General features: G+C 54.6%; 2 protein-coding genes and 1 pseudogene across 6 annotated transcripts in view; 1 reads left to right on the top strand and 2 right to left on the bottom strand.

The window, feature by feature from the left end:
• Nucleotides 1–6767: 6767 nt before the first annotated feature.
• Nucleotides 6768–41177, bottom strand: LOC133079396 (soluble calcium-activated nucleotidase 1). Of its 4 annotated transcripts, XM_061174805.1 has the most exons (7): nt 30050–30697; nt 30001–30005; nt 15412–15481; nt 14149–14340; nt 13545–13676; nt 11016–11268; nt 6768–8125 (listed from the first exon to the last, which is right to left on the bottom strand). In XM_061174805.1, exons 1-7 carry the CDS (start codon nt 30678–30680, stop codon nt 7093–7095), a joined length of 2316 nt encoding a protein of 771 aa, XP_061030788.1. In that variant the 5' UTR covers nt 30681–30697; the 3' UTR covers nt 6768–7092. The 4 variants fall into 4 exon arrangements, with proteins under 4 accessions (XP_061030788.1, XP_061030785.1, XP_061030786.1 ...); XM_061174802.1 differs by lacking the exons at nt 30001–30005; nt 30050–30697 and adding an exon at nt 17395–17535 and having other exon boundaries at nt 15412–15487; XM_061174803.1 differs by lacking the exons at nt 6768–8125; nt 11016–11268; nt 13545–13676; ... (1 more) ...; nt 15412–15481; nt 30001–30005 and adding exons at nt 24860–27141; nt 27998–28201; nt 41081–41177 and having other exon boundaries at nt 30050–30702.
• A 6437-nt stretch (nt 41178–47614) lies between these two features.
• Nucleotides 47615–62013, top strand: part of C1QTNF1 (C1q and TNF related 1) — a 21264-nt gene continuing 6865 nt past the window's right edge. For both annotated transcript variants that reach the window (XM_061175667.1, XM_061175666.1), the window contains exon 1: nt 47615–48023. The gene's annotated coding sequence lies outside the window, so the exon portion shown is untranslated. The remainder of the gene's footprint in view (nt 48024–62013) is intronic.
• Nucleotides 54982–55102, bottom strand: LOC133081039 (U6 spliceosomal RNA; annotated as a pseudogene).

Below are 62013 nucleotides of genomic sequence, written 5' to 3'. Positions count from 1 at the left end.
ATGCAGCTACAAGCCAAGGATGCCTGGAGCCTCCAGAAGCTGGGCTCAAGGCCAGGACGGATGTTCCCTCAGAGCCTCCAGAAGGAAGCAACCCTGCCAACACCTGGATTTCGGACATCTGGCCTCTAGAGCTGTGAGAGAATAAATGTGTGTTGTTTCAGGCCCCCACAGTTTGTGGCAATTTGTGCTGGCAGCCCCAGGAAATTAACACGAGCCCCCAGTTCCCGCCCCTCCCCCGGAGGCAGGCCTGGGCATCCGTGCAGCCCCCTGGATCTGCAGTGGGCAGGGCAGACCTGGGCCCCTGCTCCAGCGGGGTTTGAGGCCGTCTCCAGCATTAGGATCAGAGGGGTCAGAGGTGATGGCGAGCTCCGCGAGGCAGAGGTCCCCAAGCCTGCTCCCGGCAGGCCCTGCTTGAGCAAGTTCTAGTAAGGAGCCAGGCAGGGCAGCTGTGACTCAGGCCCCGTGCCCTCCCTGCCTTACCTGGGCAAGGCAACGACGCCTCCATCCTGGGGCCCCTTGGCGCCCTCTGGACCAGCAGCCTGCCCTCCATCTTCAGCACATGTTCAGCCCAGACACCTCCTTCCTTTTCTCTCTTTAGACCACAGCCCACGGCCGCTCCTCCGGCCTGATTCCTCCAACCGGGTTACAACTCCCCCTCTCCCCCTCGGGCGCATGCGTCATTCTGTCTATATCTCGGCTGTCTCTGCCGGTCGTTTATCTCCTGGAGGCAGAGACCCCAGCTCAGCCTGGGGGGGCCTCCATGAGATCCTCCTGCAGCGATGGCCTGAACACACACATCCGGTGAGGGCATCGATGCGGATGAATCGGCATGGCATCAGGGGAGCGATCGTGTGGGGAACAGGGAACCGGGAAGAGAGCTCCACATTCCTTCCCTGCCGTTTTGCAATGACCACATGCTTGGCTCCAAGCTCCTGGCGTCCCCACCAGTGACATTCTTTCAGCAGATCAGCTGCTGCCACATCAGACCTTTTCTGTCCAGCACTTCCTGAGGCCCCGGGGCCTGCCACCTTCGTCTGGGGCCACATGGGTGGGGCACCAGCAGGTCACTGTGAATTCCAGCCATTTTGGGAGGTCTGAGCAGGTTTGTGTGAGGTTGTGGCTGAAACCTGGGGGGGTGAGGGCCTGAGCAGTGGGGAGACAGCTTTTAAAAAACATTTCATTATGTCACATACACCTCCATTAAAAAATAAATTGAATAAATTAAAAACAAACACCTCTCCTTGCCCAAGGGATACACAAGTGTCTTCAAGGGGAAAGTCGCCCGTGAATCCCCTCCCCCAACAGAAGCACTGACATGCGTCATAAGCTCTTTGCTCCCAACCACGTGCGCCCCAAACCAGTAACTGTGGCTCCCCTGGGCCCCTCCCTGGGATCACCCAGGACTGCTGCTCTGTGGAGGGGGGATGGGGGTTAGGTTCCGGAGTGAAAAGCTGCGTCGTTTTGGGAAGGAACGTGTGAGACATGGAGACTCAACAGACAACAGTGAATGTTCAAGGCAGGATTGTTCTACATATTTGTTTGTCCAAGTTGATGGTGTGTCTTGAAGATCTTTCACGGCAGTACACAGGGAGCCACGAAGTCCTTTTGAACAGCTGTATGATTTTCTACTCTGCGGAGGGCCTGTAACGTATTTATCCCTCAGTGCATCTGAATCTCCCTCCTGTGTTTGGGAAACCTGTCATCACGTGAGCTGAAAAGACCAGGTCACTGCTCTCAGATGGCCTCTTGGGGCCTTGAGTCTGCAGCCTGTGCCTGGCGACGCAGGGCTGGTTCAGGGTGCTTGCCGGGGGCGGTGCAACGGCCACAGAGGCAGCATACGGAAGCCGGGGTCCCACGAGGCAGTGAGCACGTCCACGGGCCGGGCACTGGTGGTTTCAGTTCCAACCTGACTCTCTGGGTCCTGCCGTTCTCGGCTTCCTAGTTACAAACAGCCGATTACAAATAGCAGTTACTCACGTCACGAGGTGGAGTCTATTTTCCTAACCCTTGGATCCCTGCTGGTCCTGGGATTTCGGGGGTGAGTTCCAAGCCTGGGCCTCGGGAGGCCTTGCATCTCGCATCATGGAACACTGCCCACCACGTGACCAAACCTGGGTCAGTGTTCACCAGGATGGGAGACCACATGGAGGGAGCCCTCCCCCCCATTTCTGCCATCCCAGATGAAGCCTCAACGTGAGTGAGCCCAGCCAACCCTGTGCAGAGCAAAGATAACCCATCCCAGCCGAGCTCAGCTGGTCACACACAGATGAATGGTGGAGGGAATGAGCTGCTATGTTTCGCAGTGGTTAGTTACTTGTCGAAAGTTACCTGGGACACTAACCTTCCTTAATTCCTGCTCAGTTCCTGGGCCTGGTTCTCTAGCCTTCCCACCCATCCTGCGAGCTTCCTAATTCCTTCTACAAATCCCTTTTCTGCTTAAGTTCACCAGAGTTGGTTTCTGTTTTTAGCAACTAAGGATGTTGGCTGGTATAGAAATTGATGCTAGAAATGCATTTCAGGGAACGGACCCTCAGAGAAGTGGGGGGCTGAAAGCAGAGGACATCCCATTTGTACACACACATACCAGAGCGGCTGCAGTTAAAAAGATGGAGGCTGTGAGGTGCTGGTGAGGATGTGGAACAAATGACTCACACATGCTGCTGGGGAGCGTGGGCCCTGGGACAGCTAAACGCACTGGCCCAGCAATTCCACTCCTGGGTACACGCCCAAGAGAAATGAGCCCACGTGTCCACCAAAGATGTCACAAGAATGCTCGTAGAAGCTTCACCCAAAACACCAAAACACTGGAGACAGTCCCAGAGCTGTAGAACAGGTTGAATTGTGGTAAATTCAGACAATGGAATTCTGCTGTGCTGCATGGAAAAATACACATGAATCCCAGACAAAATACTGAGCTAAACAAGGCCGCCACTGAAAGGCACATGCTGCCCTTCCACTGAAGAGCACTGAACTAAGCTCTATATACTTGTATATACACATAGATATAGATATGCATAGGTATATGTATATGTTATACACCAGGAAATCTGTTTCCCCCAATCCCACTGGCATCCAGGGATGGGAATCTGGCATTGCACAGTCATGAAGAGGCTGATTCAGTTATTGCCTGTGGTTCCTTGGAATGAGGTGTTTAAGGATTGCAGGGTCAGAGGTGATTGTTTCTAGTGGGACAAAAGCAAGGATGAAGCAAGTGAGGCACCTTAGGTGAAAAATTTAAGATGTGTTCAGTCTCTGGGGATAGACAGCTGGGGAAAGCCCTTTGTCCTTTTCTGCTACCTCCTTCCTGCTTCCTGAAAGGCAGACATGATGGCTGGAATCCCAGCAGCCATTATGGACCACAAGGTAACCTTGAGGATGGCAGTCACATACTAAGTGGTGTAGAAAGAGAAGGAGCCTACCTCTCTTCCATGTGAGAGAAAAATAGAGTATCTCTTATAAACCACTGCTATTTTTGGTTTTCATTATATGAAGCCAAAGCTAAAAATATCTAATACAGGTACATCCATCAGAGATCTAGCGTCCTTGCTAGCTTGAGCAGCTGAGAGTAATGCTAATGATCTCCTCAATTGGTTGACTGAAAACTGGCCTCCCTGGGGGCCCATGAATTCCTCGGTACGATGTAGAGAAAGGAATCCAGGAGCCGGGACCCCTGAAGAGTGTACTGTGTGCAGTCAAGCTCTAGCCCCTGATCTGGAAAGGCCCAGACAGCTCTCCTCCCCACAAGACCTGGTGAAATGCACTGGGGAAGGAAGCACCAGCCTCTTAGAAAGTGCCCTTGTGGCTTATCTCTGAAGGTCAGAGAGGGCCCCCCACCAGAGACACTGCCCGTTGAGAGGGTTTCCCTAATGCAGTGGGAAGGATGTGGTTAGCTGTCCACGAGATGCTCGAGACTAAAACAGATAAGCAGCCTGCAAAACTCTTACTTGATTTGTATCATTGAAAAAACAACAACAACAACAAAACCTGAGAAGTGGTAAGCAGAAGTGATTGTGCCATCATGACAGGGGTGCGGTCCCCTCCCAATTCCTGGGTTGCCCAGAGCCCCCTCAGAGGCAAGCGGTCAAACGTCTTAGGGCCTGGACTTAAACAGTCCATGTGGTACTGACAACCTTCCTTCTGGCCATTAACCAGGTGACCGAGAGCTCCCGGGAAAGGCTTCACGGGCTCTCGTGAACACTTGGTTAGTAGATGATCCTGAACTAGACCAGGTGAAGATCCCAATAGGCCCTTCTGTTCCAGACACGGCCTGATCGGAGCAAAGTGTTATAGCCCAGCAAGTGGAATGCAGCTGTTGTTGGGAGCAATTCTCTCTCCCTCTCATGTGCGGGCACGCACACACACACGCGCGCGCGCGCACACACACACACACACACACGCACGACCTGCTTCGGGACCACGTCAGCTCTCTGATTCTGGGCCCGCCTCCTGCCATCTCATCATGCCACAGCCATCGCCCTGGGCCGAATTGAAGACAGGTGGCCCTGGCCACTTAGAAAAGCGTACCACCTCTGGACATTTGAGGTGACACGTACCACACTTGGTGCCGCTCCAGCCCTTTACTGGTGACCCAAAAAGGCTGGAGTCAGAGCACGAGGCAGCTTGCCCCGAGGTATCAACGCCCTCCATCCAAGGAATCAACGTTGAACTAGATTTGGACTTGTCCTCCCCACCCATCAGTCTGCCTTAGTGGTACCAACCCTGGACTCACCGAACAGCATGGTGCCTGGATGGCTGCCCCCAGATCATCCAGGTGCTGAGGCCCAGGGACTCACTGTCGTATGAGCAGCCCATGACACAGAATTGGTTTGTGAATTCTTCCATGACGAAAGATGGAAGAACTTGGGTCTGAGTACAGTCAACAGCCCATTAGCCAATCCTGGAATCAACCTACTTCCAGATTCCTTAATAAATTCTTTTATCATTTACTGCCAAACAAAACAAAACAAAACAAAACACAACCCCAAACAAAAACCCAACCCTGTCCTCCAGTCTGTGGCACACACTGGGCTCACGGCCAGTGTGTGGTTCTCCCTGACCTGGAACCCCAGTATGGGAGCCAGTGGTGGCCGAGCAGGACAGCAAGTCCCCCAGGGGCAGATGTTTTGCTTCTGGTCCCCCTAACTCTGGGCTCTGCTGGTTTAGACGTTTTATACCTATGAGAGGAATGTTTCCACCAAGAGACACCTCCACGCTGCATTGACCAGAAGCTGAGAGCAGCATCTGGCCTGTGGGACCACTCATGTGCTCGGGCAAATGCATGCAGAAAGAAAAGCAGGAGGCCTGCCAGGGGCTGGTGGGCCCTGATCGTCAGGGGGACAGGTCCGCCACTCGAAAGCCCACAAGGAGGATGGAAGGAACTCGGTGATTTCTTGGGTGTCTCCTCAAACTGCCGGATCCAATGGCTCAATGCGGGGCTGTAGATTTCCTTACAGCCAGGATCCACCAGGGCCTTGAGCTCTCTGGAATGTTCTGGTTATCTGACCAGGCCTGTACCTTCACTGCCGAGGTGCTGGCTGTGGGCAGAGGTCCACGGAGTGGGTAGGAGAGGGGAGATGCTGTGGTCTCTTGACTCATTGCTACGGCGAAGAGAGCGTTCCCCTGTGCGTGTCTGGTGCACACTGATAATGAACATTTCCTTTCTGTCTTCCTTTACCTGCTGATGTGGCCGATAGTGGTGATGGCAATGGTCACCGGTGTGATTTAAAGTGATAGATTTTTTAAATGTCAAATGACCGCTACAGAGGTGGCCAAGATGGTGGGCCTGGAGCCTGGGGGGCCTGGGGGCACCCTTTGGGAAAGGGTGAAGCTGTGTGGGATCAGGCGGAGGCTTTGTGTCCCTGCTTTTGTTTTCGCAGGGCCGCTGGGGAAGAGGAGTGTGTGGGGGGGATGGCTGTGTCTTGGCTGCCCAGCCTGTGAACCTCCCTCCCATTGGGTGAGCCTTGTGCCGCCTCCCTTCTCGAGGCCAAAACAGTCCAGAACTTGTTCTCTCAGACCCTGGCCAAGAGTGGAGGGCACATGGCCTGAGCCTGGCCAACCAGATGCTTCCACTGGGGCCCAGTGCCTGGAGTGTGCGTCACAAAGAAGCGAGGAGAGTTTAGAATTCCTGCCCTGCTCCGGTAGGGGCAGCCTCCAGCGCCCAGAACCCGGTGATGGCATTCTAACGGGATGTACCCACGGAACCCCAGGCCCGGGCCCCCCGCCTTGGCCTAGATTCTGTGGGTCTTCCAGTATCCTTCTAGTATATCCTTCTTCTGCCTGACCACCCCATCGTGGGTGTCTTTTATTTGTGGTCAAGCACTCTGTTGGTGGCCTTTTAAGGTTCTTTGCAAATTTCCATTTTTACAAACAACGCTGAGATGAGAATCTCTGCCCCCATCCCTGTGCACATGTGCAAGGACTGATGGAGAAAAGATTCCAAGCACGTGCTGTTCTTTCTACCTGGAACACACCCTCCTCCCATTTCCCCCACATCTGCTGCCCCTCACTCTTCATTTCTCCACTGAGAGCCACTAAAGTAGCTCCGGCCTGTGCCTCCCCCCTGCCACCCTCTGGTTTCCATCACCCGTTATTCCAGCTTGTATTTACCCCAAGTGTTTGTTTACTTGTGATCGCCTGTCTCACCCACAAGACTGCAGCTTCACAAGGAAAGGACTGGATCTGCTCGTTCACTGGACCCCAGGGCCCAGCACACCCAATGTCCGAACACCCAGTGGACTCAACAACTCTTTCTGCATGAACAAGAGAACTTGGGAACCACAGTGCAATTTTAATGATCTCAGATAAGGGACAGCAGAGGGCGGAGTGAAAGGCAGGGTAGGAGACCCAACAGCTCCTAGTTCGCATCTTGCTGCTTCCCGACAAACCAGCTGGGCAGTGGGAAGTGGGAGTTCTCGGTTTGTGGACTGCACTAGTTGAAACCTTCCAGTAATTTCTTTAAGCTCGGAGAGACCAACGGAAGCAGGGGGGCCATCTGGTGGCCGGTGGTTGGAGATGGTTGCAGAGAGGAGGTGAAGGATGGGAGGTGCCCAGCCTCTGGGCGCTCCTGTCACCCTGGCTCCCCCAGCCTCGGGTCTAGTCCACACCCGTGGAGTTGGTCAGGTAGAAGGGACGGATGGCGACTTGGAACCTGCTGAAGGACCCTGCCGGGCAGGGGAAGAAGGAAGCACTCCTGGAGCTGTTGGTGCCCAGGGCGCTGGGGATCAGGGCCTTCCAGCCCTCGAAGTTGGTGACGTCTGCCACGAAGTTCCCCCCACAGAGCATCAGGGCCTTGTTTTCATAACCGATGGTGGGATTGGAGTAGCTAGACTTGGAGAGGGCCAGGAGCGGGGGGTCGTCAGAGGAGCACGAGAACCCGTAGTTCCAGCAGCTCTGGATGGTGGGGAGGTAGACTAAAGTCCAGGAGACTGAGCTGGCCTGGAAGAGGAAGCTGGGGTGCTGGGGCGTCTGGAAGGACCGGTAGCGGTCGTAATCGGAACCCATCACGGAGGCGCTCCAGGTGGGCGAGGTGTAAAGCCGGGGCTGGTAGGTGTCCTCGGTGAGGTTCAGGCCCCTGTACTGAGCCAGCAGCTCGAAGGGCACGGTGTGGAACTCCAGGGCCTGCAGCATCTTCTTCTGGAAGAGCGCCTTGTGACTCCAGTACAGGGACAGGTTAAACTGCAGCGTGAAGAGGTCCCTGGGCGGTATCATGGGGAACCGCACCCTCTCCACCAAGCCCTCCACCTCCCCGTGGGAGATGTGCCTCTCCTGGCTCCATTCATCCAAGGCCAGCAGCACGGCCAGCTCGCTGGGCGTGACCAGCTCACTCCTGGAGAGCAGGTCTCGGAGCAGGGCCTTGGGGACGCTCGGCCAGGCCTCAGCCTGCGTCAGGGCCCCGAAGTTCCAGGCCAGGAACTGCACGCAGATCTCCTCCAGCACGGGGTCCCGGGTGGCCAGGGCATAGGCATAGAGGTCCAGGGGCGTCCGGAAAGAAGGGTCCTGGGGGAGGAGGATGGCAAAGAGGTGCCCGCAGTAGCTCTGCAGCCTCTTGGCCCCGGAGGCAGAGGCGAGCTTGTGCAAGCACTTCACTGACGACAGAGAGACGTCGATCCTCCGGGAGTAGAGGTACCTGGGGGGAGACAAGGGCTGATGCCTGGTGATACTCCTTCCCCGCAGGACAACAGGTGTGCCCTGGTGCACGTGTGCTATTGACCGCTGACACCCACGGTGCTAGCTATTTCAAGGGGCATTCAGAGCCCCCTGATTTATCTCCTGGGTCAACCCACATTCCAAGCTCCCGTTTGCTTAGAGCCAGGTGTGGGAGGATCCCAGGCTCCTTGAGGATGTTGCTTCATCCTCATCCGTGAGGGAGGCGGTCCCACCACCTCCTCCACCATCACCATCGTCCTCACGGGCCGGACCCTGGGCGCCAGGACCTGCCGGCCAACCCGGGCATCAGCGTTGCCCTGCCCTTCCCTTCCCACCATCACGCACCTGGCCAGACCCCTTCGGGCCTCCACTGGGTGCCCGTGGGCGCCCCTCTGCCCCTAGCACCTGTCTAGTGTTCCCGTGACATGGGCATCGCCGCTGGCCACCTCCTATCTGCCTTCCCCACCAGCCGTGAGCCCCGCGGGCGGCACCCAGTCTGTGCCATCTGCCATGTAACTCAGTGAGCCACCAGGAAGCCCTTTGCCGCGTGAAGACGTGTGCGGAGGGAGCCTGCTGGGACGGGAAACGATAGGCTGTGGCTGCTGTCTCCTGGGACATGGTGAGTGGGGTCCTGCTTTGGGAAGAACCAAACTCTCCCCACGGCCTCTCTCGAACGCTGAGCCTTCCAGGGAGCAGCGGACCTGGTGGCTACCCTGTCACCTGAACATGGAGCTGGGGGCGCCCAGAGCGGAGCTGAGACCCCGCAGTGTCCAGTGCCGGTGGCAGAGGCGGGCCCGCCCTCCTCCCACCCTCTCTGCCCTCGTGCACTTGACACATCACGTGATCCTGCTGATGACCATGAACTCTGGGGCAAAAAAGGGCATCTGCACCCTCTGGCCCATCGCCCATAGCTGGGTATCTGCCTGGTGGTGGCCTGAGCCCAGGAACCTCCGCCCTGGACAGCGCCCGGACAGCGGACGGGGCACTGCCTCTCTCATAGGCAAGGGGTGCCACCGAGGGCCCCGCAGATGGCCATTGACAAAGGGAGAGAGGAAACCGCAGAATGTTTCTGTCACCACCTCTTAATCCCGCTTTGGGGCCAGCGAGGGATGGTTCCCAGCCGCTGGGAGCTGTGCAGCTCCCACCCGGTGACGCCCCAGCCCGGCTGGCTCTCCCCGGTCTGGGCACACTGTCCACCCTCAGCCTCAGGCGGGCACCCGCGTGGCTGGGGACAGGGGATCGCAATCAGCCCTTCGGCCCTGCCCCAGCATCAGGGAAGAAAACGTCCTGAAAGGTAGAAAAAAGACCAAAGACGCTGGGGTGTTAGTGACCCCCAGAGACCCCAGCAACTGGCGAGAAGCCGGATTACTGACAGAAGACTCTGAACAGCAGGTGCCGCGTGGGGACCACTGGGCAGAGGGAAGGGGAGCGTGCGGGGCAGCCGCAGTGAGCAGGGGTCTTCTGAGGCCTTCTGGGGCCTGGACGGGGTTCACTGCAGCCTCTCTGCCTTAGGGGAGGGAGAGAGACAGGGGCAGAGAGAAAGGAAGAGAGAGAGAGGGAGGGAGAGACAGAGACAGAGAGAGACACAGGGAGACAGAGAGACAGAAAGAGACAGGGAGAGACAGGGAGAGAGAGCCAGAGCACATGGGCAGACAGTCCAGAAAATCACTGAACTCTGACCAAGGGCAGTGACTCCAGTTGGGGCCAGGAAGCTGGGGACAGGTGCAAATGCATTACAGAAATCAGTGCCGCTAGGAGGAGCACAGGATGACTGCCAGGTTCTTATATTGTACTTGGCTGAAAAGAAACCACTTTAATCTGTTTTAACTGCCATTTGTTGTTTTTCTCTTAAACGTCACTTTCAGCTACCTACAGCTTTGGGTCACGAGAGAGAACAGCTTTCATAGACGTTGTTCTTTTTTCAAATCGATGCTCTCAGAACACCAGCCCCCCGGGAGGCCCCAGCAGGGCGGTCAGGGGGGAAGGGGCCGCCCCTCGGGGCCCACTCTCCTCATCTGGGAGACGGGCTCCTGAGCGTGGCCGGCCCGCTGGTTAGACCCGAGGCCTGGGCGGCCCCGCCTGAGGGCTTTCCCCCCACTTTTCTCCAGCAACAGATTTGGATTCGGGTTTTTAAAAAAATTTTTCAAGGGAGTAGATCAGTCAGGTGAGAAGAGGGAAAATCCTTTGATAGTTGTTTTTTGGATGCTTACGACACCTGAGAGACAGGGGTGTGTGTGTGTGTGTGTGCGTGTGTGTGCGTGTGTGTGCGTGTGTGTGCGTGTGTGTGCTGCCCCATCTCTCATAGCCCCTGCAGAAAGAATGCATAAGAATGTGCGTGTGGGGCTTCCCTGGTGGCGCAGTGGTTGAGAATCTGCCTGCCAATGCAGGGGACATGGGTTCGAGCCCTGGTCTGGGAAGATCCCACATGCCGTGGAGCGACTGGGCCCGTGAGCCACAACTACTGAGCCTGCGCGTCTGGAGCCTGTGCTCCGCAACGAGAGAGGCCGCGATAGTGAGAGGCCCGCGCACCGCGATGAAGAGTGGCCTCCGCTTGCCGCAACTGGAGAAAGCCCTCGCACAGAAACGAAGACCCAACACAGCCAAAAATAAATAAATAAATAAATAAATAAATAAATAAATAAATAAATAAACTCCAATCTCTTTAAAAAAAAAAAAAGAACGTGCGTGTGAATGTGAGGATGCGTGGCTGTGAAGGCAAATGTGTGAATGTGTGAGTGTGTGTGCACACAAGTGTGAACAAGTGTGTTCACGCAAGCATGGCTGCGGTCGGTGCCGCATCCCTTGTCCCTGCGGTTTGCCTTGGAGGGGAGGCTGCCCAGTCCCCAGCCCCCGGCCCCGAGGACACTCACTTGATAAAGTCTCTGACGACAGGCACACACTCGGTGTCCACCTCCATGGTGACCCTGCTGCTCGGCTCCTTCCACAGGCCGTGTGCCTCGGGGTTGGTGGACAGTATCAGCTTGTGGGCACAGATGCCCAGCTCGTCCTCCTCCTTCGTCTTCACCCTGATGAACAGGTCACAGCCCTTTTGGCTCTCAAAGATCTGCTCTAGAGCTGCGGGGAGCTCGCTGGACAGGTCGAAGGTGTGGATGCCTCTGGTTTCTAAGAGGTAGAAGGGAACGTGCCATGTTAGAAGGGGCCCCGGCACTTGCTTCCTTTGTGACCTGAAAACACTTTTGCTCCCTGGAGTCAGTTTCTTCCCTTAAATCGTGGCCTCGGTCCTGCCTTATCTACTCAGAAAGGCTCCTGGGGAGGCAAGGAAAGAACAGCCCTGGAAGACAGGGTGCTGTTGCCCTCTGTGGCCCAGAGCCCCCGCTCCATCAAACACCCCTACTTAGCTCCCCCAGATTCAGACAGCACATCCAGGTGGGTGTTTTGGAGGCACTGACTTCCAGAGCCTGGGGCCCCATCCCAATCAATCACTCACCCTGATATGACCTTCTAAAACCCAAACCTCCTGCCTGGTTTGGTCTGAAGAGGGAGGGTCTCATGGCAACCCTATTTAGAGTTTTGAGGCTCTCAGCAGCCTCCTTCAGGGGACCGAGGCCTAGAGAAGCTACTTGAAGCCCCCAGGGTGGTTTGGGGGTGATGAACCCCCTCTCCTGGCCCCTCCCAAAGCTTAGCAGGGAATTAAATTCCATCTGTTTTTTCTTTGCCACAAACAGGTTTGAATCAATTCTGACAATTAAACCAGGTGGGTTCAGCCCCCCCCAATTCCTCCCTGCACCCCAGACTCTCCTCTGGCCTTTACTCTCACCCTGGGGCTCCCCGCCAGGCCAGGGCTTCTTCCTGCCTTGCACCCCGGCCCCACAGCCCAGGTGTGTCTCCTGCACATGCCCCCGCGCTCCCTGTGCGAGCCCAGGGAGAAGGACAAGTGGTCATGAGAGACGAGATAAAACTGGGACCCGAGGATTCAAAACTGCGGGGCAGCCTCAGTCCATTTAGAACATCTGATGGTGTTGGGGAGAGGGCAGGGCTGGGGCTGTTTGCAATCAGGCCTTTCTGCCCCCAAGAAATGTCTAAAGCACGTTCACCATGCTGTCTAAGCCCGGGCTGGGGGGGGTGTGCTGTAATATGTTTTGGAATGAGAACTAGCAGAAACAAAAGGCTGGCGTTTCGAGAGGTAAGCCTGCAGTGTGTAGACACGGGGTGCACAGGCACCTCGTTTTAACGTGCTTCACAGATGCCGCGTTTCTCTGAAACTGAAAGTTGTGGCAACTGTGCCTTGAGCTACACCATTTTTTTTTTTCCCAACGGCATTTGCTCACTTTGCGTCTCTGTGTCACATTTTGGTAATTCTCAGTCACCTTTGATGCTACTATTGGAAAAAGATTATGACTTGCTGAAGGCTCAGATGGTGGTTAGCATTTTTTAGCAATAAAGTATTGTTTAATTAAGGTATGTACATTATTCTTTTAAAAATTAAGGTGTGTAGAGTGGTTTTTTTTCCATCGATAGCTTTTCTGGTTCACTGATTTTACGCCATCGATCTATTATATTTAGAACTGGCTAGTCTTCAAATTTGTTCTCTACAAAAAAAAGAGAGAAAATATGCATATTTATTTTATCTGAAACTCTTCAGCTTCAATCCTCTCTTAATGCGACAAGGCCTTGGCCGTGTACAGCTGAGCACGGGGGGTCAGTCTCCCCGCACCTCCCCCCATCACAGGGAGGGGGCGCTGCTGGGCCAGGAGCCTGCACCTGGTGACAGCTGCTTTCTCTCTTGCAGGAGTGACCTAGAACTCTGGACTAGGGTCAGAAAATCTTTGTTCCAGTTCTAGCTCTGCTTCCAACTAAGTGTGCTTGCTTATTTATTTAATTGAAGTATAGTTGGTTTACAATATATTAATTTCAGGTGTACAACATAGTGAGTCAATATTTTAGTACGTACATTGTTTCTTTAGACATAATACTATTGCACACTCAGTAGACCATGGTATAGTGTAAACATAACTTTTAAAGGCACTGGGAAACCAAAAAATTCCCGTGACTCGCTTTACTGTGATACTCGCTTTCAGTGGTTTGGAACCGAACCTGAGACATCTCCGAGGTGTGCCTGTATTTGGAATGTGGCTCATTGTCCGAGAATCGGGTTAAATGGAGCATTTCTGAGCGGCTCCGGTTGGGGGGGCGGTAAAGAAGTGGGGATCTGTTGCTGTGAGGTTGTGGGAACTGCGGGCTTTCCCGCCCCTCCTGGAAAGCAGGCACCACCCGCTAACCTTTGCACGGGGAGGTGTGTGATCCACGTGGAGGGGTGGGAGCCAGCGTGACCACCGTCTCTGGGATCCAGGGCTCCGGCCTCCGTGGCAGCTCTTGGGCGGGGGGACAGGGAGGGCCCTGGGGCTCAGGATGGGGCACCACCCCCCCCCACCGCTCACCGTTGGTGCAGATCACGCCGGCGTCCTCGTTGTGTCTACAGTTGCTCTTCATCCAGCCCAGGGATGTGCAGTTGGCCAGCGAGGGCTCAGTCCCTGTGCACTCCACCTCGTCCAGCATGATAGGGCCCCTTCCTGGTGGCACAGCAAGAACGACAGGGCCTGGAGGGGGAGCTGGGGCTCTCGGGGCTCTTGTAACGTTCATACCATGAACTAGCCTTGTTCTCACAAGGTCTGTCTGCCTCGTAGATATCAAATTACTATACCGTAATTTATGCGTCTACCCCTGTCGCTGAATATTTGGATGATTTCCCTTTTTTTGAATCACAGGCACTGCACACAGACTTTTCTTTTGGGGGGAAACTGTTTCAAGAAGGTAAATTCCCCGGAGTGGAGCCACTGGGCTGGAGGGAACGGCCGCCGGCCAAGCGTGAGTGCGCGCCGGGCCGCCAGCGCTCAGCCAGCGCAGGGCTTTTGCCTCTTTGAACCCTCTGCCAGCACTGAGCTGGCGGGAATGCCATTGGCCCGCCTTAGGTACGATCCCTTCCTGGGCCTGGTTACTTAGCAGCGCATCCAGCTTTGGAGGACCTGGGGACCCGCAGGTTACCTGGCCCGAAGGTGGCTCCGCCCAGAGCCTCGGTGGCATTCTTGAAGCCCAGGGCTCGGCAGACAACGCTGGCATCTATCAGGTCCCACAGGTTGTCACACACCGTCCCCCACTGGCCGCTATAGTAGATCTCCACGCGGCCCTCGTTGGCGGTGTCCCCGTCGGCCAGCCGCATGTCACCGTCTTTCACGCCTGCAAGCTCCCGAGGAAGAGCAGAGGTTAGCAAGGATGAAGGCCGGGTGCTGGGCCTCCATCCCAGGGCAGCAGCATGGCCGCCCCACCCTCCTCGGGGGTCATGTGCTTTCATGGGGGCAGTAAAGTTCTCCCCAGTAGGGGCTGACCCCTGGATCGTTAGCTTTGAAGACCCCATCCATCCTCGAGGGGATCACCCCCCGGGGAGGAGTGGAAAATACACATAGACCGCCCCCCATACACACAGTGAGGGTAGGCGCCACCTTTCTTGTCTCTGAGGTCTGAACCCTTCATTGATAGAGGAGGGGCAGAGGGGCGCCCGGTGCCACCTGAGAGTAGGGTGGCAGGACCCCAAGGAAAGAATAGGGGACGGGGCGGAGGCCCACACTGACCCCACTGAGGGTGTCTGGGGCTTGGGGTGCAGCCCGGGCACCACAGCGAGGACTGCTGGAAGGGGCGTGTGGGAACGCCGGGGGCAAGCAGGCCCAGGGCGCCCCGGAACTCAGGCAGAGTATGCCAGGCAAGGAGAGGAAGCGGGGTCCTGGCCCTACACCTGTTCTTCTGGGACTCAGCCCACTGACCTCCCCTGCCCAGCCCCACCTCCGCCCCCGCCGGAGCCGACAGGGTCAGGCAGGAGCTGGGCGCCGTGTCAAAGGGCACTTCTCAGATGGGGGAGCAACAGGCCTCTGTGGGGTCACCAGGACGAGGAAGGGCCTCGAAGTGTGAAGGGTGAGGACAGCCATCCAGGACTCTGTAAGTCTGACTGTGTCCGAAGGGCACTGGCCTCGTGTTCCCCCAGGGTTTGGCCAATCTGTGGGCCCCTCCTGCCTGGTCCCTCTGGTTCCCGCTGGATGAAATGGTGACTCCCTTGGCATCCCGCCACCAAAACATACAAGCCATGACTTGGGACACCCGGGGCTTCAAGCAGGAGAGAAGACCCGGGCTGACTCCCGTCACCCAGGCACCGGGCAGAACGTTGCCCTGATTTCTGCAAGAGGGGGCTGACCCCGCAGAGCAAGGGAGCATCAGCTTCACAGACACCGCTTTCCAAATCTCCGGGGCCCCGCTCACCTTGAGTGCCCGCCACCAGCAGCCACAGCCACAGGAGCCGCAGGGGGGCCATGGCCTTGCCTGGGAGCCCCTTGTCCTGCAGCGAAAGGAGGCAGCCGAGTGAGACGGCGGAGCTGGACAGCCCCCGGGACCAGGGCCGGTGTGTCCACCCAGCCTTCGGACCCTGCTCATGGAGGGCGGCCGGCGGGTGCAGGGCCTGCACCCTCAGAGCCGGGATCCTGGGAAGCGCCCGGTGCTCTGGGTGCCTCGGCGGGGGCCCCTTACCTCATCTGAAGGTGGTCCTCCGAGGACGAGGAAGACCTGCCCAGAGGAAGCGGGGGGGGGGGGTCTCTGGGCAGCGAGGACAGTGGGAACAGGAGCCCATCTCAGAAAGCTAGGCCCTGGGCGTGGCTGTCGGGGGGATGGGTGGGGAGGGTGGGGAGGGAGAAGGCAAGGGGTGCGGGGCCCAGATTGGGAGGGCCTGGGGAGCCTTGCTCAGGATGGAGCTTTATCTTCAGTCAATGGAGCCCTGAGGGGGTGCCCTGAGGTCTGCAGCAGACGAAGAACATTCTGTGGGTTCTGGACCAAGTGAGCCCAGGAAGGGAGGGGGTGGCAAGAGCAGGGCAGGGGGACGCATCAGGAGGAGGCCCCAGAAATCCGGGCAGGAGTGACAGAGGGACAGCCAGCAGTGAGAGAGCTTGGGCTGGGCGCGTCCGGCGGGGAGGAGAGGGGTCAGGGCTGAGGCCCAGGCCTCTGACTGTGCAGCCGGGTGTGGGTGGGGAGAGGCTGGGGGGAGGGGCACAGGATGAGAGGACCTCTGAGGTCAGTGTCCCCAGGGAGCAGAGGCTCGAAGAGGCGGGGGACCACTGAGGCCACACAGCCAGCCCTGGGCAGGCAGGGAGGGGGGCCCCAGGTCTCCCCACTTTGCCTGGACGTCTTGGCTCCGTGCAGTTGTCACTGCTCACTTTTCCCCTTCACCCCCATCCTGCCGCTCACTTGCCTCCCTCCCCTCCTGTCCGCACAAGGGGGTGGTCACTGCAACACCCACACTCACCCCTGGGGCCCAGGGATGTGGCCTCTCTTGCGGCTGCCCCTCAAGTCAGGGCCTGGTGACCTCGGGGCGGCGCCCCGGGCCTGCGTTAACCAGACCCCCGGGGGCTCCCAGGCATGAAGGCCTGTTAACCATCATTGAACGGCATCCCGGGACCAGGACCGTTCACACCACCGGCTCGTGGGATCCTGACCACGAGCCTGAGAAATGCTTCGTTGACCCCACCTTATAAGTGAAGGGGCTGAAGCCCAGAGGGGTAGCCGGCTCGGCTCACACAGCTGGGGAGCCGTGGGTGGTGTGTGGGGGGGTGGTGTGCCCTCTCTTCATTACACTGACCTCAGCAGATGGCCAAGGGGCTAGGATGACCAACTGCCCAGTGCACTGGGGCCTGTCCCGGCTTTAGCACGGGAAGTCCTGTGTCCTGGGACATGCCCTCGGTCCCAGGCACACGGGGATGGCTGGTCACCCTCTGCGCTCCCCGGACAGTGGCAGCCACCAGCTTTGCTCATCCTGAAACAGGAACTCAGGGCCTCAGACAAAGGGCCATTTAGGCACTTGGCAAGTGGTATGCACATGTCACAGTACTTCAGGTGGCCGTGACCACCCGTTTTTGCCTGACTCATTCGGGAAGTGGGACAGAGCTTATGCAGACAGGAAAAAGGTGCTCTTCCTTTGGGCAGGTTTAGCCTGGGCTGAAAAGCACTGATCAGAGAGAGCACCTTGGCTGAATTCCGAGCCTGCTTGCCCCTTGGGCTGGTGTCCTTGTGTGCCAGTGAACAACCTGCCCAACTGTACACAGAGACCCTTTGGACATGGGAGCAGCAGTGATGGTCCCTGGATTCAGGAGAAGCACCAGATCCCCATCTGGGTACAAGCAGGGAGACTTGGCCCCCATGAGATTACATGGTATAGAGAGAGGGACACCCACCTGAGAGCAAGAGGCACAAGCTTACCTGCCCGAGACAACTACTGATGGTTGTCCTAAAGCCTCCCACCTGCAGGATCCCTCTGCAGACCAATCTTCAACCCAGAAAACGCTTCCAGTACAGAGCGTGGTCAGGCTGGTCTCAGGAAATGCTTCAGAAAGCTCAGTCTAGTTTCGATTTCTAGAAACCACCTGACACTGTTTTCTTCTGGGGTTGGTTGCTGCCAAGGCTTCCTGCACCACCCCAATCCCCCTCGGTGCTGACTGGGGCGGTGGGGATGGCAGCGGCCCAAGGCGGCAGTCTGGCTGATTTTGTAACCAGAGCAAGGCGGCTGACAGCCACATTTGAATATCAACACTCTTCCGAGCTGGACCAGTGCCAGGCCCGGGCGCTGGGGGAGGGGAAAGGAGGGGCAGTAGGGGATAACGGTCAGAAGAGCAGAGGGTGGGCATGGACCGGCAGGGTGTGCATCCGGGGAGTGTGGGCTCTTTCCCCGCACACCCTGAGCCGTTTCCTGGGTCTCACACGTTGCCAGCAGAGGGGACACCGCCCAGGGGGCTGCTCGCTCAGCTCTCAGCACTTGACAAGCCTGACCTGAATGTTGCACCGTGCTGGGGCGGGGGCAGAACCTCTGGAGTGGACGTAAATTGTTCTGCCCGCCTCATGCCCACTCCCTTGCCTTTCCTCTGACAGAGAGCCAGCACCTTGATTTTCCCCTGGGGAAGCACCCCCGTCTTTCCCTCCAGGTTGTGTGGCTCCTCTGGGGCTGACCTGGGCCTGGCGGGTGGGAGACAGATGGTGTCAGGGAGGCGCCGTGATCCCAGCCGGCCCAGGGAGTCAGCTTCAGACTCCTGGAACGGGACCCTGCAGGGAGCAGGCGGCCTGGGGATGCTGATGTCCGTGGTGCCCCAGACTGTGCCTTGAGGAAAGCCCAGCTGAGGATGCAGGTGAGGGAAGAGCTGAGAGACGGAGGAACCTCGGTCCTGATGCTACGGCTTGAGCACCTGCGTCCAGCTGGCCTGAAGTCAAGGCCAAGCCCTGGCTTCAAGGTTAAATGAGGCAATCGATCTCTTCTATTTCTGTCACTTGCATCCCAGGTTCTGGACAAGAGTTGTCCCCTTGGAATGTCCCCAGGTCTCTCTAACCCAGTGGCTGTCGACCTGGTTGGCACATGGGAATCACCCAGGAGTTTCACAAACTCCCAAGGCCCAGACCCATTGAATCACAATCTCTGGGGTGGGGACAGGCATTGGCATTAAAGCCTTGCAGGTGGTTCCCATGTGCAGCCGGGGTTGAGAACCACTGGGGGAGACAGAGTTTCCCTGGCAGCCCTGCGTCCAAGAGAGTGAGCCCCCAGGTCAACCATTCAATGACTATTTGCCCGAGATGTGAGGTCTGAGGGGGCTACCGGCTCATCTAATCCCCTCCAAAGGAACCGTAACACGCCGTCCAGCTGAAGGAGCCTCAGTGCTGGCGGACACAGAAACCCCAGCACTGTCACTTCTAGCGTCCATCGGTACTTGCAGCAATAAGTGGCCAGTCAAGGTCAGGAGTGCATAGGAAGTCCTTTGGGAGGCACTGGTGGCAACGTCGAAAAACCCAAGTTGCCGAATCTTTAGCCCCTGAGTCCTTTCCTGCTGGAAAGTCCTTTGTGTGCAGGTGGTAAAATGTCAGACTGAGGATGTTCCAGACATGGAACCAAAGCACGGGTGTCTGTTCCCCCCCGGCTCTCAGGGTCTCTCCAGCCTTAGGCCCACAGAGGGAACAAGAACAGGAACTGAGACCATCTGCTCCAGAGAGGAGTGGCTCAGCTCTGATAAGGAGACCAACCGAAAGCCCCGACACTGTGGATCATCGGGCCAGTGGTGACATTGTAGACCCCGCTGCTGTAAACAGGAAGCCACAGCCGAGACGTGGTGGCGAGCGTCCTGGGGGCTGTCAGAGACCAGAGCCCTTACGACGCCTGTAAGACATTCTTTGTGCCTCCTCTCCCGCCCTCCCACCAAACACGGAACGCTGCCTGTAACGCTAACCTCGAGGTAGCCGGCACTGCTGGAAACTTTAGACAGGACCCATTCAATCCTCCCAACCTCTACGGGAAGTAGCTGCTCTTATTAACTCTTTAATAGATGAGAAAACGGAAGTGCAGAGAGGGGAAACCCGACCAGCTACACAGCTGGGAACGGGAGAGCTGGGATTCCGACCCACACTTTTCTTTCTTTTTTAAAAAATTGGCTTGAGGGACTTCCCGGTTGGCGCAGTGGTTGGGAGTCCTCTTGCCCACGCAGGCAACATGGGTTTGGTCCCTGGTCCGGGAGGATCCCCCATGCCGCGGAGCGGCTGGGCCCGTGCGCCACAGCTACTGGGCCTGCGCTCTGGAGCCCGTGAGCCACAACTCCTGAGCCCGCGTGCTGCGGCTGCTGAAGCCCGCGCGCCTGGAGCCCGTGCTCCGCGGCGAGAGGGGCCGCCGCAATGAGAGGCCCGTGCACCGCAACGAGAAGTAGCCCCCGCTCGCCGCAACTAGAGAAAGCCCGCGCGCAGCAACAGAGACCCAACGCAGCCAAAAATAAATAAATTTACAGAAAGAAAAATTGGCTTGAGATCTAATAATTTACACACAATAAAGTGCATCGATTTAATGAGTTTTGTCAAATGTATACAGATGGTAACCATGACAATCATAATAGAGAAGACATTCTCATCATCCCCAAATGTTCTCTTATGCCTTTGCTGACAATCCCCTCTGCCAGCGCCCAACCCTGGCAGCCGGGGATCTGCTTACTGCCACTGCAGCTCTGCGTGTCCTAGAATTTCATATAAATGGAAACACACACTATATGACCTTTAACTTAGCACATGCTTTTGAGATGTCACTGGGAATATCAGTAATTGGTTCTTTTCTCGCGAGTAGTAGCCCACTGTGTGGACAGACCTCAACCTGTTTCTGCACTTATGCATTGATGGACATTTGGGTCACTCCCAGTTTTGGACTACACTCACCCCCCCACCGCCCCCTTATCCGAGGCTTTGCTTTCTGCAGTTTCAGTTATCCATGGTAAACTGCAGTCCAAAAATATTACATGGAAAATTCCAGAAATTAACAATTCGTGAGTTTTAAATTGTGCACTGTTCTGAGTAGCGTGATGAAATCTTGCGCGGTCCCGCCTGGGACGTGCATCATCCCGTCATCCAGTGTATCCCACCTGTTAGTAGCCGGCCTCGTTATCAGATCGATCATCCAGATATCACAGTGCTTGTGTTCAAGCAACTCTTATTTTACTTAATAATGGTCCCAGAGCACAAGAGTAGTATGCTGGCAGCTCGGATATTCTCTTACTGTGCCTAATTTATAAATTAAACTTTATCATAGGTAGGTATATATAGGAAAAGACAGTATATATGGGGTTTGATACTATCCACAGTTTCAGGCGTCCACTGGGGTGTTGGAGAGTATCCCCTGCGGATAAAGGCGGGGCTGCTGTATTACAAATAAAGCTGTTAGGAACCTTTGGAGACAAGTCTTTGTGTGAACATAAGTTTTTATTTCTTTTGTGTAGGGATAAGATTACTGGGTCGTATGGTAGGTGTATGTTTAACTTTTTAAGAAACTGTCAAACTGTTTTCCAAAGTGGCTGAACCATTTTGCAACCCTACTAGCAATTTCTATGATGGTTCTGGTAGCTTTAAATCCTCACCACTACTTGGTATTGCCAGTCTTTTCAGTTTTATCCATTCTGGTGGGTGTGTAGTGGAATCTTACTGTGGTTTTAATGACTCATGATGTGGAGTATCTTTTTTTTTTTTTTTAATTTATTTTTATATTTATTTTTGGCTGCGTTGGGTCTTCGTTTCCGTGCGAGGGCTTTCTCTGGTTGCGGCAAGCGGGGGCCACTCTTCATCGCGGTGTGCGGGCCTCTCACTATCGCGGCCTCTCTTGTTGCCGAGCACAGGCTCCAGACGCGCAGGCTCAGTAGTTGTGGCTCACGGGCCTAGTTGCTCCGCGGCATGTGGGATCTTCCCAGACCAGGGCTCGAACCCGTGTCCCCTGCATTGGCAGGCAGAGTCTCAACCTCTGCGCCACCAGGGAAGCCCGGAGCATCTTTTCACATGCTTGTCATTTATTCCTCCTCTTTGGTGAGGTGTATTTAAATCTTAAACACATTTTAAATTGGGTTGTCTTATCACTGAGTCGTATAAATTCTTTATATATTCTGGCTACGAGTCCTTTAGCGGATACACGACTTGCAAATTGTTTGGAATGAAAAACTTGCCTTTTCATTTCCTTAACAGTGTCTTCTGAAAAGCAAAGATTTTGAGTTTGGAAAAAGCTCAATTTTCCATTCTTTTGGTGTCACATCTAAGAAATCTTTGCTTAACCTAAACTCACAAAGATTTTCTACTGCATAGAAATTTATAGAATTTTGTAGTTTTAGCTCTTATATTTAGGTCTATTATCTAATGTGAGTTAATTTTGTGTATGGTGGGAGATAAGGGTTTCAGTCATTTATTTCCATATAGAATAGAGTTGTCCCACCACTACTTACGGAAAGACAATCTTTTTCCCACTGAATTACCCTGGCAGCTTTGTCAAAAATCAATTGACCACACACATATGGGTTTATTTCTGGACTCTCTTCTGTTCTACTGACTTTATATATCTATTCTTCTTATGGCACTAATACATTTTGATGACTTACAGCCTTACATTAAGGCTCGAAGTCAGATAGTATCAGTCCTTCAACTTTGTTTCCCTTCCTCAAAATTTGAGTCTTTCCACCCATGAAGACAGCATATTCTTTGATTTATTTGGGTCTTCTTTGATATCTTTCATCAGTGTTTTATAGTTTCAGCATATAGATTTTGCACATATTTTGTTAGATTTATATCTAACTATTTCATGTTTTCCGGTGCTATTATAAATGATGCTGTTTTAAAATTTTTCCATTTCCAACGGTTCACTGCAGCTGCACAGAAACAAAATTAATTTCTGTATGTGAACCGTGTATCCTTCAGCTCTGCTAAACTCAGCTGTTAGTTCTTTTTTGAAGAGTCCTTAGGGTCTTCCTATTTAGTTGATCTTGTTCTTGGTGAATAAAGACGGTTTTACTCTTTCTTTTCCAATCTAAAGACTTTTCTTTTTCTTGCCTAATTGCACTGTCTGGGACCTCGCATAGGACAGCGGGTGAATGAAAGTAATGAGCACAATGCCGGTTCCCTGGTTTGATCACTGAGCTGTGGTTATGTGAGAGGCTGTCACTGGACAAAACTACATGAAGGGAGCACAGCAACACTATTCAAGTTTGGTAACTTCTTTGTGGTTTAAAATGACTTTAAAATAAAAAGTTAAGTGGTGGGGGAAAAAAGTGGTGAAAGCTGACTTTCTTACCTTGTTCCCAGCCTTCTAAGGAAAGTCTCTCACCATGAAGTATGATGTTAGCTGCAGGTTTTTCACAGATGACATTTACCAGCTTAAAGAAGTTCCTTTTATTTCTAGTTTGCTAAGGGTTTCTTTGCTTATTTGTTTTTAAATCGTGAACGGGTACCGGATTTTGTCAAATGTTTTTTCTGTGTCTTTTGAGATTATCATACGTTTTTTCCTTTTTCGTCTGTTAATATGGTGAATTATGTGGATTTTAGAATATTAAACCAACCTTGCATTCCGGGAATAAATCACACTTTGTCATGAAGTATTTTCATTTTTATATGATGCTGTATTCAACTGGCTAAATTTTTGCCCAGGATTTTTGCCTCTATGTTCATGAGCGACACTGGTCTATATTTTTCTTTTATATTTGTCTGGTTTTGGTATCAGGGTAATGGTGCTCTCACAGAATGAGTTGGGAAGTGTTCCTAATTCCCAAAATCATGGAAGATTTTGTGTTGGCTCGTTATGATTTCTTCCTTAAATGTTTGGCGCAATTTACCAGTAAAGCCAGTTGCCCTTGGAATTTTCTTTGTGTGAAGGTATTTTATTTCCACTTTACCCAAATCTTTTAACAATTTTATTAAGGTATAATTTACCTTGGAATTTACCAATTTAAAGTGCACAAGAAGACAGGATTAACATTTGTAAAGAAACTGATCTCATTTTCTTTCACCCAGTTCTGAGACGACTTTGGGAAATTTCCTTTTGCTAGTGAATCGCAGGCGTGAGTGGCAGGTAGGCACGAGTCACTGCGAGTCCAGTGTACAGCGGTTACTTAAAGACACAGTCAAGAGCCGATTTTCCGTGCCTTCCTGCTCTGTGTGCAGCTAGCTCCTCATCCTGTTCCCGCCTCAGCCCCATGCGCTCTGGCTCCCTCCCGACCCCCCTGAAACTGTTCTCACAAGGATCGCCAAGAACACCACGTCTTCCTTGTTGCTCGGCCCGTGGACACGCTCAACCTTCTTACTTGACCTCCTGCAGAGTCTGACAGAAGGGACGAAGGAGGATGGGCACACTGCCACTTGACCCCATGCTCCCCTGGTGTCCTCCACCAGTGTAGGCCTCCCTTCCTCACCAGTCCCTTCCTTCCATGCGCCTGAGGCTTCTTCTTAGGACTTCTTAGGGCCCCGCGTGTCCTGCAGAACGATCTCATTCTTTCCTGCAGACTCATCAGACACCCTGATGACACCTGGACCAGTCTAGCCCTCTCGCCGGGGCCCACCTCACTACCAGTCTTCCAGCACCTCCAACAAAATGGGTGAGCAGGTGCTAAGGAAGAGACAGGTACTTTTCTACTCCCCTCTGTGAATGGATTCACTTACTGTTCACGACAGCTCTGTGAAGTAGCTCCATTATCATCGTCCTTTCACAGTTGAGGAAGTCGAAGGACAGAGAGGTTAGATGATCTACCCACGGTCGTACCGCTGGGAAGTGTCAGAGCCAGGACTGGAAGCCGGGAGTGACTCAGAGCCTATATATTGTTTCTTTAGGTAAGAAGTGGATTTATTCAGAGAGAAACACACCCCACAGACAGAGTGTGGGCCGTTTCAGAAGGCGAGGGTAGGCTCAGAGCCTATATTCTTTTTTTTTTTTTAGTATTTATTTATTCATTTCTTTGGCTGTGCCGGGTCTTAGTTGCGGCACGCGGCATCTTTGTTGCTGCATGCAGGATCTTAGTTGCGTTATGTAGGATCTAGTTCCCTGACCAGGGATCGAACCTGGGCCCCCTGCATTGGGAGCGTAGAGTCTTAAGCACTGGACCACCGGGGAAGTCCCAGAGCCTATATTCTTAACCACTCTGACCAAAAGAGCATCTTCAGACTTGGGGAAAAGTTGGACTGGATGATTTGGTTTCCAAAAAGTCTCCTCGTCTGCAAAGGTCCATGGGTCCCTATCCTGTGAACTCGCACAGCACATCAGCCGTCCTGCGTCAAGAAGGCTTCTGGCCTGTTCCTTGCCAGGACCCCCACTTCACCCCCACAGGGAGCGCAACCTTCGCTGAGCCCCCGTGTGAATCAGCTCTCACATCCCCTGGGGCAGCGCCAAAAGCCAACACAGACCAGGAGACAAAGAGAATACACTTTATTGTTTCCAAAACAATGGCTCCAGTAGGAAGGAATACAATCATTATGCTTACAGCAGCGAATACAGGGGGGAAAGGCTAGCTTTAAAATATTTGAAAATCACTGTGTGAAAATGGTGCTTCTGGGCACCTGAGTCTTGGATCTCAACTCAGTGACTGTCCCCAGTCCTCCAATCTTCCTAATTCCATCTTTGTATTTTTAATATCACACAGCCCTAATGTCATTCATGGATGTTTATCAAGGAGGTGTGTCAGGGAGCCCAGCTGGGCAGCCAGAAAAGACTTGGGCCTTCAGACTGTGTCCAGTGGGAGCTGAGTTCTAGAGAAACATGTCACGTTCCAAGGTTTGTTTTCTGTTCTTTTGCTATTTGTTTTACAGTGGAAGAAACAGACAACCGGCACAAGAATGAGGGATCCTTCCTGGGTTCCCTCCAAGCATCTGTATTAAAGTTTCAAAGTGGGAAAAGTCTGTGAGACAGGGGGTCCACACAGTAACAGCCAGAGCCTAAAACACGGCCCTTCCCGGCCATCACGAACCCTACATTCTCCTGAGGGGTGAGGTAGCTTCTGGGCGAGGGGCGCCGTGGGCTGATGGCAACGGCCCTTCTAGGCTCTGGTTCTGGCTGACCTCTGTCCCAAACCCTCCGCCTTTACCCTGGAGCGTGGAGAAGAGGCCACAGGTACTGAGACACACCAAGGTTTCTGTGAAGAGTTTCCAGGAAGAAGAGGCTGAGGAGAAATAAAAGGCTAGGACAGAAACCACAGGGCCAGGCAGGCCTCGTCCACAGCCTCCAGGGTAAGGGAGCCCCAGTGCCTGGGGCAGGGTGTAGGCTCGCCAGAACCCAGGGCCCCACTTGACTCAGGAAATACAAATTCAAGTCATTCATGGAAGTCTTTAAAAGGAATGGCAATTTCTGATAATTGCTAGAAAACAGCAATGTATCCTTATCCTTATCTTTGTATCCTTTGACCAAGGACTTAGAAACGCTTGAAAACTTGCCTGACCAACTGTAACTGCTTAATTACCATTTCCTTCACTGCTGGGAATGAATTTGTTAACTACAAGACTTTGTTCTGGTAAGATTTGCCAATTCCATTTTATAAGAAAGGAAATTACTTTAATTAATATAAGTTAATAATGAAAACTTCAAAGTGCTACACAGCCGCAGAATTTTCCTGAAGGCAGAAAACGGGGTCGGTCACTTGAATGGAGAAGTTTGATGGGGGGGCAGATGGTGGGCCTGCGTCCCCTCTTGCAGCACTTTGGGCACCTGCAGCGTTCCCGGAGGCCTGCCCTCGCTCTCACAGCCCTGTGATGTCCTGTAGTGTAAACAGGTTCTTTTCCAGGGGTCTGGAGGGGTGGGTTTAATGCCCGAGGTTCACGAGGAAGGAAGAGAAGGGGGCGGCCCAGGAGCACCTAACTGGCAGGCCTGCTTCAGACTCACTGTTGTGTTCCCAGAGGGGGCACAGTGCTTGACACACAGTAGGAGCTCAAGAAATATTTATTGAACAAAAGAAGAAATGGAGAGAAGAGAAAGGTAGGTCAGATGGAAGAAAGGGCTGAATCAGAGGATGGGCCCCAAATTAAGATGCCTGCAATGACTAGCTTATACCACCAGATGGCAGTGCAGGGAAATGTCCGGCCTGCAGCCCCAGGACCCCCGCCCCTTCCCCTCGGAGAAGCCACATCTCAGGCCGGGACTGAGCTCCCAATTCTGGAAATCTCTAAACCAGGCATACACCTCAGAGTTCCGAGGGGAAAAAAAAAAAAAAAAAAAAGCAAAACTAAACATCACATAAAAGTGCAGTCCTCGGGTTTTTATAAAATTTGAGTCTTGACGTAGCTTAAAACCGTCCACCCCCCAGCCTTGCTCATTGTCTTGATTTTTCCCAGTTTAAATGAACTCTATGCCCTCATACTTCACACTCCCGATCTTGGTCTCGGGCAGGAGGAAGCGTCCGTCGAGCGTGAAGGCCATGATGTAGGTGGCGATCTGGCCGCTGTCCTCCTCGGACTTGAGGGCCACGATGATCTGGTCATCGGTGTTAGGGATGAACTTGAAGGAGGAGAAGCCGTGCGTGGGGACCACCTCCCCCACGTGCCGGACGGAGATGTCGCCGAAGTCCTGGGCGGCACTCAGCAGCAGGTTGGTGCCCCTGCGCTCGTCGTCCTTCTCGCTGTAGCGCTCGTGGCTGGCGCGGCGCGGCAGGAAGAACCAGCGCTGCAGTGTGTCGCTCCAGCAGGCAGACTCGTGGATGAGGTAGCCTGGGGACACACAGACCGGTCACCGCCCGCCCTCCCCAGAGCCAGGGCGGCCTCGCCCCTGCACGCAGACCCGCGAGCGGCCTGGCGCCGGAGCAGCATCTCCGTCATCTTTTCTTTAGGTTTCCATGTGCTTTTGTTCCCATCTGTCCAGAGTGATTGAGCCCAGGACAGCAGGACAGAGCCCGCGGGGCCGCGCTGAGTCTCGGCTGCGCCACCTCTCTGGCCACCCTTCCTCGCCGGCTTCCCCAGCGCTGCCGAGTAGCCGTGGCTGCGAGGTCTGTCTGTATTTCGCCTCCTTGGTGCTACTCAAGTGGCGGAAAGGAGAGCGCCAGGGGAAAAGGCACGAGGAACACGCAGGTCCGATCTGTGAAGATGGATCAGGGCGGGTGGGGAGAGGCTGCCTCGAAGCAGAAAAGTATGGGAAGTGGGCCTATCCAGGCGTGAAGCCATGTCCTCAGTCACATGCCCCAGGCCTAGAGGTGACCGGGCCGCTCTAAGCACCACCACTCCCCACTACAAACCAGGACTCTTGGAAACGAGGGCAAAGAAGCAAAGCTCTGTGCACCTGCTCCCACCACGTCAGATGTGAGGCCTGACCCCAGGGTGGCGGCCGGGAGGACGCTGTAGACGGGGCTGCTGTCTGAGCCGGCCGGGCTGTCTGTCTGGGTGAGTCGGGGTGAGAGAAAAAATGTCTCATTGGCCCCTGAGCCCAGTGGCCTGGTGGGAGCAACCGTCAGAGACAGCCGAATCGTCAAACAAGCAAGAAGCGAAGCCCATGCTCGGCAAGCAACACGTGGAGCCCGCATGCTCGCAGCCACCCATCTGCGCAGCGCCCGCTTGCGGGCCTGGCTCTCACCTGGCGGCCGGATCCCAGCCGCAGCCCGCAGGGCGTTGTAGCTGGACACCCAGTTCTCGTGGTCCACGCTGCCCCTGCAGCCCACCACCTTCACCCACTCCGGGTTCTCGTTCAGCACCTCCCCCGTGGTGGTGGTCCATTCCTTGCCCAGGCCGCCCACATACAGATGCTCGTCCTTCACAGCCAGCCACTCGGCTTTGAAGCCTGGGGACAGGGGGACAGGGAGACAGGGGGCGGGCCTGAGGCGACGGCCAGCCCTCTGCTGGCCTGGCTCCGTGTGTCTGGTCAGGCAAGAGCAGAGAGCCCTCTGGGTCCGCAGCCTTGGGTGTCAGAGGTCACTCGGGGCGGCGACAAGAGAGCAGAGGCCAGGCCAGCCTGCTGGGAGCTCCACCCCAGAGGGTAGGTGGTTGGGATCCTCTCCTTAGCGCTGACTCCACGGCGTTCACGGGGCGCAGACGGGTGCCACCTCTGCCTGCTGCCTCCCCCTTCTCTCTCCCGGCCCTCCGGAGCCCCCGCATCTTCCTCCCAAACTCACCCCAGAAACCTTGCTGGGACCACCTGCCTCACAACCCACGTGAACCCTCCTGCGCCCTGCACAGCCAGAAAGGCCCACCTTCCACTCACAAATCTCCGTGGACCCCAAGCTCCCTGTTTCTCGAGCTGTCAGCCCCGACTCAGACCACGCCCAATGCTAGGAAAGTGTAGGGAAGTGTCAGTCACACAGAACGCGCCTGCGGTCCTTGAGGCCACACCTGACACATCCCTGAGTCAACTATGTGCCAGCGGCCAGAGCTAAGTGGGGCTTGGCATGGGGGCTCACGGTAGCCACGCCAGACAGTGTGTTTGTTTTCTTAGACGGATTTACTTACTATGAGCCTAGTTTTGAAAAGCTGTGTGGGTGCTTCGTTCTTCTAGCATATTCTCACCTGTTCCTACACCGTGTTCTAAATTGTGCTTGCTTCCCAAATGTTTTGCAAACCTCCTGCCAGCCCGAGGAGCTGGGGCTGCAACCCTCCCTGCAAGATGCTTCTCTGCAGGTGGCTCTGGATGACGGACCACAGGGCAACCCTGAGCTCCCTTTATCCCGTTTTCCTCCCGATCCAAGGGGCAAACAGAACTACTGGATGATGGTGCCCTACACGCCCTGACAGCCTGAGGCAGGAAGCGGACAACAAATGTTTTCAATAAAACGGTGGCTGAGACAGTCCTGCCAACCTGCCCAGCCTTGGGCAAACATGGGAGAGATTTTTTATCACCAGGAGAGGAAGAGGAAGAGGGGGAGGGGGAGGGGGAGGGCCTGGCAGCGGGCCCAGTGAGTTAATGTGATTCCTCCTTTGACCTCAGGTGCCTGCCGTGGAGTTCGGCCTTCTAGAAGGTGCGGACCCACCCGAGGGCACAGGCACGCACAGAAGTTGGTGTCAACTCTCCTGCCGCCCTGTCCGAAGGCTCTGGGCACGCAGGCTCCCTCTCGCAGCTCTCCTATCCGCCTGCTGGCAAACAGCAGAGCAGTGGGGCACAGCCGATGCCAGAGGTCAGATTCCACTCAAGGGGTGGGGGGCGGTCACTGCTGCTCACACAGACCCTCCTTCTGCTGGGCTTTCAGAAACGAGACGTTTGCTTTTTAATAAAGTCTTGGTTCAAAATGAGAAAATCTGACGCCCCAGCTTTAAAGGTGAGGCATGTGGAGGGTGCAGTCCCAGCGTGCTCTCAAGATGCCGTTGAGGACGCAGAAAGGGGCTGGTTCCTGGGGGCAGTGAGAGCAGCAGCGGCGGAGCCCAGCCCTCCTCCTGAGAGGCCCCGCCTCCCCCGCAGGCCCCCAGCAGAAGCTCGCACTCCTGGACGCAGCTTTGGTCTGAGGTCTCGGAGGCTTCCGCTCACGCTCTGGGGGCCGCAGGTCAGAGGCAGGGAGGAGACTAGATCTCCCTGACGACCCCTCCCTTCGGACCCGTGACTGCTTCACTGCACACGTGTGCAAACCAAGCCAGCTGGGGGTGACCCAGGACCTGTCCTCTAGCACCGCAACGAGCCCAGGGGACAGATGGCCCGACTGACCTTTCCCCACGGTTCCGTCACCGTCGGACAGGATCACCCAGGGCACGGCCTTGGAGCCTTCGATCTGGTAGACAACGCCTGTCCGGTCATCCACGGAGTAGAGCTTCCCATTGAAGACAATCAGATCCGACAGCTCCATGCCCCGCCCCTTTTCCGCCAGGTGGGACTCCAGGACCTCACGGCCTTGGTCCCACTCCACGGCCACCCTGTCCCCACTGTCCGACAGGGTCAGATAGCCCTTCTTCAGGTAACTGACCCAGGTGTTTTCCTCTTGGGCCCTTGACTCCGTGTCCAGGTCGGCAATGACAGCGATTCTGTACCGAGTCCCGCCCGGTGTCCTCTGGGGGGCTGACAGGGGGTAGGTGTCATTGTACCGGTCAGCGGGTGTCTGGCCGAGCCTCCAGTTGTGGGCATTGGGCACGGGGGGCCGGCCAGGAGGAGGGCGGTGGGCGTAGAGCAGCCAGAGGACGGCGGCACCCACGAAGGAGGGCAGGATCACCTTCCAGCGGGGGCGGAAGCGGGGGTCTGCGGCCTTGGTCATGGACGCCAGCACGGGAAGGCCCCCCACGCTGATCCGGAGGGAGTGCATAGACTCATTCCATTCCAGGGGGTCGGAGGGCTGGACGGGCATCAGACTGAAGGGCAGGCGGGACCTGCAACCCAGGGGGAAAGGAGAGAGGTCAGCGACCTGCCAGGCACAGCGCTTCCCACTTATGTGAGGGCACACGGTCTGAGGCCGCCTCAACCAGGGTAAACAGCACTGCCGCGACTCTGTGCCATTACTACTTCCTTGGCTTAAGTAAATCCCGACTCTAGCAGTATCTGTGTTTACTCTTATTCAGCAAGAAGAAAAGTCTTTCCAAAGCAATATTATTCCATCTCCTCTATCCCAGCTTGCAAGACAGAAAGCTCAGTGAGAGAAGGTTCCGTGTAGGCTGGTGCTTTGCAATCTTGCGGGAGGGGCAGCACGTGCTAGGGGGTGGGTGGGGGTCGGGCAGGACAGGGTAACAGAGAGAGTACAGGTCTGTATTTTCATCCAAGGTCACCTCAGCCGAGAAGCCCTCCCTGATGGCTCTGCTCCCGACGGCACCCTCCATCCCCTTCCTTGGCATCTGTCACCACCTGACATCATGTTATAGTTATCAGTTTGTTCACCTGTGTCCCCAGCTCCTAGAACAGTGCACAGCGCAGACGCGTGCTCACTGAGTGAGCTTTTACTTCCTCCTGGGTTAGGTTTCTGTAATATTCAAATATAAGTATAAAACACATTCAGTCCAAACAAAAATAGTTCTGGTTTTGGCAACCTCCGTCCCCTGGCGTCTTTCTGTAATGCAAATGGCTGAGGGACCAGAGTCTGACGGGCCCTCGCCGCCTGGAGCCCAGCGAGTCAGCTCCGAGGACAGCGTGGCTCGCCACGGCCCATTCCCTGGGCGCAGCTCGAGGCACAGCTCCAGAGCTGGTTGTAGCGGCCAGGAACAGCAGCTCTTGTCCCCAGCACAGACCACGCAGCTCAGCGAGGCCACAGCGGCACCAGGCCGGCGCTGTCTCCGGGGCGGAATCAGCAGAACGCCAGCCCTCGGCCGCTCGGCCTTCAGCTGTAACTCAGTAGGTCTCAGCCTGAGAAACTTCCCTCGGGCCATGGAGCATTTCTGCCTCGGCCCCCAAAACAACCAACAGCGTGACTTTCCGTGCAGATGCTCCTCCCTCCACCAGGCAGCAGCTGGGAAGCGTGTGGGGGCTCACGGGGATTTGGCGGCTCTGTGCCACCCCCCACCCTTTGCCCCCAAATGCAGAGCATGCGGCCCCGCTCCTAGGATGGAAAATCACGGCAACAGGTCCACATGGAAACCAGGCCTTCCCCTTCCCTTGCTTTTTGGACATTCTTAGGTTTCGGCCGCAAGGTCAAGTGCAGAAAAGTGACTTCTAAGGAGGAAGCAAGATGCGTGGGGCCCTGCAGAAAGGCCTCGGAGTCTTCCTCTCCTTCCCTGGGCACTGGCCCCCGGCTCCCCTCCTGGGAGAGGGCTCCCTCCTCCCCCAGGAATCAGCCCCCCAAGTTGCCATGGAGCTGCAAGCTGGTCGCTGAGGACTCCGCGGGAGAAACAGGAGTCCCAGCCCCTCCTCTGGTCTCGCCAAACCCAGGCTTCAAAAGCACAGCCAGGCCAAAGCTGCCCTGTGTTCACGTCCAGCCCAGTGTCACCACTGAGCTCTCAATTCCTGCATCTCACCTCCTAGTCAGAATTCTGCCTGGATTTCTAACATGCATTCGCTCACAAATCCTCCCCCCCAGGAACAGAGGTGGTGCTGGAGGACGGCCATAATTGCAGTTGCCCTGGTCAAAACTTTCATCGAAACCTTGGGAGATGGAACTTTCTACCTGAACATACTTCGACAGTAAGTTATGAACCACCACCACCTCGAAAAGCCTAGGCACAGCCCTGGTTCCCCTCCTCCGCAGCACCTGCTCCGCCAGCAGGCGTTAGCAATCCAGCCACCCGTCTCCTCCCCGTCGGCTCCCATCTGCTCCCACGGCCCCTTCTCACCACCACCACACAGGCCGCCCTCCAGGCCCTGCTGCCACTCCCCTCCCTGACAGCCACTGGTGCCCCACAGCCAGCGACACCTACTATTCAAGCCAGTCCCTCTGGCCACGTCATTCCCTGCTTCGTGAGCAAACCCTCGCTACTTACACGACCCCCGCCAGCCCTCAACCCTCCCCAGCGACTGGCGACGCCAGCCTCCCTTCTGTCCCGACGCACCAGCCCTCGTCCCCCAGACAGGGCTTGCCGTCCTCCCGCCCCGGCTCCTGTCTCTTGGCTGTCTCGCTTTCACCCCCTCAGAAGGACTTCCCTGCCCACCCTCTACCCCACAGCATCCAGTGCTGGAGTGAAAAATACACCCACTTCCTGAGCAGCCCCTCAGCGCCTTGCCCCTGAGCCCCACCTTAGTTACACGCAAGCCCATGGCCCTGGATCCAGCCCCTGATGGTCAAGCTGCCGGCGCAGTGGACACAGTGTCTGCCAGTGAAGGTGTGTCACCACTGTGATGTGCGTCCTCACTGCCCCCGGCCAACTCTCTCTCCATTCCTGAGTCACTATCCTCACTGTCACCAGTGATCTTGTCCCATCTCCTGCCCACTGGCTCCCAGCAGAGAATCTGAGGCCACCGTCAGCAGCCAGGGGCCAGTGGAGCCCGCCCGGCCACCCAGCCCTGGTCCGGGCGGAGGGCCTCCTCCCGCTGTTCAGGCTCAGTTCAGCCACGCCTGCCCTTCTGGTTCCTTCTCACAGTCTGTACTTGTCCAGATCTCCTATCCGAGTCACCGTTCCACCTCCAGATTACACTCTCAGGTACACTGAAAGCGCTCAGTATGTTAATGGATGAACGGTGAATCCATGAATCTACGAATGAATGGAGAGCCCGCCCCCACCCTGTGACACCTCTGTTCCTCCCCACCTCACCATCCTGGAACAGCATTCACTCTCCCGTCCATGCCAGGGTCTGCCCCTGCCCCCGAGATGACCCACCAACAGGCCTGCTCCTGGGGCCCAGCCCCGAGATCCCAGCCCGTAGGGTGTCTTGTTGCACCTCCTGCCGGCAGGCACGGGGATGTGAGTTGTGACCTGTCTGTGGTCCTCCTCCTGCCTGTCTCTTCTCAGCCCCCAAGGCTGGCTCCTTCCCTGCCACCCACCTCTTCTCCTGAATCCACACCTTCCGAGCCTGAATCTTCCCCCAGAATCCAGGCTAGGAGCCCAGCTGCCGAGCTTCCTGTGCCCGGAGCAGGTTCCCCTCAGGACTGTACTGCGGGCTGAGGGCACTCCCAGCCCTCAGGGGCCATCCTCAGTCAAAATCACTCGCTTCCTCACATCCAGGCAGGTGCCAGGTCCCCTCACCCGTCTGTACCCCAGCTCTGGATTCCCACCCCCACGGCCTCTGTCCTGGTCCTGTCTCACCTTGACCTCCTGATGACCCAGACCGTCCGGGTCCAACCTGAGTTCTGCCACTTACCGGCCGCATGACCTCAGACAAGTGCCCTGGCTTCTCTGGGCCTCCGTCTCTCCACGTGTGGACTGCGTATGTGACGTGCTGGCTTCCCAGCGCCACGGCCGCTGGCTCAGATGCTGTAGGCCTTGGCGCTGACTGCCTGCCGCTGGCTGGCTGCTTTGTTCCTCACTTTACTAGCACCTTCGCCCACCTGCTGGGGGGGTGCGGATTTGCAGGCAAAGCTGGGGTAGGTGCCGGCCCATCCCTGTAAGCACCAGGCACGGCTGCAGAGTCAGTGACCTGGACAGCCTGCAAAGCTGAGAATATCCACGTTCTTTCCCCCCCAGGAACAGATCCCCAGGCTAGACCCTCCCCAATCCATCCTCCACACAACTGACAGAAAGATTTTCCTAAAAAGTGAAACTGTACTAGCCCCCAATGCCTTCCTGCTAAAGGACAAGCTCCTTAGCCTGCAGGGAAAGCCTCATCGCCTGGCGTGTGCTCCCCACGCACAGCATGTTGTCTGCGATCCCACGATCCTGGTGCCGAAACCCTGCACGGGATGCCTTCTGCACCCGGCCACACGGAACCACCTAGAAGTCCCTGGCTGCCCCATGAGAGTCATGCCTCCGCTGTCCCTTCCCCCTCCTGCCCTGCGTCTATGGTGAAGTGCCCTTCCCCCACCAGGAAGCGTCCCTCCTGCGGGGGGGCTGACAGTGGTCCCAGCGGCACCCAGGCCGAATCCAAGAACCTGTGACTGTCCCCTTCTACGGCAACAGAGACTCTGCAGATGAGAGCAAGTCAAGGACCTTGCGGTGGGGAGATTATCCAGGTGGGCCACAAATGCGATGTGTCCTCACGGAAGGGAGACAGAGGGAGATTCGATGACTAAGAAGAGGACCACAGCCAAGAAATGCGGGGGACCCCCAGAAGCTGGAAAGAGGAGAGGACAGATTGCCCCCTGGCACCTTTGGCGGGAGCGTGGCCTTGCCCACACCATGATTTCAGCCCAGTGAAATGACATTCAAATGGACTTCTGGCCTCCAGAACTACGAGGGCACATGTGTTCTTTTCAGCCAACAAGTTTGTGGTGATCTCTCAGGGCAGCCCTAGAAACCAACGCACCCCCGATGTGCCTGCTGCGCCTCTGTGTGAGGCCTCTCTCTGGGCAGGGGCTCTGCCATCTGTCTGGCTGCGATCCGGTCCACAGCCTCCCCACTCGACTCTCAGCCCAGGAGCGAGGGGGCTCTGCTCAGTCAGGTTGGCTCCCAAGACCTAAGGACACCTGGGGTTCGATCACCTTTCGTTAAATAAACAATCATTCAACTGCTCTCAGTGACAGGAGAACTCAGGCTGCCTTCCAGAAAATTCCTTTAGCTTCACCACTGGATCAAAGCCCAACCTTGGTCTCCATCCCTCCTTTAGGATCCCAAGGAATTACTTTTATTTTGTGGAAAAGAAAGTTTACAATCACACGAGTTTTCACGCCATGCCATGGTCTGCTGGTTTATCACCTAAAACTGATGGTGAGCTGCCTGTGGTGTCTTGCTGCTGGAGGTCTGGTGCCAAGCGAGAGCTTGCATTTTCATTAAAAAACCAAACCAAACCAAACCACGAGAACCAAGAGAAACGAGCCAGTGCAGGTGAGAGGTGAAATGGACAAAGCCGTTCCCAGTAGGGCCCGGCTGAGGCTTCTCCCCCTGCCCACGTGCCTCCAAACACTAAGCAGTTCAAATGTCTGCTTCAGTGTAACAAGAAGTTTGTCAGTCCCACCACGTGCAGCATAATGGGCTGATTTTATATAACCCGGGAAACTGGAACCAAGTTGCTGCAGTAAAAAGTCACAGGCTCTTTGACCAGCCAGGCTCGCCTGTCCAGGGGGCCTGCAGCCAAGTCCTCTCCTGCTCAGAAACCCCAGGGGACTGCACCCCTGCTGGCTTCCTTCTCCATCGCCAGCCCCACTGCAACATCCACAGAAAGAAGTCGCTGGTTGTCAAGCGGCAACAACCATTCAGGAGGCTCGAGTCCTAATTTCCTTCCCGGTCCCCTCTCTTTAGGGTGGGTACCAAGAACGGCTCACTGACACTCATGCTTTTCCGGTTTCTGTCGAACCAAAACTTCCTTAGAAAACAGGCCTGAAACAGCCAGGTGTGGCATTGGGGTCTGTCCACTTGCCAGTGGGTTCCCAGGCCCAAGGAAGGCGGTACGACCTCTTCCTGCATGTCCGTCCAGGGTGACGCCACCTCCCCACCCCAGAAGCAGGAGCCCCTCCGAGGTCAGGTTACGGTTAAGAATGAGGACGGGCTCCGACACCCCTACCTCCACGGGCCATCCTTGGGCCTTTCGCCACTGGACTTAGCAGGGCTTAGACAAAAGCGGGCAGCAACTCTGGACACAGCTGAGGGCCTCTTTCTGTAGCTTCCTTTAGGAACAGGGGTGTGACAGGTGGCAGGGCAAATAGGTTTAACGACAGCTGCCAGGGCAAAACTCCTCCCCTTCAGGATCTAGGGAGGCAGGAAGCGACAGGAGGCCCCTCCCAGCTCCCGGTCGCCCAGAGTGGCGGCCACTCTCCTCCCAGCCTCTCACTCCTGCAGAGCAGCTGCCTTCCCTTCCCTGCCTCGGTCTCTGATTTGAACGGTCCCAGAGAGCGCAGCGGCATCCCGCTCTGCTCACTGCCCAAGGGCACTTCCTGGTTAGAAAGCTAACACATATATATGGAATCTAAGGGAAAAAAAAAAAAAAGGTCATGAAGAACCTAGTGGTAAGACGGGAATAAAGACACAGACCTACTAGAGAATGGACTTGAGGATATGGAGAGGGGGAAGGGTAAGCTGGGACAAAGTGAGAGAGTGGTATGGACATATATACACTACCGAATGTCAAATAGATAGCTAGTGGGAAGCAGCCGCATAGCAGCGGGAGATCAGCTAGGTGCTTTGTGACCACCTAGAGGGGTGGGAGAGGGAGGGTGGGAGGGAGGGAGATGCAAGAGGGAAGAGATATGGGAACATATGTACATGTATAACTGATTCACTTTGTTATAAAGCAGAAACTAACACACCATTGTAAAGCAATTATACTCCAATAAAGACGTTAAAAAAAAAAAAAGCTAATCCCATCGACATCACTGACTCTTCAGGGCAGCAAAGACAGAGGCCAAGGGCTTCAAAGCCGCAGCGAGACAGCATCTCAAAGGACGCGGATGATGTGTCTCAGCTCCTTGAGAATGTGACCTGATTCATGGCATTCTTCTGTTTTGGACTCGCCAAGGCTTACTATTTTGTACTTGAAAAGTCCATTTCAAATTTGGACAGGGTGGGCAGCAGAAGGAAACCAGGGAGGAAGGAAAAGGTCCCAGTAGTCCAATATGTCCTTTAGGGACTCCTGAGGTCAGGGCTGACTCTGGGTGCTACCTAACTCTGCACCTCCCCTGACTCCTCTCTTTCTCTGCAAACAGGCATTCACAACTGCTTACTGAATCCAGTTAAATACACTTGGAGATAACTTAGTTTTCAGCCCTCTGTCTTGTTTTGAAGTCACTACCCAAGAGGAGTGAATTCGTTTGCTGCTGCTGCTGTAACAAATCACCGCAGACTCAGCAGCTTAAACACCACAAACTTATTTTACAGTCTTGCAGGACAGAAGTCTGACGTGGGTCTCACTAAAATCAAGAGCTGTGTCCCCTCCTGAGGGGCTGGTGGAGAATCTGCTTCCTGGCCTTTTCCGGCTTCTCATGGCCGTCCACATTTCACGGCCCCCTCCTCCACCTTCAAAGCCGGCAATACTGCATCTCTCTAGCCTTCCTGCCATCATTTCCCTCTGAAGTTCTCCTGTCTCCCTCTTCCACTTTTAAAGACCCTGTGATTACACTGGGACCACCTGAATAATCCAGGATGACTTCCCTATTTAAAGGTTGCCGGTTAACAAGCTTAATTCTATCTGCTACCTTAAGCTCCCTTCGTCACGTGATATATTTGTAGATTCTGGGGGGTCAGGATGTGGACACCTTGGGGGGGGCATTATTCTGCCAACCACAAGGAGGGAGACAGGGAAAGAACCTCCGGCTCTTCCCAAGGGGCAGGGCCATTCACACACGGCTCTGTGTCTGGGGCAGGCGGCAGTGTCAAGATCATCCACAGTTTGCAGTTATCCCATCACAGTAGGGCTGCGTGAGCTTCAGTTGTATCGTTAATGTCATACTTGGAGAATTTTTAGCAAAAAGTTATCTTCCCAGTTGGAAGTGAGGTCCCAAACAAAACCACACATCACTGGGGTTGCTTCCCAGAGAGCCCACAGATATGGGGACACAATCACCCCACGATCGACCTGAATCAGGGCTTGCTCCCACAGTGGAGGTGCACCTGCAAGAACCCATCTTCTCCCCCACTCTTCTCAGTGGCCAGCGTCACTGGGATTCATTCAACCCTTGGGACCCCTTGGAGCCCTTCTGGGCGGGCTCCAACCTCACCCTCACTCTCACACCACCAGTAACCTTAGCTGTATCTGGTCTGGCCCCGTCTGCACACTGCTGTCTGGAGCCCTACTCCGGCCTCATTCCCCACGACCCATTCTGCCGGCAGAGCATGAATGGAAGTAGGGCTCTGCTTCAGAACCTGAAGCTGTGAGTTCCACTTAATGACTGGACTTACTACAGAGAAACAAGTAGGATTCAAAAAAAAAAAAAAAGGTAGAAAAAGAGAAAACCGAACATCTTCCCAAACAGATTTCTCTATTACCAGGATTTTTTCCTAATTGATCACCTTGGTCTAATGAAAAGGGAAATCAACATAAAAGTCCTTAAAGATCAATATGAAAGTTTTAGATTCCCCTAATGTTGGCATTTAATAAGATCTTTCCAGGAATCTCCACAGTCCAGAGTGTTACTGGAGGGAAAAGAATAATCACTGTCTTTTTTTTTTTTTTCCCAGTGTCCTAGGTACCATTCCACAAACATTTGAACAATAGAGAAATGGCTTCCTTATCATAGTGCAGAGCCATTTCAGGACTCTGGACCATACTCCCAGAGCTGAGATACTCTTGTTTTTGAAGGAGAAAACACTAGGGCATTTATCCACCTACCCCCCACACAGCTGCCATGAGGATGGCCACGTTGCTGCCTGGGAAGTCCCGAGACTCAGATGAAAGGGGCGTGTGTCTGCGGCAGCCTGCAAGTGCTCACCTCAAAGGCCACATTCAGGGAGTGGGGTGGACACAGCCGCTCCCCCTGCACCCTGGGTCCCTCCTCCCTGCCTCTGTGGCTCGGGAATGCCTGGCACATGCACAGGGTGCCGCCAGACTGGCATGTAAAAAATCCCTCCAGTACCAACGGCTTAAAGTCTATGACGCTGCTGTGGGCTATGAAAAAAAGGTGTGTACTACATTTGGTGAACATCTTCAGGGGGAAGATAGGAGACTTTCAGCTAACAGAAGGTATCAAACGATCAGATCATATGGTGGCACAAAGTATACTTGCACGCACGGGATTTCCTCCACCACCCTGTGACGTCACAGTGCCTTCTGTGAGCAGATGAGAAATTTGGATGAGAAAAAGAGTGAGAAGACAGAGAATCCTGTCCCCAGACCACTGCAGTGACCTTGTGACAGCTCCTGAACAAATCTACACTTCCCCTGAGTCCTCTCTCGAAGACACTCTCAGGACGCAGCCCCTACCAAGTGCAGAGGGAGGGGCTGGCCAGTCAGTGTGCCTCTCAGGCCGAATAGAGGGCTCATTGAGGCCGGCAGGGAGGGGTTCCCCGGGGAGGCTGCTGGCTGCTCTGGGAGGCGCCCCACCATGCCCACAGGCTCAGGCTGGGCTGTTCCACTGAGAGGCCTGTGGGGTGGGGTTGGGGGCTGGAGGAGGGCCCACAGCCTAATCCAGGAAGATCTTTCTCAAGCAAGCTCCTCAAAGGGAGAGGAGGGAGAGGCTGCAGAGACCTGCCCCCCCCCACCCCCGGCTCCTGAAGGACTGCAGCACTGGCTTCCTTTTCATGGACCCCCTGTGACCCCACGCTTTTGTCAAGTTTTGGTCCTTACACTGAAGAGCCAGCAAGATTCAGTCGACATCAGGAGATGCGCGCTCCCAAACCTACAATCTGTTGAGAACGTGGTAGGAAAAGATGTCAAGCACATACCCCGAGACACGCAGGCAAAATGGAGCAAGAGTGCTGAGGAACACTGGTCTCCTGGGGGACACTCAGGTGCCTGGGAAAAGATGTGCCTGGCAGACAGAAGGGTGAGCGCAGGTGTAGGTGCCTGCCAAGCCTAGGGACATGAGGGCAAGGGAAAGGCACCAAGCGACAAGGATGGGCAAGAGGTGCCTGTCCCAGGGATGGTGCCCATCCAGGCCAGATGGAGGCTGGGAGGAGGGGAGAGGGGAGGATGCACAGTTTGGGTGCAAAAGGAAGAAAAGTGCTGAAGAGAAGGAGAGGAAGGCCTGCTGGGGTGGGGAAGGCTGGCCTGCTGCAGGTATGACAAAGTGCCAGTCAGAGAGCGGAGGGCTCCCTAACCGGTTAGGAGAGGCCCTGCATAGGTCAGAGGAGCAGCAATGAAATCACAGGGGGCAGGAGAGGGTTGTTCTCAAAGATAGTTAAGCGTCAGGAAGGGAATGCATCCTTCAGGGTCAGAGGGGGTGATGTCCCACCCTAGTCAGAGCGGGGAGGTGTCCACAAGTCGGGGGTTGGGGCGGGGGGGGGTGTCTTGCAAGTCTGAGAAGAAGGATTCCTGCAGTCAGAAAGGGTAGGAGTCCTGCAGTCAGAGGGAGCAGGAGTCCCCCAGGTCAGAAGGGGTTGGAGTGCTGCCGTCAGACGGCGTAGGTATCTCATAAGTCAGAGGAGGGAGGTGTCCCGCAAGTCAGAGGAAATGAGTCTTACAAGTCAGAGGGAGGAGGTGTCCGCCACCAGTCGGGAGAAGAGGACAGTTTCTCAGAGTCAGAGGGAGGCGTCCCACCCCAGTCAGGGCGCAGAGGCCCCGCTCAGTCAGATGGGGAGGGAGCCTGCGGGGCCGGGGTCGGAGGCGGCGGCGGGCGGCGGCGGCCGCGGGCAGGCCGTCACTCACCCGGTGCTGGCTGGCTCCGGGGCCCGCGGGCAGCGGGGCCTCGCTGCTGGCAGTGCCGGGACCTAGCGAGCAGCCGACTTCCGCCCGGCGCGCTCGCCCCGCCTCCGGGCAACACGCTCCCGGCAGCCTCTGCTCTGCGGCTGCGCCCCGGCCGGAGGCCGAGCCGGCTGCTGGGAGTTGTAGTTTTTGCTGCTCAGCGAGAGAGTCCGGGAGGAGGAGCCGCCGGCCAGGGGATAGACCGGAGGGAGGGGCGCTGGAGTCTGCGCTGCCCACCCGCAGGCCATCTCTGCCGCGTTATTCCGGAACGTCGGCCAAGGCAAAATGGGAAGGGGGTGGGATGAAGGCTATGAAGAAGGGGTTATCATTCCTCGAGCTGAGATTATAGGACCTCTCGCCTGGAGGCAGAGAAGCGTGGGCCCCTTTCTGCCACCCTCATTCTCAGAGAGCCCCTCTCCTTGGCTCTTCTAATCGGCCACATCGGAATGTTGATCCGTTTCCAAAGCAAAGATCAGATCCACAGGCTGTACTGTACTGGGAAGTGGAGGGTCCTGGGGATGGGGTGGAGGTTTCGCTGCCACTGGTTGGCAATCAACGAATCCTCTCCCAAATCAGGGTCTCTGATTCATCTCGTTTTGCCAGTCTCCTCCCCAGCCCCCGAGCTGTTTTAATGGAAGTGTTAAAAGGTATCCTGGCCCTTCACCCCCACCAAGTCCTGCAATGTGCCTATTTTAGAAATCCTGAAAAAACCTGGTAGCAGTGGCGCGTCACCCAAGAGCTTGGCTAGGAGGGTGCCTCAGTGCCCTGCAGGTCTGCACCTGATTCAGCCTTTCGGTGCCTGCAAACAGCCTCGTGTCTCCCGAGAGCTTACAGATGCACAAGGGAAAAATTCAAATTATATAAATGGTGCACAGTGAAAAATAGCCCCCGGTCCCGTTCTGCATTCCCTGCCCAGAGGCAATCACAATTACTAGTTTCTTGTGGTTATTCCTAGAGGTATTTTATGAAACACAAACTAATCATAAACACATATATTAAATTACCTTATTAAAAAAATGGAAATGTGCTGAACATGGTTCTGCAGTTTTTTTTTGGGGGGGGAACCTTCTTGAATTCATTTGTTCCATACACCATATATACTGTTATTATTGTAAATTCTTCAAATCTTTTATTTATTAAGATATCTAGATCTATATATGCCTCCCAGCTTAAGAAATAAAACCTTAGCCCTGTTATCCTGAAAGCTCTTCTGGTACTCCTCCCTCTTCCCAATTCCCTCCCACCCCAAGAGGTAACCACAATCTTGAATGTTGTGTTAATAATCATTCTCCTGCTTTATTTTATAATTTTAGCAAATAGGTATGTATCCCTAAACAACATATATACCTATTATAACTTTTACAACAATGAAATAAAACTCTATGCAGTGGATGAAAGATCAGGTCGCTCCAGAGATATTATCAGGTGTATTAATTTTGCCCACTGATGGCATTAAATGTATTTTCATTGCCTGATTACTGAGAGTTTGTGTTTCTTTCTTATATTTTTTGGTCGTTTCTATTTCTTCTTCTGGAGATGCCCCAATATCTCTGTGCTCTTTTTAGGAAATAATCCATCTTCCCCCATTGATATGTATGCAATGCCAGTTTGGTCATAGATCAAGTTTCCATATATACATGGGTCTGTCTGGGGGCTTTCTGTTGTACTGGTATAATTTCTCATAGTAGCTCCAATATCACTGTCCTCATCATTACCTCTTTATAATAAGCCTTCATATGTTGCAGGACAATTCCCCACTCCCTCCCACTACATCCCACCCACCCCAGCCTTTTAGGATTTTGAATGGGATTGCTTTGAATCTGTAGATTAATTGGGAGAGAATTGAGATTTTTATGGTGATGAGTCTTCTACCCACGAGCATGGTTTGCCTTTCCATTTACCGAGGTCTTCTTTAATGTCTTTCAATAAGGTTTGTAATTTTTCACTTCACGTTAATGCTTGTTCCATATCATTATATAGAGAGCTGCTTCATTCTCTGAAGAGCCGCGTGGTATTCCACTGTGTGGATGTCCTGTAACTTCTTTTACCAGGCCCCTAATGATGTCCTTTTAGGCTATCTATGATCTTTCTACATTACAGTGATGCTTCCGGGCATATCCCAGAACTTACTTATTTGAGCACAATTATAAGTATATCTGTAGGATAAATTCCTAGAAGAAAAATGATTAGATCAAAGGGGCCTTGCACCCTCTGGTGAATAGACCCTGCCTTCCCGGGAGGCTATGGCATGGAATTGCCTTCCTCCCAGTCTACAATCATGTACAACCAGGTTTTCCTTCTGAGTTTCATTGTCCTTGTCTTCTTTGCATCCTAGGAGACTTCACCGTGACCTTCTCCTGGAAATTCTCTCCTCCTTTTGTTTCTGTGGCTCTGCATAAAAGACTAAAAATTCTTCACTTTAATTGTTCATTCATGTGTCTACTTACTCATTCACTCATTCATTTCAGAGTGAAATGCCTAGAATCGTGCAGTCCACCAGGGGGCCCTCCTATTTTGTACATCAAGTAAAGTAGTATTACCTAACCGGTCCGTCTAGGACTATCTCTGTGTAACTGAAAATGCTGGAAAGGAATTCCCAAAATAGGGGAGTAAATGTTGAGAGATGGAGAAACCGAGGCATGGGGCCTTTAATGGCTTGATTAGAGTCGGAAAGCATATAAAGGGCAAAAGTAAGACGGTGAATGTATTTTCCGATCCCCGACCTCCCATCTTGGCATGGAGTCCAGAGGGCAGTCTTCCTTATAGTGAGAGTATCTTCTCCAGGTGTGAGGATCACAGCAGATTAGCCTGTTCCATCCTTGCAGCTGCCAGTCTGATTCCCACCTGCCCCCAACCCTTCCAGAACACCAGCAGCGCCATCCAGGAGCAATGAGGGTGGGCCAGCGGCCAGGGAGGCTGGGTCTGGCTGCCAAGTTTCCATCTCAGCTCCTTTTCCAACTCTCCACGGAGGCTCTCCCACCCCCATCCCTTGGCAGTGGGACGCCACCATCCGAGCCTGCCTGTCGCTACCCTTTGGAAGGGAATTCAGAAGTTTGCAATACCAGTCTCTGCCCTTGAGAGTGGGATGACTGGGCAGCCTGGCCCAAAATAGCCAGGAGAGGCAGAATGTTAGGGCCTCAGGGGGAAAAATCACAGCGCCGCTAATGACAGGCTGTGCTTATCTGGAACCGAGCGCCTTGCCGACGTTAACCGAGGTCACGTAGTTTTTTCCGAGGATGAGAAAACAAGCAGAGAGAGCACAGGGACATGCCCAGGGAGAGAGAAGGAATTGCCAAACCAGGGAGTGCACAAAATGTGCTGCGTCTGGGCAGGGATTCCAGGGAATGTGCCCCGCTCCCGGCACCGTGAGCCGCTGGGTTTTACATCCCATGAGCTGCCCTTGTCTGAGAACGTGGAGCCACTTGGGAATGAATGTTCAGGAAGACTTTAGGAGTTTGGCTCAGACATCCTTGTGCAGGAGGTGTGAGCTCCTAGGGAATTCCAGGGTGGGTGTGGCCTACGGCTCTTCTGGGAACTTAAGAGACCTCTTTGGGGTGGGAGGGCTCATCATTCTGGTTGGCCTTGGCCTCTGACCCATCACAGGGCTGATGAAATCTCCCCCAGTCACTGCTGCTGGCTTTGGGTTCTAATTCGTTAATTTTGGTTTTTCACCATGACTCTTGTCCTAGAGCTGACCCAGACTGTCTGACGGGAAGATATTTGCTGAACTGAGAACATTCCGCCCTGGTTGCTGGGGGCGGGTGGCTTTGGCCACGATGGAGAGAATCAAGCATTGCCAAATCTTTCCTACTTACCACTTTAAAGCAGTAAGGAAGTACCTGACAAAGGGCATCAGGGCCCTGGCCAGCTCCATGTGCATGACATAATATTTCTTTTATTGAGAGCTGACTTTGCTTTCTTTGGGAGCCTAGCCTTGCGAATCTTTGCCCAGTTGCCTGTTGGCTTGAGTTGTGGGCACTGGTGGCACTACCCAACATGTACTCAGACTTCAGTTCCCATTCTCTGGAACTTCCCTCACCTCTGAGACTTCTCTTTCTCATGAATATCTTGGGAAACCCCAGGCTCTTGTTGCCACATTTAATATCAACACCCCCTAACCCCCAGTTTCTGCCTCAAAAAAATGAGTCATCTCTTCCTAACTCTTGGAAGATGTGGGGACTCAACCCAAGAGGAGAGAGGGAAGAAGATTATACCTGTAACACTGATGGTTATAACAAACATTCTCATGCTTTACCCCAAATCCCCCAGTACAAAAAACTCTGAAAACTTAGTGTTCCCCTAAATTTGGCACAAAACAAATTTCACAGAACAATGTGACTTGAACTGTTGGGAGACTATGCATGCCCTTTATTTGTCCCACTTAGGACTATGTAAGTGTCTGATCAAGGGGCCCTGCCCAAAGCCTACTGGGTAAGATGCTCTAGTGATAGTTGCGGCCTATTCTAGGCACATCTGTCCTCACGGGTTCCAGTAAGACACCCTGGACCTGGCTCTGCTTTACAGGCAAGGGGACTAAGGCTCGCCAAGGTAGGGCAGCATCACCTGGCTGAGGACTCAAAGACTCCTGTTAGAACAAGCCAGCTGCTGCAGGAAGAGATGGTCATTGTCTGGCTGTATTTCTAGAGCTCTGCTCTATATTGGGCCTCTGAGGTCATGTCTTGGAAGGATCTTAAAGGTAACTATCTTTTAGTTTTTCAACACCAAAGCCGTCTTGCATGGGGGGCAAGAGGGGGACAAATCTTCCAACTTCGCATCTCTTTCTCTTCCAAGCTGCATGCCCAGCTTTGTGTGCATTGGATTCTGGTATTGGTCCAGGACTTTCCCAGGTCTGAGTCTCCTGGGTAGGGCAACAGGGAGTTTTCCCATTGCACTCAGGGGGCTCCCAGTTTCTAGGAGTTCTGAGAAAGAGCCAAATCCTCTAACGTCCCGGACGAAGGTCCCATAGAGGATGCATGAAGATGTAGCCTACTTGCCTCTTCTCTCGTGTTGCTGTCACCCTGCTGCGAAGGTTATTTGAGGACAGAGCAACTAGAGGAAGGTCAGTGGGTGTGCTGGGCCCGGGTCTTGTTTACCAGGACACGTCCTTGGGTTATGCGTGGGAATGAAGATGAGCTTATCTCTGGGTTTTCCTGTGTGGATAAGCAACCAGGGATGTAGGGTTTGCCAAGTCTCAGACACACGCCAAAGATCATGAGCAGTTCTGAGTCTTTTAATGCCAGCTGAAATGAAACCACATCTCCAGGGGAGATGCATGTACTTAATCTTGCCACGGTGTCCTTGAAGTTCTCCAGGGTCACGGAGCATCAGGACCACTTGTCCTTCTGCACCCACAGGAGCAGGTTGGTGGCCAGGGTCTTTCCCGTGCCTGGAGCCCTCCGTCTTCTTTCATCTCCATCATTCTCAGCTTGCCCTGGCGAGAAGGTGTGCCAGGTGGAAGTCAGAAATGCACACCCCTCCTCCTCCTGTTTTGATTTCTTAGCCTTCCAGGCAGACACATGGGGAGGAGAAGTGGAGAAGAAATTCCAAGGCAAGGAAGAGTGAGACTCAGTCTGCTTTGCCCCGAGCATCCCAATCCGGCATCCCTGCTTCTACATCTCCTGTCAAGGTGTAGCCAGAGGGAGAGGCCCTGGGAGGAGTGATGACAAAACAAAAAGTGCAGGGAGGACATCCAAACAGATTGGAGAGACCATGGGAGAGGGGGAGAAACAAAAAAGAAAGAAAACCGTTATCATTACAGCAGAGTTGTGTTCCTCAGGCCAGATCCTTCCTCTTCTCTTGATTTGATAAGATTCTAGAACTATCCGGACTCAGACTTTGGGGATGGAGACCAGCCTGACCAGGGGCAGCTCTCGAGAAGCCTAGGGCGGCTTATCAGGATGCGAGGAGGGGCCGAGGAAGTTGTATAAGATGGAGAAAATGTCTGTTTTTCATATCAAGGAATGAAAAGGCCTGCTGGAGACTGAGAAATGCTGACTTTCCTGCTGGCCCCGCCCGCCCTGCCCTGGCTCTCACTTCCCCTGGGAAGTCTGCACCCCCAGCCAGGGTTCTTAACCTCCGGATCACAGACTCCTCCAAGAATCTGATCAAAGCATTAGACCATCAGCGTCCAACAACGCACATGTGTGTATACACACGGGCACACATGCAAGTTTGCGTTCTGTTTCGGGGGTTCACAGATTCCCCCAGACCTGTCCATGGTCCCCGGACCCCAGGTGGATGTCTCAGGTCTGCCACCATCTGGGGACGGATTCCAGGGGCTTGGCTGCAAGCGCGCCAGGAGCTCCTTGGAGCCCATCCCCCTGCCACCCAGCAACTCGGAGTTCCCAGCCTTCCTAGTCCTGGACCCCCGGCCACTCCCGCACCTGGAGGGACTTCCGGACTCTCAGAGCCCCGCCCCCAGTCCTCAGTCCCCGGCCCCCGCCAGCTCCCAGGGTAGCCAGGAGGAGGGCTGCGCTGGGCTCCCCTCCCCCCCCCCCCGGGCACACACACAGTTAATCCTCGGCGGCTGCTGTTTGGATAAAATGCGCTGGGAGCGTTCGAGGCTCCGCGGCCACTCACATCTGGCCCGGGTTTGCTCTTTACGCGTCTGTCCCGCTTTCTTCGGTTCTTCCTCTACTTTCGAGAAATCGCGTTTCCGCTTCTGGCCAAAGAGACCTTGTAGCCGAGGAGATCCAGGTGCCGGGGAGCGGCCGGCTGTCCGGCACCCCGACAACTTTCTGCGCCCTCTTCCCGGAGGACTTTTTCCTTCCTGCCTGCTCTCTCCTTCGACAAGTCTGGTCTTCCCCCGACCTGGCTGGGAGGTGGCTCCGCCGCTGGGAGATGCTCTAAGAGAGGCCGCGGGGAGGACGCGGGCGCCCCGCTCGCTCCCGGACGCTGGTGGCTGGAGGTAGGTGGCCTGGCGGACGGGACGTGGCCGTGGCGGGGGTGGCGGGAAGGAGGGGGACCCAGTGCTCCTTTTCCTGGCTTCAGCCTGGTCGCGGAGCAGACACCTACATGGGGCGAGGAGCGGGGTGGGAGGGGCCAGAGGGCAGTTGCGGCGAAGGGGCAGAAAGACCAGGAGTTGGCAGAGAAGGGCCGCTTCCTGATACTCCCTTCGGAGCCGAGGTGCCGTGGAGAGCCGTGGCCGTGGTTTCCCTCTGTTGACCAGGGAGCAGGGGGCTTCTGTGGCAGACAGATGCTGTCAGGAATGATTGTTACCTCCCCCGATTTTTGTGGCGTGTTTATCTTGCTTCACTCTTCCCTGGGTGTGAAAGGGAAAGGAGTGATACCCAAGTCACCTCTGCACCTGGTGGGGAGACCCCGCCCCAATAGCGCCTGGACTGTCTGAGAGCCAGCCCTGCCTGTGGGCAACTTGGACCCTACACAGAACAGGGAATGCTGGCTTTGGCCCCTGCATCTAATGGCTTTGGTGTTCCTGGAGGGGATCCAGCCTGGACAGGAAAAAATAATGTCCCTCTCGGGGGACCCTCTGGTCTGCCCACACCACTGAATGTGGCCCTGGTCTGGGCCCGGGTCACTGAGCTGCCCTTGAGCCTCTGGACTGTGCATGCCTCTCTGTGCACTACCAAGTACCAAGCATCTCCACGGCACAGGTGTGATCCCCGCCTGTCCTGGGCACCCACGTCGTGTTAGCCTGGGCCCCACCGTGCCGATTCCTGGACAGCTGCTGTGTCTTCCGTGGGACCCCAACGTGCTTTAGGTGCTCACGGGCCCTCCTGATCCACTTGGGAGGAAGGGAGGAAGCTGCTTCTCTCTGTGACTTGCTCCTGTCTCCTCTATCTCACTTGGTTTCTAAGAAGGGAGGCAGTTTGGCACACTTGGAGCTTCCTCCTTCCAAGCTTTGAAAATGGGGAGTGTCCTGAGAAACTGAGTTTTCTCAACCACTAGCTACATCCTGGGTCCCTGGGGGAGGATGTGAGGTCCTCAGAGACGCTAGGCCTTTGCTTTTTATAGTTCAGGGAAGCAGGCGGACAGCCCCACGTGCAAGTTCACAAATAGAGGCACTTGCCTGTGCGTACTGCAGGGAGAGGCCTGCTATGGGAAGTACATTCTCCAGGAGGCCTGCTCTGGAGAGTAGGCCCCCTCTGGGGGGTGCAGAGGGTTGAGCTGCCCTTTCTGGTCCCCCTTCTGCACTCTCCCTCTTGACCTGAGAGCTGAGGTGGGGCTTAGAGATGACCCAACAACAACAGTGGCAATATAAATAATGGCAGCCATGGATGTGTGTGTGTGTGTGTGTGTGTGTATGTTTCCCACACAGCAAGCAATGAGCAAATGCTGATTCTCAACAATTCTATCCATGGCACTCTCACCCCTGAAAAGCTCAGAGAGGCTATGACTTGCCCAGAGGCAGTAGATGGAGGACCCGAGGCCTGCATCTCTGTGCCCAGAGAAGGCATGTGACTTGCTCAAGGATGCACAACTTTCCAAGCCGAAGCTGGAACCCAAGCTTCTCAAGTTTCCAAATTTCCACTTCCCAGCTGCCCACAGAGAAAGTTCCCTGGGGCCAGAAGGACAGCCAGGGTCTGCTTCCCAGGGTCTCTAGCCCTCTCCTCTGGCTCTCTCTGTCTTCCTTCTCCCATCTTGAGTCTCTTGGGATGCCAAGGAACATGCTGCTGGGTGAGCAGCAGGTCAGGGCGACAGACAAATGTAGGTGCCAGAGGCCTTGGATGGGCCCTCTTTCTGCCAGAGGACACCGCTGCCTGTATGGGGCAGGGGCAGCCATCCAGTGAGGGACACGCTCACAGGTGGGAGCCGAGAAGGCCGACATGGCCCCAGGAAGGGTGCAGGCAACTCCCTCCTCATTCCTGGGACGTAACCTCCCTATTTAGGGCAACCAGCACAGCATAATTTTTTTGGATGCTGCTTTCTGTTATTCTTCCTGGTGCCTCCCGCCCTACCCGCCCCCCCCCCCAGCTGTAATTAGCGTGACTCATAAACCAAATATTCTGGCATTGAACTTCACCCATCAAAACAAAGATGAAAAGAATTTTGTAGATACAGTCGTGCTGCTGGGCGTCCTCACCGGACAGGAGCTTGCCATTGCGTTTTTGTCTTCAGGGGCCGGACCTTTGCATGGGTCCCTGTTCCTGGAGCTCGGGTGGCTGAGGCTCCAGGGCCCTAGGGGAGAGGTGGTGGTGATAGCTTGCAAAGGAAAGGAAGAATAAAAAGTTTCCTTTCTGTTATGGTCCCCACACTCTGCTGACTACTTAAGGTAACTCTGCCTGCCCATCCACTGGAGAGAGATGTGGTGTTTCGGAAGCAGCCTCGTCTCCCTGCCCTGAGAGTCCAGAGATCTTAAGTGGGGGCGATGGTCTCCTGGGGCACTTCATCTTGGTGGTGTAACTACCGTGTGGGCAGAGGTTTATTATTTTCTTCCTATATTTACCTGCTGAAATCTGCCTTCTCGTAAAGGCAAATGAGACAAGGCAGCTCCCTGGACAGGACCCCAGACACCTCCCTGACCCCTCACACAGTACGAGGGAACATCTGCCCACTTGGAGAAGGATTTGGAAAAGGACCATCAAAGCCTGAACAAAGCTTCCTTCCGTGCTCTAGGGGCAGCCCAGTGAGCCGGTCCCACGGGGCCCAGGATTCAGGATTCTTGGGGCCCCGCCCAGGCATCCTCAGCCTGGCAGGACCAGTTCTGCTCTTAACCACGGACATGCAGAAGCGAGCACGCTGGCTCTTTTCCTCCTCCCCAAGCCCCGCAGCGAAACTTCTGCCACTGCAGCCTGTGACCTCTGACCCTTGTCTTCCTGCCTCTCGGGGAGGGGCTCGATGCTGTGAGCAGGAGTGGGAGCTCTTGAGCTCATCGGGGGCAGCTTTAGCTCTGGGTCCTCGTCAAGGTTGCAGCTGAGAGGGGCCTGAGCAGCTGGAGGTGGGAGCGGCGCCCGGACACCGGGAAGCCGCTCATCCTTGCCCACGCTTGCTTCCCAGAATTGGGCTCGAAGCAGGAATGGTGTGGACAGAAGCGCCGGAGGCCCCCCACTGCCCACCGGGGTGTCCCTGACCTGCCCAGAGGCCTTTGGAGTCAAACCCTCTCCAGCTGTGGGCGGCACTGGCACAGTCCTACTGGGGCATCCTGTCCCATCCTGTGCCTCCGTGTCCGACCACCTCCCTGACTGACCACCTCCCTGGCTCCTGTAGGAAGTTTCCTTGAAATGAGATGGAGCAGAGCAGGAGACTGCGGGCAGGAGGCAGGATGGGAAGGGAGCGCGGGAAAAGAGGCAGACAGGCGGGAAAAGAGGCAGGCAGGCGGGAAAAGAGGCAGGCAGGCGGGAGAAGAGGCAGGCAGGCGGGAGAAGAGGCAGGCAGGCGGGAGAAGAGGCAGGCAGGTGGGAGAAGAGGCAGGCAGGAGGGAGAAGAGGCAGGCAGGAGGGAGAAGAGGCAGGCAGGCGGGAAAAGAGGCAGGCAGGCGGGGCGGGCAGTGGGGGCGGTGGGGAGCATGCGGACGCCAGGTGCTTGGTGCCTTGTGCTGGGTCAGACGTTGCTGCCTGCCGCTGGTGAATCCACACTTGGGGGGAGGCCCCAAACCTTTCGCCTCCGTTGCACCCCATCCCCAAGTGGGGACATCTGGTTACCAGCCGCCCTCTGCCCTGGGGACCAGAGAAGGAAAAGGACCTTGCCTGAGAAGGCTGCCAGCCCTGGGGGAGCTGCGGGTGGATGCAGGCCAGACGTCGGCTGGGCTGGGCCCTGCAGCTCTGCCCTGCAGGTTCTGAGGCTGGTGGTCAGGGTGGGGGACTGGGGTGCGCTTGGAAACACTTGGGCCCTTTCTGCTTGTGAAGAGTCTACAGTGAGTTCTGGTGAGAGATGGGTGGCTCTGGGTGGGGTTTGGGATGGCCGTGGCACTCAGGTCTTTCAGCATTCAGGACATCTACCCCCGACCCCTTAAGGTATAGCTATGAGAGCAAGACCCGTGGTTCTGTAAACTGGCTGGACCTACAAGGAGGAGACCCTGAGAACGGGCCCTGCAGAGCAGGCAGAACCAGGGCCGGGCAGCTGGGGCGCTGGGCTGGAGTCTGATGCCTGCCCTTCCCCCTTCTGTTCCGTTCTGCTCCCGGTTCCCTCTCTGCAGGGATGTCTCCTGTGGGGCCCCTCCCACACCTGACCCCTGGCAGCCCCCAGGGATGGGCAGACACAGGGCACGCTCACTGCTCCCCCTGTAAAGAATGTCAATTCTTTACATCGTTCCCTCCTGCCAGCTGCACTCGGCCTCAGTCCCCTTTGCTTCTGAGCATCAGAGGGCATGGGGGTCAGGGTGGAACCGTTTACCATCCCTGTGAGATGTGGGCTTCCCCCTCCCCTCCCCTGCAGAGCTCACCCATGCACCGTTTTCTCTCTACCCTGCAAAAGCAGTGCCTTCAAAATGCACATTCAGTGGGCCACAGCCCCCATGCCCCTTCCATTCTGAGGTGTGAGGGAGGTTCCTGGTGATTCTGTGCCTAAACCCAAAGGAACTGAGCTCCAGTGGTGGATGTGAAGATGCTGGCGCCGGGAGATCTTAGCACATTGCTTTGATGAGGACGGTTATCACGGATCCCTGGTGCCCCGCATGGTGCCAGGCATGGAGCAGGCCCTCAGCAATCTGCTGAAGGGATGAATGCGAGGTCTCAGCTGGGGGATAAGTTCCTCAGGGCCCGGGGCTGCTGCCGCTGTTCCCACCGTAACCGAGTGAGCTTAGCAGGTGGACACCGCCCGGCAGGCGGGAGTGCCCTCAGGACGGTGGTTTGTCAGGACCAGCCTATCCTACCTACCCGGCATCTTCCTGGAGGCCCCCTCGAGGCGAAGTGGCAGGGGCTCTGCTGTCAGACACACCTGGGTCTCACCTGAGCTGCAGCCCCTGCCACAGCAGGGCCTGGGGTGAGTGACTCCCTCCCTCTGAGCCCATTTGTTCCTCTGAGAAATCGAGGTGACTGTAGGGGACAAGTTCAGTAGCTTCCGTAAAGCACGTGCCCAGAGCCCAGCAGGTAGCAGGTGCTTAACCAGAGCTTTGTTAGAAGGAATCTCTGCTAAATGACGGGGCTGCTCCTGGGCCCGTTAACTTGCCTGGCTGTTGAGCAGAAGTCCTGATGATGGCCTCAAAGATTTGGCTCCATTTTCTCCTGTTTTGTGGCTGCAGGCAGCTTCTTTCAGTGGCAAGTACACCAGTGACTGCCGTGTCAAAGGCAGAACAAATCCCCTGCTTCTAGAAAACGTGTTCTCTCTGGCTGGCCTGATTCTAGCCCCACTTGGGTGCCTTTCCCGGCGTAATCAGTACCCACGGTAAATCCAGGGTTTGGCTGCCCCAGGGGAGGGCCTTATCTTCCTCTTGTTCCACCGTGTCCCTAGAATCCAGCCCTCTTCCCAGTGGGCAGTAGACACTCAACAAACACTTGCGAAAGAACGTGGGACTTCTGGGCTTCCCTGGTGGCGCAGTGGTTAAAAATCCGCCTGCCAATGCAGGGGACACAGGTTCGAGCCCTGGTCCGGGAAAATCCAACATGCCGCGGAGCAACTAAGCCCGTGAGCCACAACTACTGAGCCCGCGTGCCGCAACTACTGAAGCCTGCGTGCCTAGAGCCCGTGCTCCGCAACATGAGAAGCCACCGCAATGAGAAGCCCGCGCACCACAATGAAGAGTAGCCCCCGCTCACCGAAATGAGAGAAAGCCCGCGTGCAGCGACGAAGACCCAATGCAGCCAAAAATAAATACATAAAAAATTCTCTAAAAAAAAAAAAAAAAAGAAGGTGGGACTTCAGCACGAGGGCAGTTTATATCCCCCACGGTCCCGCCTGAGCCACAAACTTGCCACACCATCCTCAAGCCCCTCCCCCGTTCTCCTTTTCTAGGCAGAGACTCAAATTCCCCGGAATAAACAAAATGCTCTCTTAGTCCCCAGGGTGGGGCTTACTTATCATTTGTCGAAGTGGAAAATAATGTGTACTTAATGTGAAAAAACATGTGACGGTTATAGGGGAAAACCCCAGAGACCCCAAAATAAGAAAATGGCAAACATCCGTATTTTCATCACCCAGAGATACTTGCTGTTAGCAGCCAGGTGGGTGGCCTTCAAATCTCTGGGCTAGTGTACGTGCATGTGTGGATGTGTTTTTATGTATGTATGTTTTCAACCTGCATTTTCACTCATCAGCATTTTACGAACATCTTTCCACGCCAGTAAATATTCGTCTGTTTATAGAGGTCAGTCCTTGGTGCTACCGGCTGAAGTTGCCCCTCCCCCTCCCAGCATCATTTATTTATTTATTTAAATGCCTTTAAACGGACCATGTGTCTCTGGGTTCGGAGCAATCTCCACCCCTCCCTGTCACATTACACCCAGCCCATGGTCAATGGCTGAAGGCATTTGAGTTTGCCAGCCTGACCAGCCACCTTGTCTTTAGTTTTCCATTGTGTGGCTGCACCATCATTTGTTTGATTAGACTGCTTTTGCAGGATATTGAGGTGGTTTGTAACTTTGGCTGATGGAGGCAATGGGTTGTAACTCTTTTTTGAAATTAATTAATTAATTAATTAATTATTTTGCATCTCACTATTTTTTAACATCTTTATTGGAGTATAATTGCTTTACAATGGTGTGTTAGCTTCTGCTGTATAACAAAGTGAATCAGCTATACATATACATACATCCCTATATCTCCTCCCTCTTGTGTCTCCCTCCCACCCTCCCTATCCCACCCCTCTAGGTGGTCACAAAGCACAGAGCTGATCTCCCTGTGCTGTGAGGCTGCTTCCCACTAGCTATCTATTTTACATTTGGTAGTGTATACATGTCCATGCCACTCTCTCACTTTGTCCCAGCTTACCCTTCCCCCTCCCCATGTCCTCAAGTCCATTCTCTACGTCTAAAAATATGGAACGCTTCACGAATTTGCGTGTCATCCTTGCTCAGGGGCCAAGCAAGGGCTAATCGCAGGGCTAATCTTCTCTGTATCGTTCCAGCTTTAGTATATGTGCTGCCGAAGCGCTGCCGAAGCGGGCGCTTGTAACTCTTTTTGAAGCAGGAGGCTTTCTGAGTGCTGATAAGAGGAGCATTTGAGGAAAAGATGGCTACCTGGTCACATCGGGATTCAGCGTTCTGATGACACTTAATAGTGTGACCTGGGAATTCCCTGGCGGTCCAGTGGTTAAGACTTCGCACTCACACTGCAGGGGGCATGGGTTCGATCCCTGGTCGGGGAACTAAGATGCTGCGTACTGCGTGGTGTGGCCAAAAATAAATAAATAAATAAAATAAAATAGTGTGCCCGGGGTCACTCTCCCCACCTCCCTTCTCCCCCCACCCCAAACCACCCCCGACCTGAATTAGAGATTTGAACACACTGGCTTGAGTCCTCTTTGGACGATGGCTCTGCTACTTGGGAAGGGCTGAAAGGGACTATGGAGTTCGGTCAATACTGCAAGTCAGACCCCAGGCACTGGAGACACGTGTGAACTGAGACACATCTCCTGTGTATGAGGACCTCCTGGTCTGTGGGGGGACCAGACAAGGAAGCCGGTCTGTGCTAGATACTGGGAGAGGAAACTTCCTGGAGGAGGTGGCATCGGGCCAGGCTCTGAAGGACACAGCGACGAGGAAGGTGGCAGGAGAAAGAGACAGAGGACGAGACCGTGGTGTGACTTGGGACTTCCGGTGGCTCCAGTTGGCTGGAGTGAAGGATACACGTGCAGGGGTGGGCACGAGGGGGCCAGAGATGAGGCGGGAGGCAGATGGTGAAGCGCAGGGCTTAAATGTTTCCTTTATTTTCATGGAAGCCTTTTGAGCCAAGGGGGGCATTCAGATGTGCAGGTTTGAAAGCTGCCTCTGGCCAGCAGTTTGGAAGGTAGAGGAGAGACGGGAAGACCAGCGCAGGGCTGAGAAAGAAGCAGTGACAGCGCCCGAGGGGAGGGAGAGGAGAGACTGCCAGGAGGCCTGATTACGGTGCAAGAGAGGCCAAAGTCTGTAGAGCTCCGAGATGCCGGCCTGGGGGCCCTGTGTGAACAGCTGTAAGCGCAGGGGGAGGAGCAGGGATGGCGGGGGCTGGGGAAGAAGACAGTGAACTAACTGGGGGCTTGAGCATCTTACGACAGAGTGAAGAGGACATGATCTGAAGACAGCTGGACATCTGGGTCCGGACCAGCGCTGTGCAGTAGGACTTTGCGATGATGGAGGTGTCCTCCCAGCTGTGCCGTCCAAGAGGGTAGCCATTTAAAATGTGCTCGAGTGGCCGAGAATGGAATTTTTCACTATGTTTAGTTGTAAAGAATTTAACTGGCCCCAGAGGCCAGAGGCCAATGTTCTGGAGAGCGCAGGCCTAGAGCTTGGTGGCCGGGACGCCTGCTGGGGACAAGGATCAAGGAGCTGTCCGCTGAAGCTATCACACAGGAAACGATGGGCAGAAAGTGTTTGGAGTGAGAGGGGCTGAGGGCTGAGGACACGGTCTGGAAAACACCTGTCGCTGAGGGGGAGGTCATGGAGGGTAAACACAGGGAGACAGCGTGGGCCGGATGGGGGGCGGGGAGGTGGGTGGTCATCGCCGGCAGGCGCCCTGCAGCATGCAGGAGCTGGACATCGGTGATCTCAACCAGAGCAGTCTGGGCTGGAGCAGGCAGTGGCAGGACTGACTGCATGCTGAGCTAAATTGTACTCTTGACTTAGAAGCCGTTAGATGTGGGACAAAGTTCTACCTTTTGCCAAGCTTTCCCCGGAGATGGCTGTAAAACGCGGCAGTGATTTCCAGGCCCTAGAAAACGAAAAACGGTGTGGTGCTTGTAAAAGGGATGGTGAGGTCGGGGCACAGGCCGTGGAATTCCCAGCTTTTTTCCTCCCTCCGTCTTGGGAATGGTCAGCCCCCGAGGGTGTCACCGCTGCGGGGCAGTGGGACGTGGGCCAGGCCACCTGCGGCGCAGGCTCACGGCAAGGCACGAGCTGTCAGTAGCTCTTCTCTCTCACACGGTTCTCAAAGCGGGGGGCAAGCCTGCCGCCTGAGGCCTCACGGCTGGGAGGTGATCTAAGGACAGGGCTCTAGTCAAGGAAATCTTTGTTTGCACTGGGGAGGCTGGGCTGGCCAGGTGCCCCCGAAGGCCTGCCGCCTGCAGCCCACGTGGTCTCCTAGTTTGCAGGGCCTGGGAAGAAACTTAGGCAGTGTCTTCTCTCAGCTCCAGGTAAGCCTCTCCTGGTCTAGGCGCAGTGAATTGCCTCAGGAGAGGATGGAGATGTTTCAGGTTGGGGAAGATGCCTGGCACCTCTTTCCTTCGCTGTTTTATCCCAAGTCCGCACAAAGGAAGCCCTCGCTTATTAATTAGCAAGTAGCCCTGGAAGACCCCGTCTCTATCGCTGGCCTTGGGCTTTGGAGGTAACCAAATAAACCCCCAAACCTTAAAAAAAATAAACCCTCTTCCTCTAAGCCAGAGAACAGCTTCTTGGAAAAAGGAAAAGAGGGAGATTCAACAAGTGAGCTGGGCGCCAGGATGCCCTCATCTTTTGGGAAAGGCACAGCTCACCTCCAGTGGACCAGAGCTTCTCTAATAAAGGATGCACAGCCCCCACTGCTGCTTCCTCTGCAAGGTTGGGAGGAAGCGGGAGAGGGTCTGAGACCGGCTGGGGCTGCCCCATTACAGAAGGGAAAATTAGGTATGAAATGGCTTCCTGGGATTGGCGAACAAACGTCATTTATCAAGTGGAAGCCACTCTACCTCTCTCCTGCCCATCACCAGAGGAGTCTGGTAAGTGGAAAATGAGTGTGATGAATGGCTTCTGGGGAAGGAAAGCAGACGTCATGTGTTAGACAATCCTGATGGTCATCAGGGCCAGAGGGACACCCCAACATGGGGCTTTCTCTTTTCTGGGCACCCCAGGATCTGAGTCCAGGGAACCTCCTGCAGCAACTGGAGAGCTCTGAGTGTCTCAACAGGAGAATTTCCGCCAGATGTCGAAGCAGAGAGGGGCAGCCCCAGGGCTTCCTTTCTGGTAGAGAAGATACCGGGGAGGGGAGGGTGGCAGGAGCAGATGTGCGGAAGGATTGCTGGTGGCTGAGGGGTGGTTGATGCTGTGTTGAAACAGGGACTGATTGGAAGCTGATCCACGTCGCCTTCTTGACCCAGAAGACCTTAGGTGTGGGAGACAGTCCTATCTTATGCCAAGCTTCCTCGGGAGAAGCATGTAAAATTTGGGGGTGGTGTCCAGGCCCTAGACAAGCCAGACAAAATATTTGTTTTGGGTGAATTGAGGTCTGGGACACAGCCAGAGCTCCTGGAAAGCATCAAATGGTACGGAGGAGCAGAGACCTTCAGGAGGTATTAAAGAGGCTTGATGACTGACTCGATGTGGCAGATATGTGAGAGGAAGGCGTCTAAATGACTCCCAGATTTCTGGCCCGCTGTTTGTTCATAGTTCCTACTCCCCCACCCCCCAGCTTCATCTTAATAGAACAGAGCCGTCCAACAGAGCTTTCTGCAGTGATTGAAATGTTCTGTGCAGTCCAATAAGGTAGCTCCCACCTCCCTGTAGCCGTTGAGCCCCTGGAATGTGGCTATCGTGACTGAGGAATGGAATTTAGAATGGTCTTTTTAATTTAATTAATTTATTTTTTTGGCCATGCTGTGCGGCATGCGGGATCTCAGTTCCCCGACCAGGAATCTAATCCGTGACCCCTGCAGTGGGAGTGCGGAGTCTTAACCACTGGACCGCCAGGGAAGTCCCTAGAATGTTCTTTAATTTTAATTGGTTTAAAATGAAATAGCCACAGGTGGCTAGCGGCCACTGCAGTGGACAGCACAGGCCTAGAATGTCACATTTTGAGTCAACATCTGCTGCTCTGCCTTGAGCTGTGATTGTGTACATATCTGTCTCCTTCACTGGACACTAATCTTTTTTTTTTTTTTTAATACTATTTATTTGTATCTATTTGGCTGCGTCAGAGCTTAGTTTTGGCACTCGGGATCTTCGTTGCGGCACATGGGCTTCTCTCTAGTCGCAGGGCGCGGGCTTAGTTGTCCCGTGGGCTTAGTTGTCCTGTGGCATGTGGGATCTTAGTTCCCCTACCAGGGATCGAACCAGCGTCCCCTGCATTGGAAAGCGGATCCTTAACCATTGGACCACCAGGGAAGTCCCCATGGATGGTAATCTTGAGGTCAGGGAGTATATTTAATCTGCGGTGGAATCACTGTCTCCCAAGCTCTTACCCGATGCTGTGCAAATCACGGGCATCCAGGAAACCATGCCTGTGTTCAGTTTTCTTTTTTTTTAAAAGGGAGGCTGCAATTTTTTTTTTTAATTAATTAATTTATTTATGGCTGTGTTGGGTCTTCGCTTCTGTGCGAGGGCTTTCTCTAGTTGTGGCAAGTGGGGGGCCACTCTTCATCGCGGTGCGCGGGCCTCTCACTATCGCGGCCTCTCTTGTTGCGGAGCACAGGCTCCAGACGCGCAGGCTCAGTAATTGTGGCTCACGGGCCCAGTTGCTCCACGGCATGTGGGATCTTCCCAGACCAGGGCTCGAACCCGTGTCCCCTGCATTGGCAGGCAGATTCTCAACCACTGCACCACCAGGGAAGCCCCTGTGTTCAGTTTTCTGCTGAGAGGGAATTCCTGAGCTACATGGGCATTTCGACTTGTCTTCTAAACTCCTTCTAATCCAGGGAGATCCTAGGCTTCTGGCCTCTCAGAACAGCTGGTTACCCGATGAGGATTAAGGAAGAGGGAAAACCAGGTTTATAAAATGCTTTTGTCAAAGGGCACTGGGCGGGGTTGGCAACAAGACAGAAGGCAAACATGTGGAGCCTGAGGGCTAGGAGTTCACTGTCAGAACACAGGCATGACACCGTGGAGGTGGGCGGGCCCCCCAAAATGACAGGACCGATTTTTAACGGATATAAGGAAACTTGAACTTGTGTATGAATATCGTCTCCTTAAAGGATTCACCACAGATCCATTCGAGGGCTGGGAGGATAAAAATCATTAACCAGGAAGTGTTCTCAGACTTCCTGCCTTCCTCCGGACCCTGTCATTGACCCAATTCCTCCTTTTCCCCTCCCACCTACTGTAGAGGGGGGTTCTTCCTTGCTGGGGGAGGTTAAGATGCAGGGAGATGGGGAGGGTTGAGGAGAGGGGAGTGGAGGAGCTGCGGGTCCTGAAGGGAGTGGGTGGTGGGTGGGAGATAAATATGTTCATGGAATTGCTATGGAATTTGGAAAATGAATGTCTTTGCAGGGTTTGGGGTAGGCAAGTCCAGTTCTGAGTCATGTTGGAATTAACCTCAGATGTCTTGACCGCAAGGCAGCCAGGAGACTGGACCACTCGGGTCCAGATTCACAAGGGTTACACACCACTGGCCAAGGAGTCCTGGGGGCTGCTCCCCGGACCTGCCTCACTGAGCACAGCATGTTCTTTGAGTCACCTTTCTGGGGGCATACCTCCCCCCTTGCAGGGCACTTCGTTTCACTGGAAATTACTAAAGAGGGCTGGAGCCAAGTTTGGTTAGATGTTGGGCAATACTGTTTTTGCCCAAAAGTGAGTAAAATGATCATAATGTCATGATGTTGACTTTGCTGTGGGACTTGGTAAAAGCGTTCTGAAGATAGTTTTGAAGAGGGAAAGCTTTCAATCTGGGTTTGCTTTGACTCCAAAGAGGAGGTCCTTGAGGAGAACCACCAGCCTCTGCTGCCCTCACTCAGTCCTCCTGGCACCTCTGACTGTTTGCTGGGTCATCACGGGCCCCACCCCCACTGATATCATCACCCCTGCACCGGCTGCATCCTGGTCCCCATCTCTTCTATCTAGGTACAGAAAATCCCTTTTCCAGACTTAGAAAGAGACGTACCAACGTGCAAAAGTGTACTTCCATTGAGGGTAGAGGACTGATTCTCAGCTGGGAGGATTTCTGCCTCTCAGGGGATACGTGGCAAAGTCTGGAGATGTTTTTGATTGTCACAACTGGGGGTGGGGCTGTGCTGATGGAATCTAGTGGGTGGAGTCCAGAGATGCTGCTAAACATCCTACAATGCACAGGACAGCCTCCCACGACAAAGGCTGATCCAGCCCATACGTCAATGGTGCCGAGGCTGAGGAACCCTGGGGACAAAGGAGTCCAAGATAGCTCTTTACTTTCTTTTGCTGTTATTTTCCAGCTTTTCCCAAATGATTATATATTACTTTGGATTCAGGAAAAAAAAATGTTTGAAGAAAGGAAAACCTCTTTTCCTTTCAAGGGATGCAAGCTTGGCATTGAAAAGGAAAAGGAGAGTAATTATCAAGGTGCCAAGGAGAAACAGAGGAAATACAGAAATAGGGCAATAAGCAAATTTGGAGAATTCAATCTGACAAATATTTGTTGAGTTCAGGGTGCTGCAGGATGCTTGGTGGGTCCAAGATGAACAAGACCATATCCCAAGCCCAGAGGAGGTCACAGGTCTGCTGTGCAGAATCTTCTAGGCCAAGAAAAACTCTGCAGAATGAGACAATATGAGAAACGCAAGCAAAAAAGAGCAGGGAGAGTTTGTTCCAGTTGAGGGTCTGGGAGGCCTTCAGAAGGAATATGAAGCACCTGAGTTGGGTCTTGGGTAGGATTTTATTTTTATTTTTTTGGCTGCGTTGGGTCTCTGTTGCTGCGTGCGGGCTTTCTCTAGTTGCGGAGAGCAGGGGCTACTCTTTGTTGCGGTGGCTTCTTTTGTTGTGGAGCACACGCCCTAGAGCCGGCGGGCTTCAGTAGTTGTGGTGCACGGGCTTAGTTGCTCTGTGGCATGTGGGATCTTCCCGGACCAGGGATTGAACCCGTGTCCCCTGCATTGGCAGGCGGATTCTTAACCACTGCGCCACCAGGGAGGTCCCTTGGGTAGGATTTTGATGTGATCTGAGGGCAGCCTGTTGAATTCAAATCCAGCCCCCATGGCTTAAAAAGTGGGC

Source organism: Eubalaena glacialis, chromosome 19 (genome assembly GCF_028564815.1).
Source record: "Eubalaena glacialis isolate mEubGla1 chromosome 19, mEubGla1.1.hap2.+ XY, whole genome shotgun sequence".
Lineage (NCBI taxonomy): Eukaryota > Metazoa > Chordata > Mammalia > Artiodactyla > Balaenidae > Eubalaena > Eubalaena glacialis.
This window is presented reverse-complemented; position numbering and strand designations above follow the sequence as displayed.

Bases quoted from the DNA above. Each gene is read 5' to 3' on its own strand.
- LOC133079396 (XM_061174805.1), bottom strand. From the start codon at position 30,680: ATGCCCGTCCAGCCCTCCGACCCCCTGGAATGGAATGAGTCTATGCAC. The intron at 14,341-15,411 runs GTGAGCGGGGCC...GGGAGCTTGCAG, and splicing joins GCTGGTGGCGGGCACTCAAG to GCGTGAAAGACGGTGACATG. The intron at 11,269-13,544 runs GTGAGCGGTGGG...TCTACCTCTTAG, and splicing joins CGGCGTGATCTGCACCAACG to AAACCAGAGGCATCCACACC.